This window comes from Saimiri boliviensis, chromosome 14, assembly GCF_048565385.1.
Source record: "Saimiri boliviensis isolate mSaiBol1 chromosome 14, mSaiBol1.pri, whole genome shotgun sequence".
Taxonomy (NCBI): domain Eukaryota; kingdom Metazoa; phylum Chordata; class Mammalia; order Primates; family Cebidae; genus Saimiri; species Saimiri boliviensis.
The window spans coordinates 3249164-3317582 of NC_133462.1; the positions used below are offsets into that span (position 1 = coordinate 3249164).

Consider the following 68419-nt stretch of genomic DNA (forward strand, 5'->3'; position numbering starts at 1 on the left):
CAGGTCCAGTGCATCTGTTTCCCCTCAGCTCAGGGCTGGGCAGGCAGGAGGCCTCCGGAAGTGCGGGCGGAGTGAACAAAGGCTGAAAGCACCAGGAAGGAGAGGAGACCGGGCATGTTAAGTCAGTTCCCGAGAGCAGACACTTACCTGTCTTGTCCATCTCCATTTGCTCAGCTCATAGACTAAGCTGGGAATAAGGCAAATTCTCAGTAAGTCCCCGTTGAATGAGAGTGAGTGAGAGGCAGAGACGCCCGGAATCAAAATTGCAGAGGAAACAAGTTTTAACTTTGTGCTTTGGCACCATGTAATCCCCACTCTCCCTGGGTGGCATGCAAGAATGGACTCCAGCGGCCCTCATGATAAGGTTTATTATTCTCCGCTTTGTACAAGCCGCGTCTGCCACCCCGACTCCCACCCGCCCACCCCAAAGAGCACCCAGCACCCCCTTGTGCCCTCCCAACTCTGTGCATACTCCACTGTCCAGCCAGATTTCAAAGGACGGGGAGGGGGCTGTTCAGACCCATCTCCGCCAAAGTTTACTGGGGCAGAGCGCTGCTGGGGCGGGGGACTGATGAGGGTCACAAGAGAGGGTTGGACGGAGGATCGGGTTCAGTGTCTGACGGGATGAGGAGAGGGCGGAGAGGTCGAGGATGGGAGTGATTCAGTCGTGAGCCTGTCGGGCGTGCGCCTGAAGGTCGCCAGTCCGTCGAAGTTCTGAAGGAGCGGGCAACAGCGGGGGCGGGGGGAAGAGTCTGATGAGCCCTGGTAGGAGGGAGTCCAGAAGGGGGCCTCTGGTGGGCGTGGGATGGGAAGCCCTCGGTCAGGCATCCTTCCCGGCCAAAGTGCCCGCCCCTGCTCCAGGACCCCCGAGGTTCTCCGCCTTATGCGCCAGGCGGTGTTTCTTGAGGCCGTAGGTATTGGCGAAGCCCTCGCCGCAGGAGGAGCAGCGGAAGGGCCGGCCGCCCTGGTGGGCAGCCAGGTGCTTACGGAAGTAGCCGGGATCCTTGAAGGCCTTGAGGCAGGCGGGGCAGCGGAGCTCGGGCCGCGGCGGCTCGTGGGCGCGCTGGTGGCGCAGCACCGAGCTCAGGTAGAAGAAGCCCTTGCCGCAGTGCTCGCAGCGGTAGGCGCGCTCGCCCAGGTGCAGCCGTTGGTGCTCCAGCAGGTTGGAGCGGTAGCGGAAGGTCTTGCCGCAGGCACTGCAGCGCTGGGGCCGGGCCACGGCGTGCAGCCGCCGGTGCTCGGCCAGGCTGGAAGACTGCGCGAAGCGCTTGGCGCACACACCACACTTGAAGGCCCGCTCGCCAGTGTGCACCACGCGGTGCTGCCGCAGGTACCAGGAGCGCAGAAAGCCTCGGCCGCACACGCCGCACCGATATGGCCGCTGTTCCGTGTGGCAGCGCTGGTGGCGCATCAGCAGGGCCGCCTCCCAGAAGCGCTTCCCGCACACCGGGCAGCGGAAGCCCCGCTTCTGCCGATGGCTGCGGCGGTGCAGGAGCAGGTCGTAGGCGCCCGCGAAGCTCTGGCCGCAGAGGCCGCAGCCCAGGGTCCGTCGCACCAGGTGCACGTACTTGTGAGTCACGAGACCCAGGAAGTGCTTGAAACTCTGGCCGCACGTGGCACAGCTGAAGCGCTCCGGGCCTGAACTGGCACCCCCGCCGGCCCCCGCCACTGCTGACCCGCCTGCGTCCTCGCCGCCGGATACCCCAGCTAGCGCCGCCACGGCTGCCCCCACCTCCCCTGCCAGCCCGTTGTCCAGCACACTGGCTGCATCCGTGCCGCTGGAGCCGTCTGGGGGCTGCGTGCCGCCGGGTGTGGGCGGGAGCAGGCGCTCAGGGGCGGCCTGGTGGACCAGCTTGTGCCACATGAGGTTCTCGATGAAGCCGAAGGTCTTGCCGCAGGCGTCGCAGCCGTATGGCTTCTCTGCCATGTGGGCCTCCTTGTGGCTCATGACGTGAAAGAGATCCGGGAAGTGCTCGCCGCAGTCCGAGCAGGCGTAGCTCAGCCCATCCGCGGGCCCTGCGGCCGCGCCCGAGGCCCCCGGCCCACAGGCCCCCGGGGCGCCCTGGGTGGAGGGGAGGCCCGCGGCCCCGGCCAGGGCGCAGGGCAGCTGGAGCCGGTGCACCTGGCGGTGGCGGGTGAGGCTCTGAGGGTAGCCAAAGACCTTGCCGCACAGCTCACACTTGTATGGCCGCTCGCGCGTGTGCACCACGTGGTGCTTGCTCAAGTGGAAGGATTCACGGAAGCGCTTCCCGCACACGGGGCACTGATGGGGCTTCTCGCCCGTGTGAATGCGCTCGTGACGCTTCAGGGTCTCGCGGCGCCCGAAGCCGCGCCCGCAGATGCCGCAGCAGAACGTCTTTCCCTGGACGCTGGCGCCCGAGCCTGCCGCCCCACTGGTCCCAGCGCCGCCGAGCAGCAGCGGATGGGCGCCCAGGAGCGGGACGGGCACGGCGCCGTACACCACCGCTGCAGCTGCCGCGGCCGCCTTCTCACTGTCGGTGGCGGGAGGGTCGGGGGGCAGGAGGTACGGGCCCGGGGGGAAGGTGGGCGGGGGCTGCGGAGCGGAGGCCGCCCCATCCTTGGGGGCCTCGGCGGCGGGGGCGGCAGCGGGCGGGGCGTGGGCGGCCTTGTGGCGGAGCAGGCTCTGCGGCGCCGAGTAGGACTTGCCACACAGGTCGCAGGGGTACACGGGCCGAGGTCCCCCCGCGCCCGCGTGGGCCGCCTGGTGCTTGAGGAGGTAGGAGGCGTCGCGGAAGGCCTTCCCGCAGATGCCGCAGGGCAGGCGCAGCAGGTCCGCGGAGTGCGTCTTCACGTGGCGCTTCAGGCTCTCCCTGCGGTTGAAGCTCTTGCTGCACACGGAGCAGGAGAAGGGCTTCTCGCCTGTGTGGATGATCTGGTGCTGGTGCAGATGACTGGGCTTCTTGAAAACCTTCCAGCAGAGCGGACAGGCGAACGGGCCGTCGCCACCCCCGGTGGCGGGAGGGGCCACCCCAACACCAGCAGGGGCAGCGCTACCGTCTGCGGAGGGGGTGGGAGCCGTGGGCGTGGGGGGAGGACCCGAGGACACGGTGGAGGGGGCGGCGGTGGCAGCCGCAGTGCTGGCAGCGGGCGCCGGGAGGCCCAGCTGCGGGAGCTGGGGACCGGGCTGGGGCGGGCCCCCCGCGGCCGGGGGCACGTCCTTGTGGCAGCGGCGGTGGCGGATGAGGCTGGACACGTGGTTGTAGGTGCGGCCGCAGACACCGCACTCATAGGGCCGCTCTCCCGAGTGCACCAGCATGTGCTGGACCAGGTGCGAGGACTGCTTGAAGGACTTCTGGCACACGCCGCAGGGGAAGCGCCGCTCCATCAGGTACTTCAGCCTCCGGAAGTAGCCCTTGTCGTCCTTGGTGGGGTCGCAGGCCACCGCCGCGGGGGGTCCCGGCGGGGTCTGTGAGGGGGCGGGCAGTGGCCCTGGGGCCCCCGCAGGAGCGCCCAGCCCGGGCGTCACCCCCGGCCCGGATGCGGGCCCACCTCGCTTCAGGTTCCCAAACAAGTGCTGGTGTCCCGAGAGGTCCACGATGCCCCACTGTGGGGTGGGAAAAGCAGCATCAAAGAGGGGAGGAGGGGGGGCCCCGAAGGCGGGCGGCAGGGGCGGATCCGGCTTCTTGGCTTGAGAAGAGGAAGAGGACGAAGAGGAGGATGAGGAGGACGAGGAGGAGGACGAGGAGGACGAGGAGGAAGAGGAGGGCATCTCCGCCTTGGGCTTGAAGGTGGACTGGGGCGGGTAGTCATACTGCGGGGGCGGCGGCTGCGGCGGGGGCTGCGGCGGGGGGCCGGGGGCGCAGGGCAGGGCCGCCACCGCCTTGGCGTGTTCCCCATACAGTTCCATGGGCTCGAAGCGCTGGTGGTTGAGGAATTCCAGGAAGTCGAAGGGGTAGCTCTGGAAGTGCACCCCGTCCTCGCCCCCAAGGCCGCCGCTCCCGCCTCCCCCGGCTCCGCTGCCCACTGGGTTCGCCTCCATCTCCGGCAAGTAGGAGACTCGAGACCCTGTGAAGAGGAGGAGGGGGCTGAGGACACGGCCGGGGCGCTGGGTCTCCCCACAGGTGAAGGGAGCTATGCACCCCCCCATCCATCCAGGTGGGGATCACCCCCTCACCTGCCAGGTTTGGGCTTCTAGTCCCTCTGCCTGTCCACCCCGAAGGGCAGCCCTTCCTCTTGGCTCCTGCCCCCTGCCTCTCCGATTCGCCTTCACCTTCCCTCTGTGTTCTCAACTCCCACCCTCCTTCCCATCTTTTCTGGGGTCATGACAGCTTTGCTGCCATCCCCAGACCCTCTCCTCCACACCACCTGCAGGCCCTCTATTATTTGTAGACACAGGGTCTTGCTTTGTTGCCCAGCCTGTCTCAAACTACTGGCCTCAAGTGATCCTCCCGCCTCCACCTCCTAAACTGCTGGGATCATGGCTGTGAGCCACCGCCCCCGGTCGGAGCCCTCTACTTTCTCTCCTTCTCAAACTCCAATTCTCCCAACACCCTGGGGGCTTCTGGACTGGGTTCTTTCCAAACCCTCTCAGACCCTCTGCTTTTCTGCATACTCCTGCTCCCTCCCCCACCCCAGCCCGCAATCCTCATCCCTTCAGGTTTGATCCTCAAGTGAGGATAATGTTAAGGGTAATAAGAGTTTCTATCAGCACGATTAGGACGGAAGACTCTGGTGTCAGACTGCCAGGTTCAAATGTAAGCCCTGCCACTTTCTAGCTGTGTGGCCATGGGCAGGTGACAGAACCTTTCTGTGCCTCCACTTCCTCATCTTCAAATGGGGACAAAGCACCTGCCTACCTCACAGGTTTGTGAGGCTTCAACACGCTCCTATGTGTAAGGCTCTGAGGGGGGCGGTTCCTGGCACTCTGTAAGCACTCAGTACATAGAAGGTGTCAGTGGGGTGCAGTGGGTCACACCTGTAATCCCAGCACTTTGGGAGGCTGAGACAGCAGAACTGCTTGAGCCCAGGAGATGGAGGCTACAATGAGCTGTGATCACAACACTGCACTCCAGCCTGGGTGACAGAGCAAGACCCGGCTCTAAAAATTAAAAAAGAGAAGATATGATACTGTTATCATTGTTACTACTAGCAGTAGAAATAAGGAAGTCAGGACAAGCCTAGAGAGCTGAAAAAGAAGTCAGTATGGCGGGGGGGTGCACTCTTTTAATACTAATACAAAGTGGAAAGGAGAATTTGCTTGCCTGGGAGAAATAAATTCAGCAAGGGGGCTGGTATGTAGTCAGAAGGTGGCCTGATGCAGTCAAAACACACAGACCCTGGGCTTGGAAAGAGCTCGGTTTAAATGCCATCTCCACTGGGATCCACACTTTCTCCATGTTTAAAATCGGACTGGGGCGGGGTACTCTATACCACAGGGAGATTGAAGGGGGTTGGAACAGAAGGAAATGAAACACACGCATCAGCAGAATGCATTCAACCCCCTGAGGTATCTGTACCATCCATGACACCACACACCTGGGCTGAGCCGAGCAACAGACTTGAGTTCCCGTCCTCGCCCTTAGTGGAGCTTCTCCTGACACCCCCCCACCCTGGCATCATTCTCTGGTGCCTCCTTTAGCCGACTTTTCATTCCAGATTGCAGGTATCCATGTGTGTACCCCACAGCACACCAGAACCTCAGCTCCCGTAACTGATCTCTGAGCTTACTCTTCCCGCTGGCATGGGGAAACACCTCCAGAGTGGGGGCAGGGTCAGTCGGAGAAGGGCCTGTGAGGTCTGACCCGCTTCCTGTTCATCATCCCTACCTGATGGGGGCCCAGACCACTGCAGGGGTCAAGGGGATTCCTACCCAGGCCTGGGCCCTTTATCCTCTATCCATCGGGCTGCTCTCTCCTCCCACAGGTGAGGGGTGAGTGTCTCTTCCACCCCAAACGCCATCCTGGAGTGAGATATTTTTAGTCTCCAGCTCCGGGTGTCCTTGTCCTTGGACAAGACTCAACATCCCATGCCCTTCACACCCCCTCGGTTTAATCTGATCTCCGGAAAGAGGACAGGCGTGGCTAGGGTGGTAATTGGAAGGCTGTAGGTGAAACCTAAGTTGGGGAGACAGCTCTGGAGGGGGCTGACCGGACAGGGAGGAAAGCGCAGGCCGTAAGGATGCAGGGAGCAGCGGGTGCCTTAGGGTGCTGTGGGGAGGGAGGGAAGAGTGTTTGGGGAAAGAAGCCACTGACCTAGCTTGCCTCCATCAGACCACACATCAATCACAGCTACCACCGATTGGGCATTTACTAGAGGCCAGCCACTGTTCTAAGCACGTTACACGTATTAATTCACTGACTCCCCACAACTCTAATAGGAGCAGCTGAGCAGCCCCCAGGCGCCATAGCAGCCCTAGGGTGCCACAGCCTGGAAGCTAAGAAATAGGAGCAGCTGTTACCGCCACTGGATAAATTAGAAAATGAAGGCACAGAGAGGCAAAGTGAGTTGCCAGTAGTCACAGGGTAACAGTCTGGATCAGTGGGCTTGAACCCCATTCACACCCCTGGCCCCACGGTGGTGTTTCACCGGGGATTGTTCCCAGAGTGAAGGAAGGTGCGGGTGGAACTATCAGGATAAGAGCTTCATTGAGAGGTGTCCTCTGGGCTATAAGGGGTGTCTATACGAGAGGCCTGGTAGGAGACGGTGGTGATTACGCTCTCCTCTGCCTGGAATGTTCTTCCCCAGATTTCAACAAGGCTCCCACAGGAGGCTCCTTGGGCCTCTACTCAGCACTCCCCACCCCATCACTCTCTAGCCCCTCATCAGCTGTAGGTTATTCATCATCGTCATTACCAGCAACTTATTGATACTCCTTTTCTGTGTGTTTACTGTTTGGCCCCTCTCTAGCAAAGCAAGGACTTGACCTGTCTAGCTCTGTGACCCCAGCACTTAGCATAGCACCTGGCACAGTGTGGGTGCTTGGCAAATATTTACTGATATGTGAAAATGAAACACTGCTTTCCTTACATCGCTAGTGGGTCCACAAAGAAATCATACATTAGAAAATGCTGGCTGGGCACAGTGGCTCACGCCTGTAGTCCCAGCACTTTGGGAGGCCGAGGCAGGAGGATCATCTGAGGTCAGGAGTTCAAGACCAGCCTGGCCAACATGGTGAAACCCTGTCTCTACTAAAAATACAAAAATTAGCCAGGCTTGGTGGCACATGCTTGTAATCCCAGCTACTTGGGAACCTGAGGCAGGAGAATCGCTTGAACTTGGGAAGCAGAGGTTGGAGTGAGCTGAGACCGTGCCACTGCACTCTAGCCTGGGTGACAAGAGCGAAACTCTGTCTCAAAAAAAGAGAAAATGCTTAGCAATTAATGAAAATGAAAACAACGTGCCAAAGCTGAGGAGGTGCAGCAAAAGCAGTGCTCAGAGGGAAATGCATAGCTGGGAATGTCTATCTTGATATTTGTGGAATGAAAGGATGAGACTAAGCTGACCAAACTCCCAGAGGAACGGAGGGGGACATTTAGCAGAAATGGAGCTCAGTGATCCCAGGGATTCCTGGGGAAATGATGTCATGAGGGGGACATTTAGCAGAAATGGAGCTCAGTGATCCCAGGGATTCCTGGGGAAATGATGTCATGAGGAATGTCACTGAGGGCAGGGTGTGTAGATGCTGGAGGGGATACATCAGTGGTGGACAGAATTGATCAGGCTCATGATAATTTCCACTAGGAAACCAGAGACATTTCCTCTTTCATATGACTCACGCCTAAACTGGTGGGTTTTTTTGTTTTGTTTTGTTTTTGAGATGGCGTCTTCTCTGTCACCCGGGCTCACTGCAACCTCCGCCTCCGGGATTTGAGCGATTCTCCTACCTCAGGTTTCCTGAGCAGCTGGGATTACAGGCACATGTCACCATGCCCAGCTAATTTTGTATTTTTAGTAGAGACGGGGTTTCACCACATTGGCCTGGCTGGTCTTGAACTCCTGACCTTGTGATCCACCCACCTCGGCCTCCCAAAGTGCTAAGTGCCGGGATTACACGCCTGAACCACCAGGCCAGGCCTAAACAGGTGTCTTTAAGTGGGGATGTCATAGGAGGGTTTTATGTGGAGAGAAGCATGATGGGCCATTCTGCTGCAACAAAGCTGCCTGGTGACAAACTTCTAGTTTGTCAAACATAAAGTGACATATAACACTGGATGAGTGCTTTCTACCAGCCCAGTACTCTTCTAGCTCTTATGTGTGTTTACTCAACCAATCCTCCCACTAACCGTAGGAGATGGTTACAATTTTTGACTCTGAAATACAAAGGAAGAGACTGAGAGCCAGATACGTAAATTAAACTTCCAAAGTCAGGCCAGGTGCAGTGGCTCATGCCTGTAATCCCAGCACTTCCGGAGGCTGAGGTGGGTGGATCACCTGAGGTCGGAAGTTCGAGACCAGCCTGGCCAACATATAATGAAACCCCATATCTACTAAAAAGACAAAAATCAGTTGGGCCTGGTGGTGAACACCTGTAGGTCCAGCTGCTTGGGAAGCTGAGGCAGGATAACTGATTGAACCCAGGAGGCAGAGGTTGCAGTGAGCTCACTCCAGGCCCTCCAGGCTGAGCAACAGAGTGAGACTCCATCTCTCAAAAATAAATAAGGGCCAGGTTCACACCTATAATCCCAGCACTTTAGGAGGCTGAGGTGAGCTGATCACAAGGTCAAGAGTTCAAGACCAGTCTGGCCAACAGAGTGAAACCCCATCTCTACTAAAAATACAAAAAATTGGCCGGACGCGGTGGCTCAAGCTTGTAATCCCAGCACTTTGGGAGGCCGAGGCGGGTGGATCACGAGGTCGAGAGATCGAGACCATCCTGGTCAACATGGTGAAACCCCGCCTCTACTAAAAATACAAAAAATTAGCTGGGCATGGTGGCACGTGCCTGTAATCCCAGCTACTCAGGAGGCTGAGGCAGGAGAATTGCCTGAACCTGGGAGGCGGAGGTTGCGGTGAGCCGAGATCGCACCATTGCACTCCAGCCTGGGTAACAAGAACGAAACTCCGTCTCAAAAAAAAAAAAAAAAAAAAATTAAGCCAGGCGCGGTGGCTCAAGCCTGTAATCCCAGCACTTTGGGAGGCCGAGGCGGGTGGATCACGAGGTCGAGAGATCGAGACCATCCTGGTCAACATGGTGAAACCCCGTCTCTACTAAAAATACAAAAAATTAGCTGGGCATGGTGGCACGTGCCTGTAATCCCAGCTACTCAGGAGGCTGAGGCAGGAGAATTGCCTGAACCCAGGAGGCGGAGGTTGCGGTGAGCCGAGATCGCGCCATTGCACTCCAGCCTGGGTAACAAGAGCAAAACTCCGTCTCGAAAAAAAAAAAAAAAATTAGCTGGTGTGGTGGTGTGCGCCTGTAATCCCAGCTACTCAGGAGGCTGAGGCAGGAGAATAGTGTGAACCTGGGAGGCAGAGGTTGTAGCGAGCTGAGATAGTGCCACTGCACTCTAGCCCACTGCAAGACTCCGTCTCAGTCAATCAGTCAATCAATAAACAAACTTCCCAAGTCACATTGTAAACTCATGGCAGGACCAGTGGCTGAAGAAAGGCAGCAAGGCTCCAGAGTCTATCTCATGCTGTCTTTCAATATTTCTCTCTCCAAAATGAAGGAGGATCCCCATCCCACTTTATACTGGATACATGCATTGCTCCACCCACCTTCCTGCCACCTAATCCCAAGTCTCTTGGCTTGATGCAAGACCAGGACAAGTCACCAACATTTGCTGAACTCTAACAAACATTGTGCTTAGGTATCTTACGTGGCTTGTTTCATTCAAACTTCACAACAAACTTTTAAGTATTAATATTATTCCCATTTTACTGACAGGAGGACTATAGCCAAACCATGTCCACCCTCTGTCCAAAATCAAACAGTAACCCCATCTTGCTCAAAAGCCACAGTCCCTACAATGACCTACACAGTCCCCACAGTCTCCTGGCTGCTATTCCAATGTGCCCGCTCCATTCCTGCCCCAGGGCCTTTGCACTGGCTGTTGCTTCTGCCTGTAATACTGACTCTCAGGCATCCACCTCACTCACCCCTTCACTTCCTTCCCATCATTGCTCAGCTGTCTTCTCAATGAGCCTCTCAGTAACCAGTTACCTGTCACCCAGGCCCACATCTGGATCTCCCCTACTCTGTTCATTTCTCTCCTTCCTGCTCATCATCGTTTATAACATTGTATAGTTGACTTCTCTGCCTTGATTTTGCTGGCCTCCCCATCCAGATCGGCTTCACAAAGGCAAGGAGTTTTCTCTCTTGCTCACTCTTCTATCCCCGGGACTTACAACAGTTCCTGGCTTGATACGTTTTTGTTTGAAGAAGTGAATGAATGAGACTAGGAAAGGAGGGAGTGGTGTGCTCAAAGCTGTGAATCCTAATCGAATCCAGGGCTCATCCTCCTAATCACTTCACTCCTGGGGCTGGGGAGCTTTTAAGAGCAGTCCTCAGTGGGCCACAGTTGTCCAGGAGAAGGGGAATTGATACCCTTGTACAACTTTTTGGTGTGTGGGTTTTGGGAAGGACAAGATGACAAGACATAGGAATATCCTGGGAGAGGCCATCCTAATGCCACTGTTCCCCATCTCCATCTCTATCCCGGTATTTTTTTTCCCCTGATATTTTACTTTTAACATGCAAATATACTCTTGGTCTTTATTTTAATTTTTTGCACTGCAGCCTAGAACTCCTGGGCTCAAGCAGTCCTCCCACCGCAGCCCCCTGAATAGCTGAGACTGCAGGTGCATACCAACCACACCTAGCTTTTTTATTATTATTATTTCTGTAAAAACAGGGTCTATGTTGCCAGGGGTTCGTCTTGAACTCCTGGCCTCCAGCGATCCTTCCATATTGGCCTTCCCAACTGGTAGGATGACAGGCACGAGCCACTTTGCCTGGCCTGTATCTTGTGTTTTAATCATCTCTCCCCTCAACTAGCATATCGACCCTATGAGGACAGGGATTCTTGTCTATTTTGTTCTCTGTTGCACCCCCAATGTAAAGTAGGTACTCATTAAACAAGTGTTCAACAAGTGTTTATGAATGAACATATGAATGAAAGAACATCATTCTGGGCTTGGTAGAGCTCAAAAAGGCTAGATAATGTATCCCAGTGCCCTCACCTCCAAAGCCTTTTTGAGACCAAACCTTCCTTCCTCTTGTTCTTCCCTTCAATCTTCCACTCCACTCTCACCAGCCTCCCCTGCTGCTCCCCCAGTCCCCACGGTCACAGCCACATCAGGGCCTTCTCACTTGCTGTTTCTGCTGCCTGTTCACCCAGATCTCTGGATGGCTAAACTGCTTCTTGTAATTCGGGTTTCACCTTTTTTTTTTTTTTTTTTTTTTTTTTGAGATGGAGTTTCGCTCTTGTTACCCAGGCTGGAGTGCAATGGCACGATCTCGGCTCACTGCAACCTCCGCCTCCTGGGTTCAGGCAATTCTCCTGCCTCAGCCTCCCGAGTAGCTGGGATTACAGGCACGCACCACCATGCCCAGCTAATTTTTTGTATTTTTAGTCGAGACGGGGTTTCACCATGTTGACCAGGATGGTCTCGATCTCTTGACCTCGTGATCCACCCGCCTCGGCCTCCCAAAGTGCTGGGATTACAGGCTTGAGCCACCGCGCCCGGCTACGGGTTTCACCTTTAAAGTAGTTCATCAGGCTCTGAGAGAACCCACAAAACCCCACATATCTTTGTTGACTTGTTTCTGATCGACTAGACAGTAAAACCCTGCACAATGAGAAGGCTGGGTACCTCTCCCCTTCACGGCTATCTGCAGTGGTCTCACGGGGGAGCAGTGATTGGGGGTTCCCTGGCAAGGGCCGGGCGGGAGCTGCACTGACTTGCTAGGGGTTGGGGGACGCTCTGGGGAACAGAGCTAGAATGGCCAATGCTCATTCAGTGAAGAATGCATGCCTAAAAGGAAATAAGTCACACCCTAGTTAAGTCAAGGGTCTTCCCTAGACAGTCCAGGACGAGGGCAGAGAACTGGGTAAGAAGTTGCAGGTCAGGGCAAGAGTTGTTCATGCCATGGGAAGAGGATGAGTAACACCCTGGGAGGAAAGGCCTCGCGGCCTCACTGCGGAACACTTCTGTGGCAGAAGTAATGAAGACAGGGGCTGACCATGGCGAGGGTGGGGTGAGAGGAGGTACAGGAGTGTTTCATGGGAGCCGGGAGCTAAGCAGGCAGATATTTCTACCTGAATGGGGAGAGGATATGGGTGTGAAAGAACTCTAGAGGGAGCTGTCCCGCCGCGGTGTGTCGGGGGGGTGGCTTTGAAAGGGGTATGTATTCTTAAGGGGAATCACTGGATGATCTGCAGAAGGAAAAGAGGCATTCTTGGTGCTGACCAGAATAGAAAGTATTTTCACACCCACGAAAAGGCGTTCAGCTGGAGGGGGAGGTGGTCAGGGCCACTGGGGGCTGTTGCTGTGTATGAACAGAGATAACGCGGGGGGGGGGGGCAGTTCTGCTGCAAATCACTGAGGCAACACTCTGGGGAGAATTCTATAGAGGACACTTAAAGAAGAGGGTCCACGAGCAGCTGCCCGACACGGGGAGGGGCAACGCTGATGGCATCTGGAGGCTGACCTGAGGAAGCAATGACGGGGGCGCTGTGTGGAGGGGATCCTAGGAGGAGGTATCGGTTGGGGGGCCTGGCAGCCGTTTAGGGGATCGCCACGAATGAAAGCGCTTTGGCAGTCATCCTAGCTGGGGGCGTTCAAGGGGGAGCTATCTGCAGTGGTCTTACGGGGGAGCAGTGATTGGGGGTTCCCTGGCAAGGGCCGGGCGGGAGCTGCACTGACTTGCTAGGGGTGGGGGGACACTCTGGGGAACAGAACCGGCCAGGGCGGGGCCCCCCGCCCACGCTGCACCCGGGCCCCCGGGCCACGCACCCCGTCACTCACCGGCGCCGGGGTCTCCGCCGGGAGGAGGCCGAGGAGGCGGAGGAGGCGCCGCCGCTCCGGGGAGACCCGAGGGCCCGACCGGAAGTGCCGCCCCCTCCCCCCCTCCCCGGCAGCCCCGTGCCGCCCGCCTGCCCGCCCGGAAGCGGAAGTCGCGCCCGTTCCCGAGGCGCCGGCGTGGAGGATCGGAAAGAGAAGGCGGTGGCGGGGAGCAGGAGGGGGGAAGTGCGCTTGCGCACTGACTCGGGGACGCGAGCGGTGAAAGCTCGGCCGCTTCCGGTGGACGAGCTGAGCTAGGTGCGCCTGCGCTTTGTGTGCCCGCCTCTTCTCAGGGCACCACCTACACGCTCTGGGCGTCCGGTTAAGCCACACCTCCAGCTCCAGTCTCACACTGAAGCTCCACCCCCTGGCCCTGAACCACGCCCATCTCACAGCGTAATTCTGAGTCCCCCACTGTCTCAAAATTTGTCTTCTTCCCCTAGCCGTCAAGCAGTTTCTCCTGTTCCGCCCGCTCTCCAAGCTCCTCTCTGGAACTTCACCCATCCCTAAGCCACGCTCCCTTCGTCCCAGCCCCCATACAGAACCACTCCCCTTGCATGTAAGCCCCGCCCCTTCACCCTATAGCATTTAAGCTGCACCTCGTGACTTTTGAGTACCCTCCCACCTGTAAAGCAGTTTTTATTTTTTATTTATTTATTTATTTTTTTTTGAGACGGAGTTTCACTCTTGTTACCCAGGCTGGAGTGCAATGGCGCGATCTCGGCTCACCGCAACCTCCGCCTCCTGGGTTCAGGCAATTCTCCTGTCTCAGCCTCCTGAGTAGCTCGGATTACAGGCACGTGCCACCATGCCCAGCTACTTTTTTGTATTTTTAATAGAGAGGGGGTTTCACAATGTTGACCAGGATGGTCTCGATCTCTTGACCTCGTGATCCACCCGCCTCGGCCTCCCAAAGTGCTGGGATTACAGGCTTGAGCCACCGCGCCCGGCCGTAAAGCAGTTTTTAAATCGATGGTTGTCAAGGACAGTTGGGAGACCAGCAGCATCAATATCAGTATCCGGCTGCCTGCTCAGACCATGCAGAATAAAAGCCCCCGGGGGTGGGAGTCTAGGGATCCGTGTTTTGGGATACTCTTCGGCTGATTCTGCTGCATGCTGGTCAAGAGCCATGGATGGCTTTACCACACTTGACACTGCCCGCCTCACATGATCAATATAATCCCCGCTCCCAACTCAGCCCCATCCCAAGCAGCCAAACCCAAGCCCATTCAGCCCCTCTTGCTAAGCTTCCCTCCTCCCGGGAACTTCCCTTAGTTACTTCTTTCTCAGATACTTAACTTCTCTCCCCACAGCCTCCATAGCAGTCGTGCACACCCCTCAGCACCTTCTCCTAAGTCTCACCTCTCCTTATACCCTGTTCCCTAGAAGTTTCTCCGTTAAGCCCCGGCCCCTGGCCCTGAACCACGTCCACCTAAGAGCTGAATAATTATAAGCTCTGCCCCTCACCTTAAAATCAGTCCTCTTGGCCTGGCGTGGTGGCTCACGCCTGTAATCCCAGCACTTTGGGAGGCCAAGGCAGGCGGATTACTTGAGCACAGGAATTCAAGACCACCCTGGGCAATATGGCAAAACCCCGTCTCTACAAAAAAAAACAGAAAAATTAGTCAGGTATGCTGGCACGCGCCTGAAGTCTCAGCTATTCCGGAGGCTGAAGTGGGAGGGTTGTTTGAGCTTGGGAGGTCGAGGCTGCAGTGCGCGGTGATTAGGCCACTGCATTCAAGCCTGGGTGACAGAGCGAGACCCTGTCCCAAAAATATATATATATAATAATCCTTCCTCCTCGCCCCACCCTCACACAGTTCCTCCGGTTCTTCCCCATCTCCAGGCCCGTACTCTAGAAGATAAGCCCTATCACATTTCCTCTAAACCTGTCACTTTCTGCGGAGCAACCCCTAGGCCTATTTAAGCTCCACCCAACTCTAACCTCCTTCTCCTAAGCTCCTCCCAGTTCCCTGCCTGACTGCCCAATAAGCCTTGCCCCTCTGTCTCAGCCCCAACCGTAGCTCCTTAGCCCCGCCCTAAGCCACACCCCTTATCTCTAAACCTTACCCAGACCATCAGTCCTGCTCACACGTTCGTCTCAATTTTTTCTTCGCAAGAGTAGGTTCTCAGGACAAGGAGCTGGGGCAAAATGCCTGCAGAATTTCTAGGAATTTGGCTAGGATAGAGGGGGTGGGACCTAGGGTCAGGTTTTCATGGAAGGTTCAATGTTTTAGATTGGATGTATATTGGGAATACAGCTGACCCTTGAACAACACGGCTTTGAACTGCAGGTCCCCTGAGAGGCAGACTTTTTTCACCCGAATACCGATGGAACATACAGTATACGGAGGGCCGATATTCCTAAATCCGCGGGTTCCGCAGGGCCCAGTGCTGGACTTGAGTATGCTCAGATCTTGGTATCGGCGGGGGTCGTGGAACTAATTCCCCACGGATACCGAGGGACCACTGGACTTTGGGGTCTGATGGGGACGGGAAAGGGACCAAGGCTCCCCCAGAAATCATTCTTCCACGAGCACCACGCTCATGAGGCACAGGTCGAGGGTTCCTCTCCAATTTCCGGCACCCCGGGCAGGATGGTGTAGCCGAGGAAGAACATTTGAAAGCAGGAGAGGATGGCATGCCGGCAGGGAACACACACAGGCAGCCAGCAGGCAGAGATTTATTTCTACAGCCCCTGCCTCCAAGGGTCTGTTAGTCTGGGGGAGGGGTGCAGAAGGCAGCTGGACCCAGAAGTTTAGGTGTCCACCCTCCGCCTGCTCCCACAACGGGAAGACCATCAGAAACAAGCGTGTCCCAGCCGCCTGGCCCAGGCCCAACACCTGCCAAACTCCCTGATCTAAGCCTGGCCCAGGGAGTGATGGCAGGGGGTGGGGGTCAGGCAGGTTCCCCCTTTCCCTCGGTCTCCCCCTCCTCCTCGGCCCCTGCTGTGGCCGGGATGCCCTCCTCGTCCCACGATGGTTCAGGCTCTGGGTCTGATGCACACAGGGGTACCTCCATGGCCTCTGGGTGCTTGCGCTTGGCATGGCGCCGGAGCGTGTTGGCCTCTGTAAAGCGCAGCCGGCAGACGGGGCACTGGTAGGGGCGCTCCCCCGAGTGCACGCGGTGGTGGTGCGCCAGCTCGCCCGCCTCGCGGAAGCGGCGGGGGCACAGCGGGCAGCGGAAGGGTCGCAGGCCAGCATGGATGTTGCAGTGCCGCCGCAGGTGGCTGGAGCGCTTGAAGGTCTTGCCGCAATCTTTGCACTGGTGCGGCTTCAACTCTGAGTGCGAGATGCTGTGGCGCTCCAGGTCGGAGAGGTAGGGGAAGGCCCGAAGGCACACCGGGCAGAAGTGCGGGGCCTTCTTGGGGCCGGAGCCTTCACACGCAGCCACTGACCCTTCAGAGACCGTATAGGGTACACCCTGATCATCGATCAGGAGGAGGTCGCTCCCGCCACTGCTGCCCACTGGGGCTGTGACCCCCTGCGCCTGCACCAGCGGGGGCTCCTGCCCTGACTTGGGGGGGCGGCCCCGCTTGCGAGTGAGGGAGGCCTTGAGCGTCCGATTTGAGGTGGCTCCCCCAGGACGACGGCCTCGGCGGCCCCGGGGAACAGGAGGAGGTAAGGCCAGAGGTTTCTCTTCCTCCCCGGGCAAAGGCGAAGGCAACAGGTCTGGGCTGGGGGTGTCCATTGAGCAGTGGGGGGCTTAGGTCTGGGCACTGGAGCCAGCTAAGAGGAGAGAGGGGCAGAGTCAGTGCCCACAGGGTCTAGAGCACCCCTGTGTCCCCCAACACCTCGCCCATCCCTCTCTCCAAGTCTCTTGACAAGGGTGTAGTTGATATTCATCCAGATACACAATTTTAGCTATGCTGGTGGGTAAAACGGTGAGATGATCTTGTATCAGCTGATAAACAGGCACTTCCCTGAGCTCCACCACGCATCCCCATGCCTCCCTAACCCTCCTCCTGGATCTAAAAGTTCAAAATCAACATGAGCCAAAACCAAAAAAAACCACTTCTGGCCAGGTGCAGTGGCTCACACCTGTAATCCCAGCACTTTGGGAAGCTGAGGTGGGCGGATCACAAGGTCAGGAGTTCAAGACCATCCTGGCCAACATGGTGAAACCCCGTCTCTACTAAAAATACAAAAATTATCTGGGCGTGGTGGCGCACACCTGTAGACCCAGCTACTCGGGAGGCTGAGGCAGGAGAATCACTTGAACCAGGGAGGCGGAGGTTGCAGTGAGCCGAGATCAAGGGACTGCACTCCAGCCTGGCTACAGAGCGAGACTCTGAGCGACACTCTGTCTACAAAAAAAAAAAAAAAAAAAGTTTCTAGACAGGATAGAGTCCAACTGAGGGTGCAGGGCAGTACTGTGGTCCTTGAAACAGAGAGCCCATCAAACTCCAGAGCCATAGAGACCTTACGAATGATCTCGTCCCTCCCTGCTGACTGGCAGAAGTGAGGAAGGGGTTCTGGACAGGAAAAAAAGGACTGGTCCCAGGTGATATTTGACCCTGATTCCTGGATGAGGAAATATATCCGCGATGTTAAGGGCATGGGCCCTGGAGTCAGACATCCTTTGTTCAAATCTTTACTCTCTGCCTGGCCTTGGGTAAGGTGTTCGCCTCTCTAAGCCTTAATCAAGACTTTTGCAAAATGGGACACATAGTTCTATGTACTTGCCCAGACATGCCTTGGGCATAATACCACAAAGTGTCAATACACAGAAGTTTTCAGGACACATCTAGCCACTGTTATCAGGAGCAGCTAAGCCTCACATTAACTGTCTGAACAGGGCATATCTGTGTCATTTTGCAGATGGGGAAACTAAGGCACGGGAAAGCCAAGTCAGTTCCCTAAGTTGCTCTTCCACTAAATGGCAGGGCCAAGACTGCAAACAGGTCTTGCTGACCCCAATGTCCCAGAGAATGGAGAACAAATGGACCCAGGGAGGAAAGGGGACATGATGAGATCTCAGTCCTGGGTTTGAACTCAGCTCTGCCTATAGCTAGCAAGTGACTTTGCCTCTCTGAGGCAGTTTCCTCCTCTGAAAAGTGGATAAACCAGGGTTGTCAGGAGAATCGAATGAGATAGTGGGCTTTAAGATGTCCCTTGCACACTGCATGGTGCATAGTAAACACTGAACTTCATCAACGCCACCACCATCTTCCCAGCGCCCACTCAAATACTGGCACCGGAGTGTAACGAAGGGGAAGGGGAGGCGCAGGTGCAGCCGGAAGCAGGTGCTGCAGGTGCCCCCCTGCACCCCCCCACCACATAGCACCATAGCCTGTGGTCCAGAGAGGCGCAAACCACCTTTCCATATGGTTCGCTCCCACGGGGCGGCCTAGTCTAGGAGTCCGGTCTCTAGAACGGTGGAAAGGGGGATACGGGCCCCCCGACTCCCCTGGTCCCTCGCCCCGGTGCAGGCGAGCCCATCCGCCCCCGAGCTGCGAAGCCCGAGCGCGGGGCGGGTCCTGCGGGGGCGGTGGCCAATGAGCGCCGCCCGGGCCGCGGGCGGCGGGGGCTGCCAGGAAGGGGGTCTGCGCGCGCGCGCCCGGGCGGCTTCGCGGGGCGCGAGGTCGGCGCGCAGGCGGGCGCGAGCGCGGGAGCGGGAACAGGTGTTGGAAGCGCGCTCCGGGAGCGCGCGGCCCGGCCCCCCCTACCCCCGCACCCCCCCACCCCGCCTGCGCCCCCCGCCTCTCGGGTACCTCATTTGCATGTCGCCGGGGCTCGCGAGTGTGCGCGCGCGCGGGGGCGACGGGGTCGGAGCGTGGGAAGGGGCGGGGGTGAGGGGGCCCTGCCCCTCAGCGGCGGCGGGGCGGGGGCGGCGGCGCGCGGCGCCGGCCCCGCCCCTCGGAGCAGCGCCGGGGCCCCTCCCTTCCTGCCCTCTCCGCCCGCCCGCGCGCCCGTGGGAAACAAAGGGGACACGCTGGGTCCTAAGGACCGGTCACGCGCGCGCCCGCAAGCCGCGCGTGCGCACCAGCGGTCCTGGTGTGTTCCCAGTGGGAAATAATCCAGCAGCATATCTCCAACGGCCTCGAACCGCCTTTCCTCTCACAAAATACATACTCGGGTGACCCAATCAAAGACATATACGGAACGAGGAGGAGCGAGAAAATGGCTGCCCAGTGCCCGTAATCAACATGGCACCGGACAGGCTTCAAAGCCCCATGGAGGGCTAAGTTGATAAGATGGTTGCCGGTCTTTTCCAGCAGTGTATTGCGGTTGACGCACTTCGCTTTCTCTTTTTTTTTCCTAGTGCAACTGTACATGCTAATCGGGAGGGGCCCGCCGCTCAGAAAAAGGAATGGTATCTGCTCTCATTTACGTTAGCTTCAGCTAGGGTTGCCACGAAGGAAACCCCGCGCTCTGACCTGCTTGCCCTTAGTCTGTATGGCGCCGTGGGTGTCTCCAAGCCCCGCCCCTTCTCGCTGCCCTCACCGAAGATGGCGCGGGCCTGGCTTCTCCAACCTCAAGGGCTGGGAAAGGAAAGGGAAAGAGGGAAAAGGGCGGGGATGAGGAAGGGGAGCCAAGAGGGCGGGAGAAAGGGGGAGTACGGCGGGGGAAGGGAGGCGGAAGTCGAGGGGCACCCCGGGTGGAAGTGACGCTGCCCCCGCTGCCCAAAATGTCGGCGCCCAGAGGGAGGTGTAAGTAATTAAAGAGGAAAGCCGACGGACTTCCCAGGCCTCCCGGGGCCCCCCAGGGTCTCCAGGAGCTACGCTCCGTATGAGCGTCGTGGACTCGCCTGGCCCCAGGGCCCGCCCGACTTGCCCCACCTCGGGCTCCCAGGGCCGCACCTTTTAGGGGCAGGAGGAGGGGCACAAAAGGCCGGCTCTCGGGGCCCGGGGCCTGGAGTGGACTGGGCGTGGGGGGGCCCACTCGGCAGGCTGCGGGGTGGAAGAGGAGGCGGGGCCTAGGGGGCTGCTGGGGCGGAGCAAGGGCTGGGAGGAGCCTGAGCTGGGCGGAGCTTAAAGTAGAAGTGGGTGGGGCGTGGAGGAGGGAGAGTGCGTGGGTGGAAAGTGGGAGGGGCTTAGGCAAAGGGGTGGGGTTTGATAAAGGGGCGTGGCTCATAAAGAATGGTGGGTAGGCCCTCGGTTGAGCGGTAGAAGGAAATTCATTGAGGCTGGTTGGGGAAAGGGAGCCCAAGAAGCAGGAGGGTGGAGTTTAGAGTAGAAGGGGTGGTGTTTGTCTGGGGTGTCGCTTAGAGAAGTAGGTAGGCCTAGCGAGGAGGGCGGAGTTTAGGGGTGTAATTTGGAGGGGTTTAGTGCAACTACCAGGTCTTTATAATGAATGTGGAAAGGGCTTGCAGGGAATGGGAATAGACTTCGTGGAGAAGTCCTGAGAAGGTGACAGGAGGCCAGCGGACAGTCGTAGACAGGATGTGGCTTCTTGAAAAATTGGCTGGAGTTTTGGAAGCGGGTCTTAGTGGAGAAGAGAGGGGCTTGGAGACGTCAAATAACTTAGCAAGCATGGTAGGACTTGGAGAGAAAACCGGGAGGCAGTTACGGGATGATCATCATCCAAACAGCTTACTCTTTGCGGCTTTGCTGTGCACCAGCTTAAGTAGGCACGTAGCACTGATTGCCACAATTTTACTTAATTCTCGCCACTACTCTGTGAGGTAGGTACTACTACTATTCCCATTTTGCAGATGAAGAGTTTTTATTATCTGATTTTAGAGGACTGGTACTGGTCTTCCGGGAAGGATTTCTCTAGTGTGCTTCGCTCCAAATCTTTGTCCTCCCATTCGCTCAGTGGTCATCCAGGAAGAGGAGTGGGAGGAGCTTAGAGGGGAGTGTGAGGGCCCTTTGGAGGGAAAAGGGCTTGGCAAAGCATAAAAGATGCTTAGGGATCCGCGTGGGGGACTTTCAGGGGAGTAAGCGGGACTTAAGGAAGAGTGGGTGAGGCTTAAATTACCGTGAGAGGAGCACAGAGAGGAGCGGCCGTGTGTTCGCGAAGAGTGAGAGAAGCTTGAAAACGCTCTTTGGGGTGAGGAGACTGGGAAGTGATTAGGAAGGTTGCCAGAGGAGTGGAGCAGAGGAAGAAGGGTTTCTAAGAGAGTAGGAGGATTTTAAAGAACAGTGAGAGTGTCTTACAGAGGTGGGCAGTGGGAGGATCTCCCAGGGGACAGGTGGTGAGTCTGGAACCTGGGAGGAGAGGGCTGATGGGAGCCGACCCCCTCACATGCTCCTCTGTCTCCCCTTACTCCAGAGAGAGCCCACACACACCACTATATTCCCCGTCACCATGGATGATGTCCCGGCCCCAACCCCCTCACCAGCACCGCCCGCTGCTGCCGCCCCCCGGGTCCCGTTTCACTGCAGTGAGTGTGGCAAGAGCTTTCGCTACCGCTCAGACCTCCGGCGCCACTTCGCCCGACACACAGCGCTCAAGCCCCACGCGTGTCCGCGCTGCGGCAAGGGCTTCAAGCACAGCTTCAACCTAGCCAACCACCTGCGCTCGCACACCGGGGAGCGGCCCTACCGCTGCTCTGCCTGCCCCAAGGGGTTCCGAGACTCCACCGGCCTGCTGCACCACCAGGTGAGTCCCACAGGCCGGCCCCAGGCTGGCCTCCCTGGTCTGGTCTGGACTGGGCTGGGATCCCGCACCCACTGTACTCTGGGCAAAAGGAAGCTGAAGCTGGCCCAAGGCCCAGGCGCCTGTCTCCTCCCTAGAGAATGTCCCTCCCTCCCTCCCCGCCAAAGCACTCTGACCCATGAAGGCATGTGATGGGTCTCATTCAATCACCAGCAACCCAAGAACTGGAACATTCATAGTAAATTTCCCCACCTATAGGCTCCTCCCCTCCCCTTCTCCCTGCCAGTACCTGGCACGCAGGCACCAGCATCTGCAATCTACTGTTTATCCCTTCATTCCTTACCATCTTAAAAAATAGGTTTATCAGGTATATACTTAATTCCTTTATTCAGTGACTATGGGCTCTCCCTGCACCAAACAGCTGTGTTGCCAAGGTAAAAGCAAATTCCATGCCTTCGGAGAACTTAAGTTTCCTTTAGAGGTGGTCAGTAGCCAGGCAGACGAGAAGCAATAAAGCAAGCATGCAGGCAAGAATGTTCTGGGAAAAGATGAATGTCGAGAAGGAAAATTTTAAGGAACAAAATATTGGCTGAGTGTGGTGGCTCACGCCTGTAATCCCAGCACTTTGGGAGGCAGAGGTGGGTGCATCACCTGAGGTTAGGAGTTTGAGACCAGCCTGGCCAATGTGGCAAAATCCCATCTCTACTAAAAATACAAAAATTGGCCCGGCATGGTGGCATGCACCTGTAAACTCAGCTACTTGGGAGGCTGAGACAAGGAAAATCACCTGAACCTGGGAGGTGGAGGTTGCACCACTGCATTCCAGCCTGGGCAAGAGAGCAGGACTCAGCCTCAAAACAAACAAACAAAATATACAAATCAATGTGTGGGAGTAAAGAGAGGAGAGCTTTGGGCCACTTCAGACAGGGCAGGGAAGGTTGGGGCAGGTGATGGTTTAGCGGAGACCTGCAGCGTCCGGAATCCTCTGTGGGAAGAGCATTGCAGGCAGTGGACAGCGAGCGCAAAGGCCCTGAGGAAGGAAGGAGCGTGCTGTGCTCCAGGAAGCGATGGGAGCCTGTGGGGTTGGGGTGGAAGGAGGTGGACGATGGGGCGAGCTAGGTCACACTCTGTCTATGTGCCAGGCACTTGCACGACCAGGGCGAAGAGAACTGGACATCTCCTTATGGTCTTTCACACGTGGCTGTCCTCTCTGTCCCCGTGTGTCTGCCTCGGCTCAGGAGCTCACATCCTGAGTGTTGGCCCCAGCTTTCTCAGGGGTTTCCTTTCTCTTGTCTTTCTCCCTCAGGTCCAGCTTCTGCATCTATCACAGAGTGACCAGGTACCCCCTGCTTAATCCCCTGATCCCTAGGATGAAAGGGGAGCTCCTTAATGCAACAATTCACAGCCCCCTGAGGCCTCACCTCCACCCACTAGTAGGTTGTGCAGCTACTGTATTTCGGTACAGTGCTGCGTTCTCTGGAGCAAAAAAATCTAAGGGAACAAAACAGATACAGTCCACCCTTTGTATGGCTTCAAGTCAAATGTGGGAGATGTGAACTGAACAACCAGGTTAATCAATGTTGGGCTGCAGCCGAGACATCTGAGGATGGAGGGTGACCATATTCTGAGGCTAATGCAAGAGAGATCTGAAGCAGTCTGGATCGGGGATGGGGTCAAGGATGGTTTACAGGTGAGGAATGATCTGCCCCTGGGGACTGAGGCTGTCTGGATCCAGGGAACAGGATGTGTACTTTCAAGGAAGAGAAGCGGGCTTTTGAGGAACTGGAGGAAGGCCAGTGTGACTGGAGCACAGAGGAGCAGAAAGAGTGCAGCTCAGGAGAAGGCTGGAGAGTGCCGGACCCTGGAAATACAGCTGTGAGCAAAACCAACGTGGTCGCTGTTTTGATCGTCCTTAGCTGGTGGGGAGACAGACAATACTCAGGTTATACATAGACGCTAAGTGTGCTATGAGCTATAGGCTTTAAAAGAGGAGGGTGGAATAAATTTACGGACATAGAGGATAGAGATCCCTACACCCTTACTGTACAGCAGGTGCCTTGCATCTGGAGCCAGAAAGGCAAATGAACAACACTCCCTGTTCCTTCTTCTGGTCTGTGCCCCTGACGAACATTGCTAACAAGCAGTGCACTCTTACTCATCCAGCCTCACCCTTCTCCTCACGGGTCTCCAGGAAGACATTACCACACCCACAAATCTCGCTCTGCCATTCCAAACGCTTAAGTCAACAACAAGGACAAATATCAGTTTAAAAACAGAAACAAAAACCTCTCTAAGGCACAGTTTTACATAGTCTACAAGCCTGGCTATGCCTCAGAGGCAATACAGATTCCTGGACTGCCTCCTGGGAGATTTGATTTCCTAGATTTGGAAGTGATTCTTTGGATCTCTATGTGTGAAAAGTGGTCAAGGGGGAGACTCTGAGCAGTAGCCGGATTTGGTTCAAAATCACTTCTCTGCCCTAATACACCTGAGGGCTATATTCAGCTCCTGACAATTGGCTCGGGATAGCAGGGCTCCAGGAGGGAGAAGACACACCCTACCAGGGCTGGCTGCTGTCTCTTTTGAGCTGCACTGTCCAGTATGTAGCCATTAGCCACAGGTAGTGATTTCTTTCTTTCTTTCTTTTTTTCTCTTTTAAGAGACAGAGTCTCGCTCTGTCACCCAGGCTAGAGTGCAGTGGTGTGATCTCTGTGAGTGGTGTGAGGTTGCTCACTGCAACCTCCACCTCCCAGATTTAAGCGAGTCTCCTGCCTCAGCCTCCTGAAAAGCTGGGATTATAGATACTCACCACTAGGCCAGGGTAATTTTTGTATTTGTAGTAAAGGCAGGGTTTCACCACGTTGGCCAGGCTGGTCTCAAACTCCTGTCTGCAAATGATGCACCCACGTCGGCCTCCCAAAGTGCTGTGATCACAGACGTGGGCCACTGCGCCTGGTCGTGTTTTTTGTTTTTTTTTTTTTTTTTTTTTTTTTTTTGGACGCAGTCTCACTGTCGTGCAGGCTTACTGCCACGATCTCCTAGGCGCAGCCGCCGGGCTAGCTGGGACCACAGGATCATGCCGTGCCCAGCTAGTTTTTAAAATTATTTGTAGAGACAAGATTTCCCTGTGTTGCCTGGGCTGGTCTCAAAACTCCTAGGCTTACACAATCCCAGGGTGCTGGGATAACAGGTGTGAGCCACCGCGCCCAGCCAGGATGTGGCCTTTTTGAGGACCGACGGAATTCCAGTGCGACCCGCAGCAGAGAGTGGTAAGACGAGCGTTTCCCTAGGTCTCGGCCCTGTAGGTGTGACAGAGAGCTTGTGCCGCGGCCCTCCCGGAGTCCAGGAATCCGCCGCCCGGGCCAGGTTCTCAGCCCTGACGTGTGCCCTTCCTCCCGCACCCCCAGGTTGTCCACACCGGCGAGAAGCCCTACTGCTGCCTGGTCTGCGAGCTCCGCTTCTCCTCACGCTCCAGCCTGGGCCGCCACCTCAAGCGCCAGCACCGCGGGGTCCTCCCCTCTCCCCTGCAGCCCGGCCCTGGCCTGCCCGCCCTGAGCGCGCCCTGCTCCGTCTGCTGCAATGTGGGGCCCTGCTCGGTGTGCGGGGGCGCGGGGGCCGGCGGCGGAGAGGGCCCGGAGGCGGCGGGCGCGGGCCTGGGCGGCTGGGGGCTGGCGGAGGCGGCAGCCGCGGCCGCAGCCTCGCTGCCCCCGTTCGCGTGCGGGGCCTGCGCGCGGCGCTTCGACCACGGCCGCGAGCTGGCCGCCCACTGGGCCGCGCACACCGACGTGAAGCCCTTCAAGTGCCCGCGCTGCGAGCGCGACTTCAACGCGCCCGCGCTGCTGGAGCGGCACAAGCTGACGCACGACCTGCAGGGCCCGGGCGCGCCCCCCGCGCAGGCCTGGGCGGCCGGGGCAGGCGCGGGGCCCGAGACGGCGGCGGCGGGCGAAGGCGGCGCTGCGGGGGGCGGCGGCGCTCCTCCCGCTGCGGCTTCGGACGGCCGGCTGCTCCTGCGCCCCGCGGGGGGCGGGGTGCCCAAGCTCGGGGGGCTGCTCCCAGAGGGCAGCGGGGAGGCACCTGCGCCCGCGGCGGCGGCCGAGCCCTCGGAAGACACCCTGTACCAGTGCGACTGCGGGACCTTCTTCGCGTCGGCCGCGGCCCTGGCCAGCCACCTGGAGGCCCACTCGGGCCCGGCCACCTACGGCTGCGGCCACTGCGGGGCCCTGTACGCGGCGCTGGCCGCCTTGGAGGAGCACCGGCGGGTCAGCCACGGCGAGGGCGGCGGGGAGGAGGCGGCGGCGGCGGCCCGGGAGGGAGAGCCAGCGTCCGGGGAGCCCGCGTCCGGCTCGGGCCGCGGCAAGAAGATCTTCGGCTGCTCTGAGTGCGAGAAGCTGTTCCGCTCGCCGCGCGACCTGGAGCGGCACGTGCTGGTGCACACGGGCGAGAAGCCGTTCCCGTGCCTGGAGTGCGGCAAGTTTTTCCGCCACGAGTGCTACCTCAAGCGCCACCGGCTGCTGCACGGCACCGAGCGGCCCTTCCCCTGCCATATCTGTGGCAAGGGCTTCATCACGCTCAGCAACCTCTCCAGGCACCTGAAGCTGCACCGAGGCATGGACTGACCCCAGGCTGCGCCCTGCCCTCCGCCCAGCCACCTGGACCCGGGGACCTTGGGACTGCGAGTGAGGCCCCGGCCCTCCAAATCCAGACGCAGGCCCTGAAATGAGGGGACCCTGGCTGGAGAGGTGGAGAACACCAAAAACCCACAACAGGCCCCAGATCTAGGGGACCACAAACAAACAGGGTCCTTGGCTGGGGCAGGGGAGCCTGAATCCAGGGAGAGACTCCTGAGCCTGAGGTCCCTGGAATGAGTGTGGGTAACCCTAAGTCCCCAAGACATGGAGACTTTGCAGCGAGCAATGGGTCTCCTAAGTACCTCTCATCTTGAGGGCCCTAATAATAAAAGATGGGTACCCCCCCCTCCAAGGGAAGGCTGCCCCACTCCCTGAGAGCCATCATTCCCAACCACCGGGATCTGGAGAATGTGGAGGGACCATGTTCCTGAATTTTCCTAGATCCCCTCCAAATGCTACCCACCAGAGTCACTGGTGACCCCCAGAAAATGAATATAGCCGAAATCTGCCTTTCCCCTTTTTCATTCCCTGTGCTGAAAGAGGGACCAGGGTAGATGCCCCCTGCCCTCAAACCACCACCCCCACGCCGACTGTGGAATTGATCGACCCTAATGATCTTCCCCACCCCAAACACTAGAATAGACTGTCCTGAGTCCCTTTGCCCAGTAGGATGGACTGATCTGTATGCACACACACCCCCATGACATGGAATGGGCTGGTCCAAGCGGTGGCCTGCACCCCACCTTCCTTAGAGTGAATAGGGTAGATACTCCTCCCTTTTCCTGTAGCGAGTGGACCGGTCCACGCCATTCTCTATCCTATGAACTCATCTGAGTGGGAGGTGGCGGACACTGGGGTTTCCCTCCCCCACTACCATAGCACCTGTTGGTCTTTCTCTCCATCTCTGCTGGTTTGTCTGTCTCTGTCTTCTGACCCCAAGGGGAAGGGGGAACTTGGCTAGGAGGTCCCCCGTGAGCCTTGACCTCATCCCCTCGTGCCTCTCCCCAGTGTCTCCAGGACCCCCAATAAACCTTGTCCTGTCAGTCGCTACCGTCTGATTTTCTGATCCTTGGCTCCAAGGAGGATGGGGAGTCTCTTTGGGCAGACCCCCTAAATATAGACAGGTCTTCCTTTTCTCCTGAGAACTTTTTTTTTTTTTTTTGAGACGGAGTTTCGCTCTTGTTACCCAGGCTGGAGTGCAATGGCGCCATCTCGGCTCACCGCAAACTCTGCCTCCTGGGTTCAGGCGATTCTCCTGCCTCAGGCTCCTGAGTAGCTGCAATTACAGGCACACGCCACCATGCCCAGCTAATTTTCATATTTTTAGTAGAGACGGGGTTTCACCTTGTTGACCAGGATGGTCTTGATCTCTTGACCTCGTGATCCACCCGCCTTGGCCTCCCAAAGTGCTGGGATTACAGGCGTGAGCCACCGCGCCCGGCACCTCCTGAGAACTTTCAAAGCTTTAAGTAGGACAGGACCTTTAAAATTAGAGTCCGTTTAGGCCTGGCTTGGTGGCTCATGCCTGTAATACCAGAACTGTGGGAGGCTGAGGCAGGCGGACCACCTGAGGTCAGGAGTTCAAGACCATGCCTGGCCAACATGGTAAAACCCTGTTTCTACGAAAAATACAAAAATTAACTGGGTGTGATGGCATGTGCCTGTAATCCCAGCTCCTCGGGAGGCTGAGGCAGGAGGATCTCTTGAACCCGAGAGGCAGAGGCTGCAGTGAGCCGAGATCACACCACTGCACTCCAGCCTGAGCGAGAGAGGGGGACTCCGTTTCAAAAATAATAATAATAATAAATGAAATTAGAGTCGGTTTCAATGAAAATGAGCTCTGTCCCTTAAATATATGGTATTTATATTTAAATATAAATACCTCCAACAGACAGACACCCCCAAGAAACTAGGCATGTCCTTTAGAAACCACCAATCTTACAGGCCATGCCCCTTGGGAAACCAAACTGCCTCGCTGGAGGCATGTCCGAGATGAGGCCCCACCCCTTGGACTCTGCCTTCGACCCTACAGCAGTCCCTTAGAATAGGACTTCCCATCAGAGAATTCAGGAGGGGGTGCCTTCACACTATTCTGCACACTGGATTTCATTTCTGTACTGAGGGCTTATTCTGAGCCAGGCATTGGAACTCCCTGTGGGGATCATCCCTGCCCTCCTGGATATGTTCTGTCATGTGGGCGACGGGCATGGGGAAAAGTGGAGTCAAATAAACGTGGACAATAATTTCAGATCGTCACAAACATTCTGAAGGCAATAGGGAAGGGTGGTAAAGTGAGTGGCTAGGCTATGTCACCTTAGATGGGGTGGTCCAGGTGGGCTTCTTGGTGGAGGTGGATCTGAGTCCTGAAGGGTGAACAAGGGCCAGCGAGGAGGACGCCCAAATGGACACAGAAGGTAAGTGAGCTCAGGGAGGGAAGGATGTGATAAGGTTAACAGGTGGCTAGAGGTCACATCGCAGTGAGCCAGGCAAGCCAAGATAGGTGTTTGGCTGTGTTCTCTGGGCAGTGGGAAACAAAGTGTTCATTGAAGAGGGATGGGACCACGCTTGCACCTTACCAAGATCCCTGTGCCTAAGGAGAGGAAACGAAGTTGGAGAACACAGAGTCAGAAGACTGCAGTCCGGGAGAAACCTGTGGGAGTGTAAACCAGAGTGACGAACAGAAATCACACCTGTAACCCAGCGCTATGGGAGGCAGAGGCAGGAGAATCGCTTGAGCCCAGGAGTTTGAGATCAGCCTAGATAATACAGTGAGACTCTGTCTCTAGTAAACATAATAAGATAAAACGAAAGGAATGGGTAGATTCGAGATGAACTCTGGAGTACGAATGCAGAGGACGGGTTGTGTGCATGTGTGTACTGGTTGGGGATGAGTGTAATGAGAAAGGAGAAATCAGGAGTAAATCATTGAGTGGTGGCATTTTTTATGATGACCAGAAAACTGGGGGAAGACACATTTAAGTTGGGGTTTAAGAGAATCAAAGGTTCCTTTCCTTGAGTCCCTTAAATTTTTTTGTTTGTTTTTGAGACAGAGGCTCACTCTGTTGCCCAGGCTGGAGTGCAGTGGTATGATCTTGGCTCACTGCAACCTCTGCCTCCTGGGTTCAAGTGATTCTCCTGCCTCAGCCTCCCAAGTAGCCGGGATTACAGGTGTGCACCACTACACCAGCTGATTTTTGTACTTTTAGTAGAGACAGGGTTTCACCATATTGGTCAGGTTGGTCGCCTACTCCTGACCTCAGGTGATCGATCCACCCACGTTGGCCTTGCAAAGTTCTGGGAAGACAGGTGTAAGCCACCGCACCTGGCTGAGTTTGTTAAATTAAATGCCCCACAGATTGCCATTCTCAAAGACTGCACATAAGCATATCCTGTGATGCAGTAATTCTACTGCTAGGCATAACCACTAAGTCAAGTACCCCTGCACCCAGAGACATATGAAAACATTCATAGCAGCAATACTTTCAACCCCAAACTCAGGGCAACCAAAATGCCCATCAGCAATACAGTGGATAAAAAATGATGGTATACGATGCAATGGAGTACTACACAGCAACAAGAAAGAATGAGCTGCAGATAAACACAATCTCATGAATGAAAATTACAAAGACACAGGACCCAAGAAGCAGAAACAGAGCACGATTTCATTTACATAACATTCAGGCCAGGTGCAGTGGCTCACGCCTGTAATCCAAGCACTTTGGGAGGCCAAGGCAGGAGGATTGCTCGAGTTCAGGAGTTCAAGACCAGCCTGAGCAACTTGGCGAGACTCCCGTTTCTAGTAAAAATACAAAATATAGCCAGGTGTGGTGGCCTGTGCTTGTAGTCCCAGCTACTCCGGGGGGCTGAGACCGGAGGATCATTGGAGCATGATGGAGGGCAGGGGCGGAGGTTGAGTGAGCCAAGATCATGCCACAGCATTACAACTTGGGGGACAGAGCGAGATCCTGTCTCCAAAACAAAAAAACAAACCTATTCTAATGCAAGTGAAACTAAACGGTAACTTATTGTTCAGGATACATTGTCAGTAGTAAGCCATACAGAAAAGCAAGGACAACGTTGTCCTATAAAACTCAGAATAGTGGGCTGGACGAGTTAAGTGGAAGGGGATATCCTAAAGGTTTCCAGGGTTGCTGATAGTTGACAGAATTCTAGTACTTAATCTGATAATCACGTATAATTATTTATTCAATTGTGTGTTTGTATTGTACATTTTTTTTTTTGCAAACAAGCCAGTATGAGGTACACAGCTATTTTTTTTGTTGTTGTTGTTGCAAACAAGCCAGTATGTGCATTTTTAAAAAAATCTGTCTTATATTTCACAAAGAAAATATTTTAGGCAAGACAAGTTGGCTCATGTCTGTAATCCCAACAATTTGAGAGGCTGAGGCAGGAGGATAGCTTGAGCTCAGGAATTAAGAGACCAGCCTGGGCAATATAGTGAGATCCTGTCTCCACAAAAAAAAAAAAAAAAAAAAAAAAAAAAAAAAAATCCGGGTGTGGTGACACATGTAGTCCCAGTTACTCAGGAGGCTGAGCTGGGAGGATTACTTGAGCTCAGGAGGTCCAGGTTACAGTGAGCTATGATCCCAGCACTTCGGAAGGCCAAGGCAGGAGGATTACTTGAGTCCAAGAGTTCGAGACCAACCTGATCACCATGGAGAAACTCCCGTCTCTACTAAAAATACCAAATTAGCCGGTTGTGGTGGCGCGTGCCTGTAATCCCAGCTACCTGGGAGGCTGAGGCAGGAGAATCGCTTGAACCCGGGAGGCAGAGATTGCGGTGAACCGAGATCGCGCCATTGTACTCCAGTCTGGGCAACAGGAGCGAAACTCCGTCTTAAATTTAAAAAAATCTGTATCTCCCGACGAGAAACAAGACCCGCCCCCTTCGAAGCAGGCACCGTCCCCAGGGACAAGACCCGCCCACTGCGAGAGGAGCTTAGAGACAGGCTCGGCTCGGGAGATGCGCAATGGAAAGGCGTCAACGTTGCCATGGAGATGGCCACCGGCTAGGGAGTAAAGAATAGGGACACCTCGGGAAGCTGAGGTTCCCACCCACTTCACCTGCACCACAACCCTTTCTCTTCTCAGGCAGTAACGAGAGGGACTCATCCCATCTCCTGAGTGTCTCACAAGTGCCCGGTGCTGGGCTGGACGCTGTACCTAACGCCTCACATGGTGGCCCCATTTTATAGATGCGCTGATTGAGGCTGGAGGGCCAGGAGGGGACAGGAGCGGGAATTTTACCCTGAGGACGATTTCAACCCCTGCAAAGCATTAATTACAAGCCAGAGGCCGACAACTCCCACACCTGTGTTTGGCAAGCTGATTCCTGCGTGCAGACCTTGGAGCCGAGCTGGCGTTTCCCTCGGCCCCCACAGCCTGCTTCCTTTCAGGGACGGCCTCACATCTCAGTCCCGAAGCCCAAGTCTCCCTCACTCCTCCCCACCCTTCATCCTTTTTTATACATCCACAAATGCTTGTTAAGCCACTTGTCTGCCCCGGGCAGCCACCTGTGGGCAGAGCTGTTAAGCAGACTGGCAAAACAAGCCCCTGCCCTCGTGGAGTTTTTATTCTAGTGGGAGGGGAGACAGGCAATCCATTGGACATTCACATGTTGCCTAGGGTATGTTCGTGATAAGTACCATGTTGAAAATTAAAGGCCAGGCTTGGTGGCTCACGCCTGTCATGCTAGCACTTTGGGAGGCCGACGTGGGCGGATCACTTGAGGTCAGGCGTTTGAGACCAGCCGGGCCAACATGGCGAAACCTTGTCTCTACTAAAAATAAAAAACAAACAAACAAACAAACAAACCTAGCTGCGCATGGTGTCCGGCGCCTGTGGTCCCAGCTACTCGGGAGGCTGAGGCAGAAGAATTGCTTGAACCCGGAAGGTGGAGGTTGCAGTGAGCTGAGATCGTGCCATGGACTCCAGCCTGGGCAACAGAGCAAGACTCTTAACAATAAATAAAATAAAGTAACCCTGACAAGAAAGAAAGAAAGAGAGAGAAAAAAGAAAAGAAAAAAGAAAATTAAGGCGGAGTGAAGGCTAGAGGGTGACAGAAGGTTATTTTAGCTTGGGTGATCAAGACAGGTGTCTCCAGGGAGCTGTAGGAGTGAGGGACGTAAGAAGCTGGATGGAAACCTCGGCAGAGCGTTCCAGGCCCGGGCAAGCCCACGTGCAAAGGCCCTGAGGCCCTTCAGCGCGCAGAGGGCGGTGCCACGCGGAGAGAGAGGCAGGAGAGGAGGGAGGGAGGCCCCGGGTCCAGGCAAGCAGAGCCTTGGGGGCGGGAGTGGGCGTGGGGGTCAGAAGGGAAGCTCTGGGTTTTATTTCCAGGGAGATGGGGAGCCATGGACACGAGGGTGTTGGGCTCAAGAGTGAGATGGTGTGATTTCTGGGTGCTGGAGGCTGGACGGGAGAGAGGGGCGCTGGAAGCAGGAGAGCCAATGAGGAGGGGGAGACGGTGGGATTGGCAGCCTGAGTCCAACCCTCAGCCAATCAGCGACAAGCCCCGCCCCCGGCCCAGGGAGCCGCCTTCCCAGCCGGAGATCTTGGGGCCCAGGCCCCCCGTCTAGCACCTGGGCCCGAGCCCCGCCTCCTCCCGGCTCCCCGCCTCGGCCTCCCCCGCATCCGGCCCAGCCTGCACGCGGGTCCCGCAGGAATTTCTGTAAAACGCTAATCGGATCATGTGACTCTAAAACCTTTTCAATGGCTTCTCAGTGCACTCGGAATGAGTCCAAGCTTAGCCTGGACTCGGAGGCCCGACACAGTCGCTGGGTGCAGCTCTGGCCGCTCTCCAGCACACTGGCCTCCTTTATGGCCTTAATACGAGACCCCCAGCCCCATCCCTCGCCACGTGCTGGGGAAGCAAAGACCGAACCCCCTTCCGTGTGCTGTGCTCTCTGCTTAAAGTTTTCTTTTATATCACCTCCATTCCTGAATTCATTATTATTTTTCCTCTCCCCCTTTCTCCTCCTCTTTCAAACCTTCAAAATATAGATGATAAAATAGCACACACACACTTGATACATAACCAAAAGAATTAACAACAGCTGTTGAAACAAAAATTTATACACAAATGTTTATAACAACACTATCCACAATAGCCCAAACATAGATGCAACCCCAATGTCCATCAACAAGTGAATGGATAAAGATAATGTAGGCGACAGCGGTCCTCCACATCCGTGGGTTCTGTACCCTTAGATAGGAGGCTATAAGGGACTCCATCACTCAGGGATTTGGAATCCGAGGACAGTCCTGGAACCAATCCCCTGTGGACACCGAGGGATGACTGCACTCATGAAATGGAATACTATTCAGCCACAGAAAGGAATGAAGCACTGACTCATGCTGGGGCACAGATGAACCTTAGAAGCATTGTGCTGGCCGTGGTGGTGGCTCACGCCTGTAATCTCAGTGCTTTAGGAGACCAAGGTGGGCTGGTCATCTAAGCCCAGGAGTTGAAGACCACCCTGGGCAACATGGCAAGACCCCATCTCTACCAAAAAACAAAAATTAACCTGGTGTGGTGGTGCATGCCTGTAGTCTCAGCTATCTGGGAGACTGAGGCGGGAGAATCTCTTGAACCCCAAAGGTGGTGGTTGCAGTGAGCTATGATTGTGCCAATGCAATCCTGCCTGGGCGACAGAGAAAGACCATCTCTCGGTTTTTAAAAAGGCGGGGCAATGTCCTTTGTGGGGGAGGAGGAAAACTTCTATGCAAATTTAAGAAGTTAGTGACAAAGGAACACATGTTGTATGCTTCCACTGATATGAAATGTCCAGAAGAGGCGAATTTATAGAGACGGAAAGCTGATTATTAGCTGACATGGGCCAGGGATAGAAGCGAGTGGGGGAATGACTGCTAATGGGCTTAGGGTTGTTTGGGCTGATGAAAAAGTTCTGGAACTAGGCTGAGCATGCTGGCACATGCCTGTAATCCTAGCGCTTCAGGAGGCTCAGGTGGGAGGATTGCTTGAGACCAAGAGTTCAGAACAGCCTGGCCAACAAAGCAAGATCCCGTATCTACAAAAAAAAAAAGAAAGAAAAGAAAGACAAGAAAGAAGGGAGGAAAGGAATAGGAAAGGAAGGAAGAGAGAGAGAGAGGGAGAGAGAGAGAGAGAGAAGGGAGGGAGGAAAGGAGAGAGAGAGAGAGAGAGAGAGAAGGGAGGGAGGAAAGGAGAGAGAGAGAGAGAAGGGAGGGAGGAAAGGAGAGAGAGAGAGAGAAGGGAGGGAGGAAAGGAGAGAGAGAGAGAAGGAAGGAAGGAGAGAGAGAGAGAAGGGAGGGAGGAAAGGAGAGAGAGAGAGAAGGAAGGAAGGAGAGAGAGAGAGAAGGGAGGGAGGAAAGGAGAGAGAGAGAGAGAAGGGAGGGAGGAAAGGAGAGAGAGAGAGAGAAGGGAGGGAGGAAAGGAGAGAGAGAGAGAAGGAAGGAAGGAGAGAGAGAGAGAAGGGAGGGAGGAAAGGAGAGAGAGAGAGAGAAGGGAGGGAGGAAAGGAGAGAGAGAGAGAGAGAGAGAGAAGGGAGGGAGGAAAGGAGAGAGAGAGAGAGAGAGAAGGGAGGGAGGAAAGGAGAGAGAGAGAGAGAAGGAAGGAAGGAAAGGAGAGAGAAAGAGGGAAGGGAGGGAGGAAAGGAGAGAGAGAGAGAAGGAAGGAAGGAGAGAGAGAGAGAAGGGAGGGAGGAAAGGAGAGAGAGAGAGAGAAGGGAGGGAGGAAAGGAGAGAGAGAGAGGGAAGGGAGGGAGGAAAGGAGAGAGAGAGAGAGAAGGGAGGGAGGAAAGAAGGAAAGAGGGAAAGAAGGCAGGAAGGCAGGCAGGTGAACACCTTTAGTTTCAGCTACTCGGGAGGCTAAGGCGGGAAGATCACTTGACCCCAGGAGTTTGAGGCTCCCATGAGCTATGATGTTGTCACAGTACTCCAGCCTGTGAGACAGAGTGAGACCCCCATTCTCAAAAAAAAAAATAAAAATAAAAAAAGAAAGAAAAGGAAAGAAGTAAAGAGTTACAGGCGGTGGCTCGTGCCTGTAATCCCAGCACTTTGGGAGGCCGAGGCGGGTGGATCACGAGGTCGAGAGATCGAGACCATCCTGGTCAACATGGTGAAACCCCGTCTCTACTAAAAATACAAAAAATTAGCTGGGCATGGTGGCATGTGCCTGTAATCCCAGCTACTCAGGAGGCTGAGGCAGGAGAATTGCCTGAACCCAGGAGGCGGAGGTTGCGGTGAGCCGAGATCGCGCCATTGCACTCCAGCCTGGGTAACAAGAGCGAAACTCCGTCTAAAAAAAAAAAAAAATACAAAAATTGGCTGGGCGTGGTGGCTCACGCCTGTAATCCCAGCTACTTGAGGGGCTGAGGCAGGAGAATCGCTTGAACTGGGACCTGGGAGACAGAGGCTGACGTGAGCAGAGATCACTCCAGCCTGGGCTGCAGAGCAAGACTCCGTCTCAAGAAAAAAAAAAGAAGTTCCACTTCACAGAGAGATAGAAGACATGATAGTGGATCAGCAGGATGATTTTTTTTTAAAATGATATAGGGATGGGGTCTCACTACGTTGCCCAGGCTAGTCTTGAATTCCTGAGCTGAAACAATCCTTCCACTTCAGCCTCCCAAAGTGCTGGGATTACGTGCATTAGCCACCATGCCCAGACCTAGGAGCATGCTTTTTTAAAGCACCTTGTCTGTAATACTGTATTTTAAAGAATATATACCATGGAATAAAAATTTTAAAATATTCATGGTAATAATGGGCACAAAATTCAAGATAGAAGTTATGTTTGAGATAGGAGAGGCAGTCAAATTTTGGAGGGGGTGGCCCATGGGGAGTCAGTTGTATCCCTAATATTTTAGAGCTGGTAAGCAGAATATAGGTGTGTGGGTTTTTTCGTAAAACACACATAAAATTTAGTTTTAACCATTTTAAAGCACACAGCTCAATGGCTTTAAGTAAATGTTGCACAACTATCCACACTGTTTAGTTCCAGAACTCTTTTTATTTTTTTGAAATGGAGTTGCACTGTTGTTGCCCAGGCTGGAGTGCAATGGCACGATCTCGGCTCACTGCAGCCTCCACCTTCTAGGTTCAAGCAATTCTCCCGCCTCAGCCTCCTGAGTAGCTGGGATTACAGGTGTACACCACCACACCTGGCTAATTTTTGAATTTTTGTAGAGATGGAGTTTCTCCATGTTGTCCAGGCTGGTCTTGAACTCCTGGCCTCAGGTGATCTGCCCACCTTGGCCTCCGAAATTCCTGAGATTACAGGCGTGAGCCACCACACCTGGCCTCCTTTACTTTTTTGAGTGTATAACACATTTGCTCGGTTTCAAATTCAAAAAGTACAAAAGGCTGGGCACAGTGGCTAATATCTGTAATTCCACCACTTTGGGAGGCTGAGGCAGGTGGATCACTTGAGTCCAGGAGTTCGAGCCCAGCCTGGGCAACATAGGGAGACCCCCATGTCTACAAAACATACAAAAATTAGCCAGATGTGGTGGCCCACTCTTGTAGTCCCAGCTACTCAGGAGGCTGAGATGTGAGGACTGCTTGAGCCCCGGAGGTCGAGGCTGCAGTGAGCTGAGATCATGCTACTGCACTCCCTCCAGGCGGCCTGGGCAACAGAGGGAGAGCCGGTCTCAAAATAATAATAATAATAATAATAATAATAATAATAATAATAATAAAAGAACAAAAAGGATAAAAAGGATAGAGTGTAGTAAGTTTCTGTCCTGGAAGTTAGACTATGTTGCCAGTTTCAATTTCTTCTCTCTTGTTCCAGTTTATCTGGACACAGTCCCAGAACACACACAAGCCCAGAACAGGCTGCAGGCTATACTTGACCTTCCTTTTTTTTCTCTTCTACAGGTTATCATTTGGAGACTTTCCACACATTCACACAATGAGCTTCTTTGTTCTTTTTTATGGACACCTAGTATTCCGCTGCATGGATCAGTCATGATTTAGTACTCAAATCTCCTACAGATGGGAGTTCAGCTTGTTTTCAGCCATTTGCAGTGATGTGCAGTACTGCAATGATTAACCTGGGACAGACATTATTTTGTGTCGTTTCTAGTAGATACCGCTGAAGAAGAAATTCCTGGAATTGCTGGCTTGGTAAGACTGTTCCGAGTTCTCCTTGCCCCAGCTAGGTATGAAAGGACCTGTTTGCTCACAATCTCATTCACACTGTTTGGCAGGAATGTAACCTTAAACAAACAGAGTCGAGCTGCGGGTATACTCCTGCAAAATGCCTTTTCTCCTCCACATGAGGTTTTTGAGATGTGGCCAGGTGGGTTTCATTCTGCCAATTTCAGCTGAAATATTGCTGCCTCCAGGAAGACCTCAGGAATCACCTCTTGCCAATGTGAGCTCAGCTCAGTGCCTTCTGTTCTCTGCTTTCCTATAGCAGTCTCCTGTCTTGGAACACACATTCCCCCACACGCACTCCAGCGTGTCTGATCCGTGTCTGTCTGCCTTCCCCATCAGACCATGAACTCGCTGGGGACAGGGTCGAATGGCCTCTGTTTTTGCTACTGTGGCTCCAGCACCAAGGACAGCGCCAGCCCATAGTAGGTGCTCAGTAAACATTGGTTGCTAAGATCCCAGGGAATGTGCGTATATGTGACAAAATATACGCAGGCTGGCCTGTAGTAGATAGTCAGTAAATATTGGTCACTTAGGGTCAAATGACTATATGCGGGGGCTTATCACAAAGGGGAAACTGAGGCTCAAGGTGGGAGAATCCTTCACGCCGGCAGCCAAGGGAAGGCTGGAGCCAGGTTCTAATCCACAGTGCCGGTATTTTCTGAAGCCTCTGTCACTGCTTCATTCATCTTCCTCCCCCAACCATCCCCTCGGCTTGACACAGTGCCTGGCACAGACAGGACTTGATAAATGTGTATTTGTTGAAGGAATGAATGAGTGTGTGTGTGTGTGTGTGTGTGTGTGTGTGTGTGTGTGTGTGTTGGGGAGCCGGGGGTGGCTGGATCCAGCGTCCCAGGCCCCCTCAGCACCCTCTGCTCTCTGGGAGCCGGGGGACAGGCCCCCAGCCCCCTCCCCTCACAGGACCCTGGGGTGCAGACTGCCCTCCCTCCCCTCCCTGGGTCCCCCGTCCTCCCGCTTCCGGCTTCCTAGCCAGTCTTTCCTCTTTCAGGCTCCGACGAAAGGCTGGGTTTCCGGGGGGAAGGCTTAGGCGGTGACACCGAGCCCAGCCTCCTCCTCCACCCCCCACCACACTCGGGTCCCCCCCTCCCTCCCCGCCACCACCGTCCGCGTTTGGCCGGCCGTGGGGAAGGAAGAAAGGAGCCAAGGAGGCCAGGTAAGAACCCAGCCCCAGCGACCAGGGCCGAGCCCCAGGCCCGGGGCTCAGAAATCCTCAAGGCCTCGACCCGGCCCCAATTCTGCTGATCATGCCTTGGGGAGCTGCAGGCTTGGCCCAGAGGAGATTGGCCCCCCTCTGGGACCTGGGACCCCTGACCTTACCAGCCTCCCTCCCGGGTCCAGGGGTCCAGCCCTCAGCCGCCTCCTCCCTGGGGATTCCGGGCAGCTGGGTCCCCAGCCCGCACCTCCCCCTTGTCCTAGGAGCCCAGCCCCCTCCCCAGCCCCTCCTCCACCGGGACCCAGGAATCCACCTCCTCCATAACAGAGTCCCTAGTCGGTCCCGGCCTGGACCCAGGAGGAGTCTCAATCCCCAGCTCCCACCTCCCTCAGTCCCAAGAGTCTGGGCCCCCAGCCCCCTCCCAACTCAGACCAGAAGTCTGAGCCCTCCTACTCCCGGGCCTCTCCCAGCCCCTGGCATCTGGGCACACGCTCCATTTCCGGGGCCTACTGGCTTCGAATCCCACCCCTCCACTCAGGCCCCCCTGGGCTGTGTCCCAGCCCCTCCCGAAACGTTCAGCCTGGCCGGGGGGCCTGGAGCAGAAGCGGGTCACTGACTCTGCCCCCTCTGTGCCTCTACCCTGCCTCACCCCCTCTGTGTCTGTCTCCATGTCCCCAGCCTCCAACCCACCGCTGCGCTCCTGATCGCTCTGCTTACACTGTCTCTGCCTCTGGGCCTCCAAGTCTCTTTGTTTCCTCTTCTCTGTGTCTCTGTCTCTCTGCTGGGTGTTCCTCGCTCTCCTCTCTCTCTTCTCTGCTCTGCTGTTCACCATCCTGTCTTTCTGTGTCTCCTGGTCTCTGTCTGTCCATCTGCACTTCTCTGTGTCTCCCATCTCTGCCTTCCCCTGTCTCTGTTCCCTGCTCTGTCTCTGATCTCTGCCTCTCTCCCTGTCTTTCTGTCTCTGCCTCCTCGCCTCCGTGTCTCTCACCTTTGTCTCTGTCTCAAATCTCTCTCCCCTGGCTGAATACCTGCCCTCTCTGCCTCTTTAGCTCCGACTGTCTCTGTCTCTGCTTCTCTCTCTCGGCCACACCCCACGCACTTCTCTTTACCTCTGCCCCCCTTGCCATCTCTGCCTCTCTCCCCACAGGCATGGATCCGCAGCCTCCTCCGCCTGCTCAGGGCAGCCCACCTCACCGTGGCCGAGGCCGGGGCCGTGGTCGAGGCCGTGGTCGAGGCCGTGGCCGTGGCAGGGGCGGCGCTGGAGCCCCTCGGGCGCCCCTGCCCTGCCCCACCTGCGGCCGCCTCTTCCGCTTCCCCTACTACCTCTCCCGGCACCGGCTGAGCCACTCGGGGCTCCGGCCCCACGCCTGCCCGCTGTGCCCCAAGGCCTTCCGCCGGCCTGCCCACCTCTCCCGCCACCTGCGGGGCCATGGGCCCCAGCCCCCGCTGCGCTGTGCCGCCTGCCCCCGCACCTTCCCGGAGCCTGCCCAGCTCCGGCGTCACCTGGCTCAGGAGCACGCAGGCGGCGAGGTCGAGCTGGCCATCGAGAGGGTGGCCAAGGAGGGGGCCGAGTCCAGCTGGGGCCCGCAGGACGAGGGCACGGAGCAGCCGGCCACTGCTGCGCCGGGGGCCGCGGAGGAGGAGGCGTCCGCAGCGTGGCCCGAGACGTGGCCTGCAGGGGAGCCGGCCACGCTGGCTGCGCCCACCAGCGCCGCGGAGCCTCGAGAGTCGGAGTCGGAGGAGGCCGAGGCCGGGGCCGCAGAGCTGAGGGCCGAGCTGGCGCTGGCGGCTGGGCGGCAGGAGGAGAAACAGGTCTTGCTCCAGGCGGACTGGACACTGCTGTGCCTGCGCTGCCGCGAGGCCTTCGCCACCAAGGGCGAGCTCAAGGCGCACCCGTGTCTGCGCCCGGAGGGCGAACAGGAGGGTGAAGGGGGGCCCCCGCCGCGCCCCAAGCGACACCAGTGCTCCATCTGCCTCAAGGCCTTCGCCAGGCCCTGGTCCCTGTCGCGCCACCGGCTGGTCCATTCCACCGACCGCCCTTTCGTGTGCCCAGACTGCGGCCTGGCCTTCCGCCTCGCCTCCTACCTCCGCCAGCACCGCCGCGTCCACGGCCCACTCAGCCTGCTGGCCCCGCTGCCCGCGGCGGGCAAGAAGGACGACAAGGCCTCGGGGGCACGGAACTCAGCTAAGGGGCCAGAGGGGGGCGAGGGGGCGGAGTGCGGGGGTGCCTCGGAAGGCGGAGGAGGTGGGCAGAACGGAGGCGACGCCGCCCCGGCCCGGCCGCCGGCCGGGGAGCCGCGCTTCTGGTGCCCGGAGTGCGGCAAAGGGTTCAGGCGCCGCGCGCACCTGCGGCAGCACGGGGTCACCCACTCGGGAGCGCGCCCCTTCCAGTGCGTGCGCTGCCAGCGGGAGTTCAAGCGCCTGGCCGACCTGGCGCGCCACGCACAGGTGCACGCGGGGGGCCCGGCCCCTCACCCGTGCCCGCGCTGCCCGCGCCGCTTCTCGCGCGCCTACAGCCTCCTGCGCCACCAGCGCTGCCACCGCGCCGAGCTGGAGAGGGCCGCCGCGCTGCAGGCCCTGCAGGCCCAGGCCCCGCCGTCGCCGCCACCGCCGCCCCTGAAGACCGAGCAGGAGGAAGAAGGGCTCCCACTGCCTCTCGCAAACATTAAGGAAGAGCCGCCCTCTCCGGGGACCCCACCCCAGACCCCGCCGGCTCCCCCTGTCTTCCTCAGCGCCTCCTGTTTCGACAGCCAAGACCACTCAGCCTTTGAGATGGAGGAAGAAGAGGCAGACAGCAAGGCTCACCTGCGTGGGCTGGGGGGCCTGGCCTCCTGACCTCCGCCGCCCTGGCCTCTGCCACTCCGCCTGAGCTCCTGTTTGCAGAATGGAGGAGGGAAGTTGAAGGAGCCGCCTCCTCTGTCCACCCACCCGTCCCCTTCACGCCCTTGACACTAAGGAGTAGGGGGCCCCGGACTGCCCCCTCGCTCCCCATGGCCCGCCCCCAGAACCCCCGATGCTGGTTAGGAACCGCTCACCCCAACATGTGTCTTAAGGCAGGACGACTTGGGAAAAAAGGCGGCGGACAGTTGGCCAGAGGGATGGAGACTGGTGGGGACGCCCCCGCCTGCCTGTCCCCCGTTACACACACTGGACACCATCACCTCTTCGGAACTGCGAGACCCTGGGGGTCCCCAGTGAGCAAAGGTCTGTCCTTGTCCCTTTGTCTGTCTGTGAATAAATGTGAGTTCGTGAAACCCGAGAGAGCGAGGTGTTCTCTGGAGGTGGGGGCAGGCTGGGGGCGCTGGGGCGAGTTAGGATCTGTCCAGCGGACTCTGAGCTCAGGTTCAGAGCAGGAAGGAGACAGAGGCGTCAGAGAATACGTGGCCCTCAACCAAGCAAGAAGCCGGTGAAGCCTGGGTTCACCAGAAACAGGAATGTGAGATGACAGAGAATCGTCACCCCTGCGCTGGGGAATCTCTGAGCGTGTTAGTCACTCAATCTCTACCGCACCCTACTCTGTGCCAGCGGTGGCACTGGGCCCTGGGAGAAGGAGGCCAATGCCATCCTCTGAAAGAGCAGGAGTTCTAGCCCTGCATTGTCCAACACAACTTTTTTTTCCCCTAGAAAAGTTTCCATAATATTTCTTCCCGCACTCTGATGCCCAGGCTGCTGTGCTAGGGTGCAGACATAGCGCACTGCAGCCTCAAACTCCCAGACCTAAGCAATCCTCTTGCCTCAGCCTCTCTGGTGCATGCCACCACACCCAGCTAAGTGTTTAACTTTTTGTAGAGATGGAATCTTGCCCCGTCTGGGAGAACTTTCTGTGATGATGGGATATTCTACATTTTCACTGTCCAATATGGTATCCAGCAACCACACGTGGCTATTTCCATTTAAATTTAGAATACGGAAATGTAAAGTCATTAAGATGAAATAAACGTGAAAGTTTGGCTTCTCAGTCACACTTTTTTTCTTTTCTTTTCTTTTCTTTTCACCTAGGCTGGAGTACAGTGGCACAATCTCAGTTCACTGCAACCTCCACCTCTTAGGTTCAAGTGATTCTCCCGCCTCAGCCTCCTGAGTAGCTGGGATTAGAGGAGGCTGCCACCACACCCAGTTAATTGTTGTATTTTTACTTAGAGACAGGGATTCGCCATGTTGGCCAGGCTGGTCTTGAGCTCCTGACCTCAGGTGATCCACCTACCTCAGCCTCCCCCAGTGCTGGGATTACAGGTGTGAGCCTGGCCTCAGTCACACTATTTCAAGGGCTAAAGAACCTCACGTGGCTGGTGGCTGCCATGTTTGACAGCACAGATCTAGAACATGACATCATTGAAAAAAGTCCTGCAGAATGCAATATAGCACCAGATATATAGGCTACCAAGATAAACCACCAGATAGCATGATGGAAGAGCAGGATGGGGGAGTCTGGGCTTCTCTGGTGAGGCTGTGTTTGATTTGAATGAAGGTGGAGGGAACCAGGTGTAAGAAAGAAGCATCTGTGATAAGAAAACACCAGGCAAAGAAAAAACAGGGGCAAAGGCTAGGAGGTGCGGAGGTGCTACATGTTTTTTGGTTTTTGTGTTTTTTGTTTTGTTTTGCTTTGTTTTGTTTTGTTTTGAGACAGGGTCTTGCTCTATTGCCCAGGCTGGAGTGCAGTAGTGCAATCATAGCTCAATGCAGCCTCGACCTCCTGGCTCAAGGGATTCTCCCTCCTCAGCCTCCCAAGTAGCTGGGACTACAGGTGTGCACTCTCATGCTTGGCTAATTGTTTAAAATTGTTGTGGAGACGGTGTCTTCCTATGTTGCCCAGGCTGGTCTTGGACTCGGGCTCAAGCAGTCCTCCTGCTGCAGCCTCCCAAAGTTCTGGGATTAGCAGCATAAGCCACTGCACCTGGCCATTACTGCATATTTTAGAGACTGTAAGTAATTGGAGGTGGGGTGGGAAGTTTCCATTTCTACACATCTTCTGGTTGCTTTCTTTTTTTACTCGTTTATTTAGGTGCTAGGAATGGAAGGAAGAGGTATACCTGTCAGCTAATCTCCTTTAAACATCTTTCTCTTTTCTACTCTTGACACCTTGCCTTCCCCCAGCACCTTCAATGGTTCTCTCTTGCCCTAGGCAAATAATGACATTGACCACTTCGATATCTGCATACCCATAAGAAACAGCAAGGAAGGGGCAGAGCCTCCCCATTTTTCAGGACAATGAACTGAGGCTCAGAGAGGGAAGATGTGTCCCCCAGTGTGACAATGATCCTCGATGGATCAAAGGAGGAAGGGAAGCCAGAAAGATGGCGGTTGAGGATCGAGGTGGGAGATGATGACCACTGAAAGCTTCAAATAATTCCACCTTCAATGATTTCGTACATCTTGGCTGAGCCCTTAGCACTGTGCCAGCTTGTAGTAAGTCTCAATATGGGTTAGCTTGTCTGATTTTTTTTTTTTTTTTTTTTTTTTGAGACGGAGTTTCGCTCTTGTTACCCAGGCTGGAGTGCAATGGCGCGATCTCGGCTCACCACAACCTCCGCCTCCTGGATTCAGGCAATTCTCCTGCCTCAGGCTCCTGAGTAGCTGGGATTAAAGGCACGCGCCACCATGCCCAGCTAATTTTTTGTATTTTTAGTAGAGACGGGGTTTCACCATGTTGACCAGGATGGTCTCCATCTCTTGACCTCGTGATCCACCCGCCTCGACCTCCCAAAGTGCTGGGATTACAGGCTTGAGCCACCGCGCCCGGCCTTGATTTTTTTTTTTTTAAACAGACCCTCACTTTGTTGCCCAGGCTGGAGTGCAGTGGGACAATCGTAGCTCACTGCAGCCTCCATCTCTTGGGCTCAAGTGATTCTCCTGCCTCAGCCTCTGGAGTAGCTAGGACTACAAATGCGTATCACCATGCCTGGCTGATTTTAAAATTTTTTCTTCGTAGAGCTGAGGTCTCACTATGTTGCCCAGGCTGGTTTCCAACTCCTGGTCTCAAGTGATCCTCCCCACTCAGCTTCCCAAAGTGCTGGGATTATAGTCGTGAGTCACCCCACCTGGCCTACCCAACTGTTTACCACTGAGTTTAAGCCCAGTGCTGGATGTTGGGGCTAGTATTTGATGACACCACCTGGGCACCCTCGTGATAACCAGCAGTCCAGCTCAGGAGATAAATCATGGCTAGACACCTGTTACATACAATATTATGGACAAAACCCATCAAACAAGAAAATGATATAGCTCCATTTATAAAAGGGCCAAATTGGGGCTTCAAGCAAATAAGCCATCTGTCCCACTTCAGTAATCGCTCCTACAAAATGAACCTTGCGTATTAAATGACTTACTTCATGGAAAGGACCAAAGACAGTGCTTGGGGCTGGCAAGAGTTGTTGTTGTTGGCTGGGCATGGTGGCTCACACCTGTAATCCCAGCACTTTGGGAGGCTGAGGTGGGTGGATTATCTGAGGTCAGGAGTTTGAGACCAGCCTGGCCAACGTGGTGAAACCCTGTCTCTATTAAAAATATAAAAATTTAGCCAAGAGTGGTGGCAGGTGCCTATAATCCCAGTTACTGGGGACACCGAGGCAGGAGAATCACTTGAATCTGGTAGGCGGAGGTTGCAGTGAGCTGAGATCATGCCACTGCACTCTAGCCTGGGTGACAGAGTTAAAAAAAAAAAAAGTTGCTGCTGTTGGTACTTTAACTATTATTCTCCCTGGCTGGTATGTACAGGATCTCAGTGAATCCTCACCACTCTACTGGGAGACAGGAAACACCCTCTCATCTTCCAGATGCAGAGAGGAAGTCCCTTGTCCAAGATATCATGGTTACAAATTGGCAGACCTGGTACTTGAACACTTACCCAGGCCAGTCTTACCCTCCCCATCAGCTCCCACCACACAACCCACTCTTAAGCCCCTTCCTACACATATCTTGGTCTCCAGGACCCATGGGCCCCTCTGCCCTGTGGGTTTGCCCATCCTTCCCCATGCAGATCTGCCTTCTCAGGAGAGAGACATTTTCAGAACAAAAAACAGAATTGACGAAGAGAAGGCGGCCTTAGAGAGAGAGCCCAGCTTTTTCACTGTGCAGGTGGAAAAACTGAGGCCAGATGCATGGGACAGACACAGAGAATGATTAAGTAACCAAATGTCACTGATTATTGAAGGAGTCGTGGTCATGTAGGGAACATGACCTGTCGTTTCTCTCTCACTGTGCTGACCATTTTACACATGTGATTGCAACCACATTTGTTAATAATAGGAACCCACTTCTTTTTTTCTTTTTCTTTTCTTTTATTTATTTTATTTATTTATTTATTTTTTTTGAGACGGAGTTTTGCTCTTGTTACCCAGGCTGGAATGCAATGGCACGATCTCGGCTCACCGCAACCTCCGCCTCCCGGGTTCAGGCAATTCTCCTGCCTCAGCCTCCTGAGTAGCTGGGATTACAGGCACGCGCCACCATGCCCAGCTAATTATTTGTATTTTTAGTAGAGATGGGGTTTCACCATGTTGACCAGGATGGTCTCGATCTCTTGACCTCGTGATCCATCCGCCTCAGCCTCCCAAAGTGCTGGGATTACAGGCTTGAGCCACCGCGCCCGGCGGAACCCACTTCTTGAGTGTTCACCCTATGTCTGTTTCAAGGGCATTACACAGATTAGTCCATTTAATCCTCACAATAGCCCCATAAATTTAGATACTATTATTGGCTCTGTTTTCTGTTTTGGATTTTCATAAACAGCTTTATTGAGGTATCATTTACATGCCATAGACTTCATCCATTTGGTCGTACAAATCGATTAAAGAGAGAGAGAGAGAGAGAGAGAGAGAGAGACAGAGAGAGAGAGAGAGAGAGACAGAGAGAGAGAGAGAGAGAGAGAGAGAGAGACAGAGAGAGAGAGAGAGACAAAGAAGTCTTGCTCTGTGACCCGGGCTAGAGAGCAGAGGCACAATTTTGGCTCACTGCAACCTCCTCCTCCTAAGTTCAAGCAATTCTCTGCCTCAGCCTCCAGAGTAGCTGGGATTACAGGTGCCTGCTACCATACCCTGCTAATTTTTGTTTATCATTTTTAGTAGAGATGGGGTTTCACCATCTTGGCCAGGCTGGTCTTGAACTCCTGACCCCATGATCTACCTGCCTCAGCCTCCCAAAGTGCTGGGATTACAGGCGTGAGCCACCGCACCTGGCCAATTTTTAATAAATGTACAGAGTTGTGCAGCTATCACCACAATCCAATTTTAGAATATTTCCGGGCTGGGTGTGGTGGCTCAGGTCTGCAATCCCTGCACTTTGGGAAGCCAAGGTGGGAGGATCACTTGAAGCCAACAGTTCGAGACCAGCCTGGCCACCAAAGCAAGACCCTGTCTCTACAAAATACTGAAAAAAATTAGCTGGATGTGATGGTGAGCGCCTGTAATCCCAGTTACTTGAGAGGCTGAGGTGCGAGGACTGCTCGAGCCCAGGAGTTGAAGGCTGCAGTGAGCTATGATCTCACTGTACTCTAGCCAAGGTCACAGAACAAGATCCTGTCTCTAAGAAACAATAATAAATAAACTAATAAATTAATTAAAACTTTAAAAAAGAATATTTCAATCACCGCAAAAAGACATCCTGTGCCTGTTAATAGTGATTTCCCATTTCCACCCTCAGCTCCAGGCAACCACTCCGCTATTTCATGTCTGTGGAGGAACCTATTCTAGACATTGCATATAAATGGAATATGCCATATGTAGCTTTGGTGACTGCCTTCCCCCTCTTAGCAGAATGCCTTCAAGGTCTATTCACATGTAAATTGTGTCAGTTCAGTACTTAGTTCCTTTGTTGTTGTCGTTGCTGTTGTTGAGACAGCGTCTCACTCTGTTGCCCAGGCTAGAGTCCAGTGGCACCATCATGGCTCATTGCAGCCTCAACCTCAAGTGACCCACCCCTCCCCAGTTTCCTGAGTAGATGGGACCACAGGGTACACAGCTGCACCTGCCTAATATTTTTATTTCTTGTAGAGATGGGGTCTCACTATGTTGCCCAAGCTGATCTTCAGCTCCTAGGCTCAAGCAATCCTCCCACCTTGATCTCCCAAAGTGCTGGGATCAAAAGCATGAGCTATTGCACCCACCCTCTTTATCCCTTTTTATGGCTGAATAACATTCCGTTGTATGGATACACCACATATTGTTTATCCACTCATCCACTGATGAGTGTTTGGGTTGTTTCTACTCTTTGGCTGTTTAAGTAATGCTGCTGTGAACATGCATGTACAAGTATTTTTTTTTTTTTTTTCTTGAGACAGGGTCTCACTCTGTCGCCCAGGCTGGAGTGCAGTGGTGCCTCCTTGGCTCACTACAACCTTTGCCTCTGAGGTTCAAGCAATTCTCCCACCTCAGCTTCCTGAGTAGCTGGGATTACAGGGGCGCACCAACACAGCCGGCTAATTATTGCATTTTTAGTAGAGACGGGGTGTCACCATGTTGGCTCAGCTGGTCTTGAACTCCTGACCTCAGGTAATCCACCCACCCCAGCCTCCCAAAGTGCTGGGATACAAGCATGAGCCACCACACCTGGCAATAGGTCTTTGTGTGGGCATATGTTTTCATTTCTTTGGGGCAGATTTCTAGGAGCAGAATTGCTAGGTTGTGTGGGAAGTGTGTGATTCACTTTTTAAGAAAGTGCCAGACTGTTTCCCAAAGTGGCTATACTGCTAGCCCACTAGTGATTATGAGGGTTCCCTACAGGTCCTGCTTTCCTGAGAAGAAAACTCAAGTACAGAGAGGTGAAATGAATTAGCCAAGCCCACACGGCTAGTAAGTACCATGCCAGATAGGACCCCAGGCATTGTAACTCCAAGCCTGTGCTTTTAAACTTTACACAATGCTTCATCCTTACCCCATTAAGGAAGTCTTTCTTTCTTTCTTTCTTTCTTTTCTTTCTTTCTTTCTTTCTTTCTTTTTTTTTTTTTTTTTTTTTTGAGATGGAGTCTCACTCTGTCACCCAGGCTGGAGTACAGTGGCATGATCTCGGCTCACTGCAACTTCCACCTCCTGGGTTCAAGTGATTCTCATGCCTCAGCCTCCTGAGTAGCTGAGATTACAGGCACGCACCACCACTCCTGGCTAATTTTCGTGTTTTAGGTAGAGACGGGGGTTTCCTCCATGCTGGGCAGGCTGGTCTCGAACTCCTTACCTCAAGTGATCCACCCACTTCAGCCTCCCCAAGTGCTGGGATTAAAGGCATGAGCCACCAAACCCAGCCTGATTCAGTCTTTCATTCATTCATCCTAAAACTCATTACTGAGCCTCTGCTATGTGCCAGGCACTGTCCTAGGTGCAGCTTTATTAGTTAACAAAACAGATAAATCCCTCCCTAGCTGGGGCCTCCATTCCAGTGAGGGAAGTCAGGCAAGAAAACATAGCAAGAAAGTAAATTATAAAACATCTCAGAAAAAGAGAAATGCTTTGGAGAAAGATCATGCAGGACAGGGTACATAGGAACTGCAGGTGTGTAGGCCGAGAGCTGAAGGAGAGAGCAGTGCAGATAGCTGGGATGTGTCCCACACCTGATGCAAAAGTTCTGAGGAGGGGACATGACTGGAGTGTTCAAGGAGCAGAGGGGCCAGTATGGCTGGAGATGAGTGAGTGAGCAAAGAGGGAGCAATGGGAGAGGAGATCGAGGAGTGATGGAGTACCAGATTGGGCAGAGAGTCATGAGGACCTGATTTCTACTTGAAATGAGATGGGAATCTTGGAGGAATTCAGGCAGAGGCTGACAGGATTTGACTTTCCTTTTTCCTTTTAGGGCGTTATTATAAAAACATAAAAACATACAGAAATAAAAATAATTGTGCAGCGAATGCCTATATACCCACTGTTTACATCCATCCATGCATCCATTCACTCATTCATCCATTCATTCATCCATCTACCTATTCATCCACCAGTCATTCACCTATCCATCCATCATCCATACATCTATTCATCCATCCATTTATCCACCCATTCATCCATCCATTCACCCTTTCATCCATCCAGCCATCCAGCTACCCATTCATTCATTCATTCACCCATTCATCCATCATCCATCCATCATCCATTCACTCATCCATCTATCCATTCATCCATCCATCCATCATCCATTCATGTATCCATCCATCCATTTATCCCTCCATCTATTCATTCATCCATCGATTCACCCATCCATCCATTCATCCATCCACCCATTCATCCAACCATCCCTCTATCCATCCATCCTTCACCCATCCAACGATTCATCCATCATCCATCCATCCATTATTAATCCATCCATCATCCATCTTTATAAAATTAATAAGCTTAATTTTTTAGAGAAGTTTTAGGTTCACAGCAAAATTGAACAGAAAGCACAGAGAGTTCTCATACATTCATCCTTTTCTATCTATTTCAAAGCTACTTGCAAATGTCAGTTCACTCCTAAACACTTTAGCATGCATAACATTTCTTCATTTTTTAACTTTTTTGTTTTTTTGTTTGATGTTTTATTAGCATGCATAACATAACAAGACATCAAATATTTAAGCTTCTTAACCTTAGTAAACTTAAAATACAGTGAAATGTCATATTTCACATGTTACCATTTGATGAATTTTGAGGAAGACACACCTGAACAGCACAAACTCCCCTCTCCTGATGTAACAGATTCTCCCTGGCTTCTGTCTGAAGAGTCTGGTGGGGAGTGCGGAAAAATTACTCATAAGCCCTCCTGGTTTTCTTTTTTACATAAAATTTTTTGTTTAGAAACATTTGGCCGGGCGTGGTAGCTCACACCTGTAATCTCACCACTTTGGGAGGCTGAGGAGAGTGGGTCACCTGAGGTTGGGAGTTTGAGACCAGCCTGCCCAACTACTACTACTGCTACTAAAAATGCAAAAAAAATTAGTTGGGTGTGGTGGCGCGTGCCTGTAATCCCAGCTACTCAGGAGGCTGAGGCAGAAGAATTGCTTGAACCCAGAAGGCAGAGATTGCAGTGAGCCGAGATCGCACCAGTACACTCGAGCTTGGGCAGCAAGAGCGAAACTGTCAAAAAAGAAAAAAGAAACATTTAAGAGACGGTAACAGAGTGGCAGTGATAGCAGGGTTGCTAGAGACCCCTCGCCCAATTCCCCCAAATGTTCTCGTCTCCCGTTACCATGGCACATCTGTCAAAACCAAGAAACAAACACCAGCTCAGCACAAAACCCCGCCCTTTACTCAGCTTTTCCATCCAGGATCCCACCTGGGATATCACATGGTGTCTCCTCGTCATGCCTCCGTAATCTCTTACTGTCTGCCACTGTTTCTCAGGCTTGGCTCGTTTTGACGACTTTGACAGTTTTGAACAGTCCCGGCGAAGCGGACCGCAGAAACGTGCTGTCCTGGAAATCCGGGGCTGCATGTCTGACATGAAGGTGCCACAGGGCCGCCCGCCTCTGAAGCCTGTAGGGCATTGGGGCAGGGTGTTCAATCTTGTGGCTTTCCTGGGTCACACTGGAAGAAGAATTGTCTTGGGTCACAAAGAAAATACACGGACAGTAACGATAGCTGATGAACTAATAAATAAATAAATAACAAAAACGCAAAGAAAAAAAGTGTTTTTTGTTTCTTTTTGAAATGGAATCTTGCTCTGTTGCCCAGGCTGGAGTGCAGTGGTGTGATCCTGGCTCACTGTAGCCTATCAACCCTGGGCTCAAGCGACGCTCCTGCCTCGGCCTCCTGAATAGCTGCGATAACAGCTACACACACAAAATGTTCATCTTGGCCAGGCACAGTGGCTCACACCTGTAATCCCAGCACTTTGGGAGGCTGAGGCAGATCATGAGGTCAGGAGTCCGAGACCAGCCTGGCCAGTAAGGTGAAACCCCGTCTCTACTAAAAAATTAGTCAGGCAAGGTGGTACATGCCTGTAATCCCAGCTACTTGGGAGGCTGAGGCAGGGGAATTGTTTGAACCCAGGAGGTGGAGGATGCAGTGAGCTGAGATCGAGCTACTGTACTTTTTTTTTTTTTTTTTTTGAGACAGAGTCTCACTCCATCACCCAGGCTGGAGTCCAGTGGTACAATCTCAGCTCACTGCAACCTCCAAGTTCAAGCGAGGTTCAAGCGATTCTCCTGCCTTAGACTCCTCAGTAGCTGAGAACACAGGTATGTGTCACCACGCCTGGCTAATTTTTGTATTTTTAGTTGAGGTGGGGGAGGTTTCTTTATGTTGGCCAGGCTGGTCTCGAACTCCTGACCTCAGATTGTCCTCCTGCCTTGGCCTCCCAAAGTGCTGGGGTTACAGGCATGAGCCATTGTGCCCAGCCTCATCCACATATTTCTTTGTATCAGTGTGGACTGAGAGATACTTATTTCATATTTTGTATTCCGGTCCAATTCCATGTGATTTGCTTCCCTGAAGCCCACCTGTTTCCACCCGAGGTGCTATCAACAAAACAGAGTGGTGCCCGAGGGGAAGCCGGAGAGAGCCTCGAGGTGCCGCCCCAGCGAGGGCGCTCAGACCTCTCGGGCCTTCTGGGTGGGAGGAGGCTTCATATGAACCAGGTGGGAGCTGACCTGCGAAGTATGAACCGCTCTGCAGAGGGGACCCAAGGCTCCAGGGGATCCCCACCTGTGTGACCCCAGCGCCCAGTCCCCCCTCTGGGGTGCCTCGAATTCGGCCTGGAGGCCAAGACCAGGAATCTCCCCTGGGCGGCTTATCTCGCCACGCCCAGCCCTGAGCCTGGCACGGACTCGGCTCCATAAATATTTACTGCCGTTGGCCCCCCGCTGCTACCAGCCTCCCAACCCCCGACTCCTCCCGCTGCTGGGCCTTAGCCCAGGCTGGGCCCTCCCCAGGCATCGGCTCTTTGGGCTCAGGGAGGGCAGTGGTGGAAGCAGATGAGGAACCAGGAAGTAAAGAGGGACAGGGGAGGGACCCACCCAAGGTCACCCACCGGGGGAGGGGGGAAGACGGAGGGAGAGGGAAGAGAGGGAGAGAGAGGCAGGGAGACACAAATAGGAAGAGATGCCCAGAGAGATGCCCAGAGAGACCGTGGGAGAGCGGGAGAGAAAGACAGAGGAGACAGGGAGAGAGAGAGACAGAGAGGAAGAGCGCGAGGGAGAGAGAGCCCGAGGCAGGCAGACACTTGGAGCGCGGGAGGGAGGCGGCTGGACGGCCTCCAGCCTTCTGACAGTGGGATAATAACGCTGCTGCTATTTATTATCTCTCCCACTCTCCAGTGCCAGCCACTCCACACACATCATTCACTCCTCTAATCTCCACTCTGTCGGTTCCTAGCACAGGCCACGCGCTCTCCTCTGTGGCCTCTCACGGGCAACTCTCTTTGCCTGGAATGACCCCCTACCCTTGGCTTCAGGCCTCCCTTGACATACCACCCCCCCCCCAAGACCTTTCCTACCCCTCCCACAACCATCTCTCTCTCTGTCAATCCCTGTCGCGGGCAACATTCTAAGAGGGTCTCCAAGGCCCCTGTTCCCCGGGTGCTCACACACCCACTCCCAGCCCTTTAGTCAGAAGCTGCTCTAGATGCAGAGTTACCTAGGTGGAATTAAGGTTCCAAGTCAGGCAGGGCTAGGTGGCTTAGGCCGGGAATCCCAGTGCTTTGAAAGGCCGAGGTGGGCGGGTCACTTGAGGTCAGGAGTTTGAGACCAGCCTGGCCCACAGGATGAAACTCCGTCTCTACTAAAAATACAAAAATTAGCTTGGCGTGGTGGTGAGTGCCTGTAATCCCAGCTACTTAGGAGGCTGAGGCAAGAGAATTAATTGAACCTGGGAGGCGGAGGTTGCGGTGAGCCGAGATCGCACCACTGCACTCCAGCCTGGGCAACAGAGCAAGACTCTATCTTGAAAAAAAAAAAAAAAAAATTCCAAGTCAGGTGGCACATGGTGGCTCAGGCCTGGAATCCCAGTGCTTTGGGAGGCCGAGACCAGAGGATCCCTTGAACCTAGGAGTTTGAGAACAGCCTAGGCAGCGAAGTGAGACCCTACCATCTCCCCGTTTCATTTCCTTTCTGGCACGCGCCATCAGCGTAAGTTGGTTTCATTATCCTTTTAGTTCTCTCAAGTCCGTCCACCTGCATTCAATTCCTGGGGCTGCTGCAGCAAACTGCCACAAACCATGGGTCTTAAAACCACAGAAGGCTGAGCACAATGGCTCACACCTGTAAACTCAGCACTTTGGGAGGCCGAGGCGGGCAGTTCACCTGAGGTCAGGACGTTGAGACCAACCTGGCCAACAGGGTAAAACTTCATCTCTATTAAAAATTACAGAAAAATTAGCCAGGTGTGGTGGCGCAGCCTGTAATCCCAGCTACTTAGGAGGCTGAGGCAGGAGAATCACTTGACCCTGGGAGGCAGAGGTTGCAGTGCGCTGAGATCCTGCCATTACACTCCAGCCTGGGCTACAAGAGCAAAATTTCATGTCAAAAAAAAGAGAAACAAAACAAAACAAAACCAGAAACAACCCCAGAAGGGTGCTGTCCCGGGGCTCTGGAGCCTGGGATCAAGGTGTCAGCAGGGACACTCCATTGGACGCCTGTGTGGGAGGGGTGTCCAAGCTTGTGGCTTCCCTGGGCCACACTGGAAGAATTGTCTTGGGCCACACATAAAATACACTAACAAGAACTGGTGAACTGGTGAATCAAAAAATACAAAAATGCAAAAAGAAAAATCTCATAATGTTTTAAGAAAGTTTATGAATTTGTGTTGGGCCGCGTTCACCGTTGTCCTGGGCAGCATGTGGCCTGCAGGCTGCGGGTTAGACGGCCTTGCTGTAGCGGGTGCTTCCTTGCCTCTCTCTAGCTCCTGGTGGGTGCCAGCAATCTGTTTGTTTGTTTTTTGAGACAGGGTCAAGCTCTGTCACCCAGGTTGCAGTGCAGCAGTGTGATCTCGGCTCACTGTAACCTCAACCTCCTGGGTTTAAATGAACCTCCCATTTCAGCCTCCTGAGTCGCTGGGACTACAGACAGGTACCGCCATGCCTGGCTAATTTTTTTATTTTTTGGAGACGGGGGTCTCACTGTGTCGCCCAGGGTGTCACCAGCCAGCCTTGGCCTGTGGCTGCACCATCTCCACCTCGGCCTTCATCGTCACTGACATCCTCCCTATGTAAGAATCTGTGTCCAGATTTTCCCTGTGTCTGTAAACACCAGTCACATTGGAGTGGGACCCCTTCTCTCCAGTATGGCTTCATCTTAACTAATTACATCAAAACAGGGCCTGATGCAGTGGCTCACGCCTGTAATCCCAGCACTTTAGGAGGCCGAGGCGGGTGGATCACGAAGTCAAGAGATCGAGACCATCCTGGCCAACGTGGTGAAACCCCGTCTCTACTAAAAAATACAAAAATTAGCTGGGTGTGGTGGCACGTGCCGGTAATCTCAGCTACTGGGGAGGCTGAGGCATGAGAATCACTTGAACCCAGGAAATGGAGGTTGCAGTGAGCTGAGATTGCACCACTGCACTCCAGCCTGGGCAGCAGAGCAAGACCATCCCGAAACAAACAAAAAACAACTTTGTACCTTCTGATCAATATTGCTGGGAACCTAAAACTGCTTTAAAAAATTATTCTATTTTAAAAATAATTTTTAAAAATTAATTTCTATTAATTAAAAAAATGGAAGAAAACCCCCCACCCCACTCAAGAAAAAGGTGCAGGTGATTATTACATGATGATTATTGAAAATAGTTCTTTTATACAGGAGTAGCTGTTAAACATTAGAAATGGGCCTGATGTGGTAGCTCCCACCTGTAATCCCAGCAGTTTGGGAGGTTAAGGCAGGAGTATCGCTTGAGCACAGGAGTTCAAGACCAGCCTGAGCAACACAGTGAGAGCCCACCCCTCTTTACAAAAAAAAAAAAAAAATTAGCCAAGCATGGTGGTATGTATGTGTAGTGCCAGCTACTCAGGAACCTGAGGCAAGAACATCACTTAAACCCGGGAAACTAGGGCCGCAGTGAGCTATGACCACGCCACTGCATTCCAGCCTGGGTGACACAGTGAGACCCTGCTTCAAAAAGATAAATAAATAAAATTTAAAATGATCTGGGCATCCCACAGTCTGTTTGCGATGGTCCCTCACTCACTAAAATGCAGGTTCCACAAGGCCATTATTTTTATTTTTTATTTTTTTGAGATGGTTTCTCTGCATTGCCCAGGCTGGAGTGCAGTGGTGCAATCTCGGCTGAGTGCAGGGCATGATCTCCGCTCACGGCAACCTCTGCCTCCTGGGCTCAAGCGATTCTCCTGCTTCAGCCTCCCAAGTAGCTGGGATTACAGGTGAATGCCACCACGCCCGGCTAATTTTTGTATTTTGAGTAGAGATGGGGTTTCACTGTGGTGCCCAAGCTGATCTGGAACTTACGTGATCTGCCCGCCTCGGCCTCCCAAAGTGCTGGAATGACAAGCGTGAGCCACCGCGCCCGGCCCTCAATCGTGATTTAATTAATCTTGTTTTAATTTGAACCCAGTCACCACTGGCCTGGCCTGTCTTGCTACTGTTACTTGACTCACCCTCCAGGTCTCTGAACCCCTTCCTCCCCCACCCACTTTCCTGCCAGGATGGCTCAGAGCCATTTTTAGGCCTCTCTTGGTCGCCTTTGTGAGAGGCATACCTTGCTTCATAGCGGCTGCGCCCTTGTTCACGGCACCTCCCGGGCACCTCTGGAGCAGGGACAGAGTCCATCTGTGGTCTCCCCGCGCCCAGCCTCAGCTCAGGGCTGTGCATACAAAGTCCCCGGGCTATGTGTGTTGTGTTTGAATGGAAATAAGAGAAGTCCGCAACCGTGGCCTACACCTGCCCCTGGCTCCCAGCCCGCAAACATCCACGGCAGAGAGGCCGAGGGTGCACGCTGTAGGGTCGATTGGCAGCAGAGTCCCTCCTGCAGCTGATTTGCAGTGAGATGCCGGGCAGGAGGCTCCGTCTCTGTGAGTCTCGCTTTCCTCAACGATGAAGCTGAGCTAATAATAGGACCACCTCCCTGGGGTGCTGTGGGGATTAGCACTGGGGCTGGCAAGATGTTCAGTAAATGCTGGTGATAATTATGGTTAATCACAGGGGATTTTTGAAGCCATTACGAACCCGCCACGTTCGGCCATCCGTCTGCCTCCTCGTTCCGCACACATTTCCTGAGAAACAGAGAGAGAATCCAGTGTGCCCGGGCATTCCGAGTTCCTCCATGTGCCTGGGTGTTGGGTGAGATGAACGGCTTGAGAAATAAGATGCAACAGGTGCAGCTCCAGAAGGGCTCGGAGGCCAGGCAGTGGGGCGTGGATTCTAACGCAAGGGCAATGGGGAGCCATGGGAGGCTACTAAGGAGGGAAGGGCCTGGATCAGAACTGAGTGTTAGAAAGATGTCTAGTGTAGTGTGGTGGCTCACACCTGCAATAGCAGCATTTTTGGAAGCTGAGGCAGGAGGATCTCTTCAGCCCAGGAATTTGAAACTAGCCTGGGCAACATTGTGAGACCCCATATCTATAGAAAATTTAAAAATTAGCTGGGCAGGACAGTGCACACCTGTAGTCTCAGCTACTCGGGAGGCTGAGGCAGGAGAATCACTTTAACATGGGAGACGGAGGCTGCAGTGAGCCACGACCACTACCAGCCTCAGTGACAGAGTGAGACTCCGTCTCAAACAAACAAATATATATATACATATATATTGTTGATTCATTGTCATTGAACTCACTGCCAGCAGGAATACAGCTCTTATCTGAACGAGGTTCATCTAACACGTGGATTTTTTCTTTTCTTTTATTTCTTTCTTTCTTTTTGACACGGAGTTTCACTTTGTCACCCAGGCTGGAGTGCAGTGGTGTGATCTTGGCTCACTGCAACCTCTATCTCTCGAGTTCCATCAATTCTCCTGCCTCAGCCTCCCGAGTAAATGGGATTACAGGCATGTGCCATGACTCCCAGCTAATTTTTGTATTTTTAGTAGAGACAGAGTTTCATCATGTTGGCCAGGCTGGTCTCGAACGCCTGACCTGGAGCAATCTCCCTGCCTCGGCCTGCCAAAGTGTTGGGATTACAGATGTGAGCCCCTGCACCTGGCCAGATTTTCTACGTGAGGCACTGCAGAACATTCCCAAGCACATAAGGGAACCCTGTTCAGCACTGTGCTTGGGAGCTGAAGTGTAAAATCACCATCAAAAAGCACAAACATGCCAGGTGTGGTGGCTCACACTTGCAATCCCAGCACTTTGAAAGGCTGAGGTGGGCAGATCATCTGAGGTTGGGAGTTCAACACCAGCCTGACCAACATGGAGAAATTCCATCTCTACTAAAAAATATAAAATTAGCAGGACATGGTGGCACATGCCTGTAATCCCAGCTACTTAGGAGGCTGAGGCAGGAGAATAGTTTGAACTCAGAAAGTGGAGGTTGCACTGAGCCTAAATGGTGCCATTGTATTCCAGCCCGGACCACAAGAGGGAAACCCCATCTCAAAAAAAACCCAAAAAAACAAAAAAACAAAAAAACCCCCACAAACCTGCATAATCACCAAAAAAACCATAAAGATGTGAAAATCGTGGCACCAACGTGAAACAAGACGCTTGTTTATAGGAGCAGCTGAAAGAAAAAGGCGGAGCATGGATTTCTTCAGCCTTGGCCGGGGATGTGCGGCGTGGCTTCTCAGGTTCTTCACGGCTCTGGGCGTACCTACAAGGGCGCTCTTCTGTTGTTCTTCCCCCCCCTTATTTTTTTGTTCTACACTGACAAATAAAGACTGTATACAATTGGTGTGTACAACCTGATTTTTCTGTTGTTTTTAAAAACAGGGTCCCACCACGTTGCCAAGCTGGAGTGTGGTGGTTTTTCACAAGCACAACACTAGCTCTTGAACTCCTGGCCTCAGGAAATGCTCTTGCCTCAGCCTCCTAGACAGACATGACCTGACAGCCTCCTAGACTAGGCATGCCCCACTGTGTCTGGCTCACATGATGTTTATACACACACACACACACACACACACACACACAGATTGTAAAACAGCTACTTCAAGCTGTGTAATTAACATATGCATTACCTCACATACTTTTTTTTGCAGTGAGAATTTTAAAAATCTACTGTCTTAGCAATTTTTGAGCATAGAATACATTGTTATTAACTATAGCACTGTGATGATGATCATCATCATCATCATGTTTTTTGAGACAGGGTCTCACTCTGTTGCCCAGGCTGGAATGCAATGATACAATCAGTACGAGCATAGCTTACTGCAGCCTCCATCTCTCGAGCTCAAGAGATCTTCCAGCTGACACTTCAGCCTCAAGAACAGCTGAGACTACAGGTGCATGCCACCACACCTGACTACTTTGTTAAATTTTTTTTGTAAGATAGGCCCAGTGGCTCATGCCTGTAATCCCAGCACTTTGGGAGGCTGAGGCGGGTGGATCGTGAGGTCAGGAGATCAAGACCAGCCTGGCTAACATGGTGAAACCCATCTCTACTAAAAATACAAAAAATTAGCTGGGCGTGGTGGCACGTGTCTATAATCCCAGCTACTCAGGAGGCTGAGGCAGGAGAATCCCTCGAACCCAGGAAGTGGAGGTTGCAGTGAGCCAAGATTGTGCCTCTGTACTCCAGCCTGGGCAACAGAGGGAGACTCCATCTCAAAAAAAAAAAAAAAAAAAAAAAAAAAAAAATCAGTTGTTTGGGCAGGATAGCTCACGCCTTTAATAATCCCAGCACTTTTGGAGGCGGAGCCAGGAAGATTGCTTGAGGCTAGGAGTTCGAGACCAACCTTGCCAATATGGCGAAACCCCATCTCTACTGGAAAAAAAAAAAAAAAATTAGCCTTGAGAGGTTGTGCGCCTGTAATTGCAGCTACTTTGAGGCTGAGGCATGAGAAGAACCCAGGAGGCAGAGATTACAGTGAGTCGAGATCGCACCGCTGCACTCCAGCCTGGCCAACAGAGCGAGACTGCTTCACATAAACAAACAAATAAAATAATAAATCAGAGCCAGCTGACACTGTCTTTTTCAATCCCAGAGTATATTGTATGCTGACAGCATGTCTCAGTTTGAAACAACCACATCTCTAATACCTTAGAGCCATGTGGTTTCTGTATTGGACCACACAAGTAAGTCTCTCCAGCTTTCTTCAGATTCTCCCTTTTTTTTTGAGATGGAGCCTCGCTCTGTCACCAGGCTGGAGTGCAGTGGTGCGATCTCGACTCACTGTAATCTCTGCCTCCTGGGTTCAAGCGATTCTCCTCCCTCAGCCTCCCTAGTAGCTGGGATTACAGGTACCCACCACTACACCCAGCTAATTTTGGTATTTTTAGTAGAGACGGGGTTTCACCATGTTGGCCTTGTGATCCACCTGCTTCAGCCTCCAGTGTAATCCCAGTGCTGGGATTACAGGGGTGAGCCACTGAAACCTGTCCAGATTCTCAAACGAAACTATGAAATAAATAAAAAAAAAAAATACAAAAGAAAACGAAAAACCAGATACAACCACCCTGGAGAGCGTGGTTGTATAAAATCAATCAATCTATCAATCTATCTATCTATCTATCTATCTATCTACAGATATATCTAAGAAAGCTGCTGGCAACATCTAAGAAAGCTCCGTATTCTCCTGTCCTCTGACCCAGGAATTCCACTTTGGGGCCAATATCCCGGAGAAAACATGCCACTTAGCACAAGGCACCACATCTAAGAATATTCTTTGCCTTACTTGTTCCTAAGAGCACGATACTGGAGAAAACTAAAACGTCCGTCACCAGAAGGATGGATCCCTGGAAGACAGTATCTCCACGCACTGGAAGATTAAACATCTTTGCAAAGGAAGTGACCTGAGCTGTGTGTAACAATTCCTTGCACAGGCAGTGTGGAGCTGGTGAGGACCAAAACAAGCCGCAGAAGGTCAGGAGCCCCACACTATTTACACAACATTTAAAAACAGGCAAGCAATACTCTCCAGCTGTTACGGATTTATACTATGTAGCAAAAGTCTTTTGTAATGAAAGAATAACAAACACCTCATTGGACCAGTGGTTACTTTTGGAAGGGAAGGGATTTGGAGAGGAGAGTGCATGCAGAGCTTCTATTATATCCAGAGAATTAGATTTCTTCCTTTCTTACTTTTTTTTTGACAGAGTCTCATTCTGTCACCCAGGCTGGAGTGCAGTGGCATGATCTCGGCTCACTATAACGTCCACCTCCCAGGTTCAAGCGATTCTCCTGGCTCAGCCTACCCAGTAGCTGGGATTACACCACCACACCTGGTTAATTTTTGTATTTTTAGTAGAGACGGGGTTTCACCATGTTGGCCAGGCTGGTCACTAACTCCTGACCTCAGGTGATCCACCCGCCTTGGCCTCCTAAAGTCCTGGGATTGCAGGCATGAGCAACTGCCACTATTTATACAACATTTAAAACAAGCAAGGCAATGCTCTCTAGCAGTTACAGATTTATGCTTTGTAGCAAAAATCTTTTGTAATCAAAGAATAACAAACACCTCACTGGAGAAGGTGGTTACTGTTAGAAGGGAGAGGCAGTGCACACACAGGGCTTCTCTTACCGCTGGTGAATTATATTTCTTCAACAGAATGGTGGATACATGAACACTCATTATATTTTGGGGTGTGTATGTGTGTGTGCCTGAAATATTTCATTGCATGGAGAATCCCAGGAAGGTTTTGTGCTGCGTGTCACCTGGTCAGAGATGATGATAAGAGTTAGCATGCGTGACCTGTGTTTTTTTTTTTTTTTTTTTAAATAATACTTCCTATGTCATAGGTAGAACACAGGGATTAAGTGAGATTACTGTAAGGGTATCAAAAACCCCCGAATGGTGCCTGGCCCATAGTAACTGCCATAAGGGTACCTGTCAACAACAACAACAATTATTGTTCAGTATTCACTATGCTCGGTGCCATGGCTTGTGTTTTCATCTATTATTTTATTTAACAATATTTGTTCAATGTATACAGGGTGCTAGAAAGAAAATAGCATCACTGTCTTAAAACAGGAGCAATGGGCCGGGTGCGGTGGCTCATACCCATAATCTCACCCAACACATTGGGAGGTCAGGGCCAGAGGATAGCTTGAGGCCAGAAGTTTGAGACCAACCTGGACAACACAGTGAGATTCCATCTCTACAAAAAAGTTAAAAAGTAACCAGAGCAGTGGCATGCACCTGTGATCCCAGCTACTTAGAAGGCTGAGGTGGGAGGATCTCTTGAACCCAGGAAGTCAAGGCTGCAGTGAGCTGTGTGTGCCCCTGCACTCCAGCCTGGATGACAGAGTGAGACCCTGTCTTAAAAACAAAGGCACGGTGGCTCACACCTGTAATCCCAGCACTTTGGGAGGCCAAGGTGGGTGGATCACTTGAGGTCAGTTCGTGACCAGCCTGACCAACATGGGGAAATCCTGTCCCTCCTGAAAAACAAAAAGTAGTTGGGCGTGATGGTAGGTGCTTGTAGTCCCAGCTACTCAGGAAGCTGAGGCAAGAGAACTGCTTGAACTCAGGTGGTAGAGGTTACAGTGAGCTGAGATTGTGCCACTGCGCTCCACCTGGGCAACAAAGCAAGACTCCATCTCAAAAAAAAAAAAAAAAAAAAAAACCTGGAGTGAAAGCAGCCTGCCTTTACTTCGAAGATGATCCTTAACTGCATCAAGATGACTATTGAAGCCTGAGATTCTGGTCTACTCGTTTATAATCTTACTCTTTCCAGATAAAGCAAATCAGTTTAATGTTACCACTTCTTTTCTTCTCTTTTTCTTTCTACCTTTTTTGGCCCAAGGACGGGATGGCGGGTGGGGTGGGTGTGTTACATTGTCAACTGAACAATCTTGGAAGTATAAATTAATTTTTGGGTGTTCTTTCAGTATATATTTTATTAATTGAATTTACTTTAAAAATAATATATGTAAGTGGCCAGGTGCAGTGGCTCATGCCTGTAATCCCAGCACTTTGGGAGGCCGAGGCGGGTGGATTATCTGAGGTCAGGAGTTCAAAAACAGCCTGGCCAACATGGTGAAACCCTGTCTCTACTAAAAATATAAAAATTAGCCTGGCCCTGGTGTTGGGCGCCTGTAGTCCCAGCTACTTGGGAAGCTGAGGCAGGACAATCACTTGAACACAGGAGACAGAGGTTTCAGTGAGCTGAGATCGCGCCACTGCACTCCTGCCTGGGGAATAGAGCAAGGCTCCATCTCAAAAAAAAAAAAAAATATATATATATATATATATATATATATATACACACACACATAAAAGTATATATGTTATACATAAGATACTACATATATCACAGTATAAATATAGGATAGTATATATAATATCTAAAATAATTATCTTAGATATAATATTATTATAATGTGCATTATAAGTATGACTTTTTTTTATCAGCAATGCTGTGGGTAGGAGCTGGGGATGACCTTCTTTCAATACAAGAGAAAACTGAGGCACAGAGGCATGCCGGGAATTCAAGACCTGCCTCAATTCCAACATAAAGAGAAAGTCGAGACAGCATACTGAGACCCCCATCTCTGCAAAAATAATCACAAGCATGATAACAACACATGAAAACACAAGCCACAGCAGCGAGGGCGGTATGAGTGTTGACAATATTATTATTGTTGTTGTTAACACACTTAGCTTGTTGGTGTGCCCTCGTTTGGCCAGGAGGGGACAAAGGCAGGAAACGGTCACAAAAAGTCTCCAGACCTCAAGGAGCCCTCAGAGGCTGGTGGGCGGGGCGGAGGGGAGGAGAGAGGCCCAGCGCCCAGCTCTAATGAGGGATGTGTGTGTGCCCTGGGGCAGGACTGGCAGCCTCCCCCACCACACCTGCGTGCCGAGGTCACTCCGGGTGACCCCACAGAGTGGCGTTACTAAATGGGGAGGTGCAAAGCTCCCCGGATCACCAGTGAGCCTCTGGGGGAGGGCTGGGAGGGCTGGAGCCCCAGAGGCCCACAGTGTCCCCTCTCACTCTCTTCCCAGGGGACCCAGGTGGCCGGCTCTGCTGCCTGACCTTTCGGCTCTGGAGGAGCAGATGCATGTGTCCCGTCGGCTCACAGCCAGCCCGGGTCTCCAGTGGAGGAGCTGGTGGAGCTGGGCGCCTGAGGTCAGCCTCATGGAGTGGCACAGGCAGAGGGCACAGAGGAGCCTGCAGTCCCCGACCTCAAGGCATTCCAGCTCTGCTTCTCGCTGGCTGTGGCTCCGGGGCCCATGACTCTACCGCTTCACTCCTCACTGTACCCATCAGGAAACTGGAAACCATCATTCTACCCGCCCAGGGTTTGTTGGGAGGACTCCACGAAGTCTTAGGTGAAAAAGAGAATGAGAGAGAGAGAGAGAGAGAGAGAGAGAGAGAGAGCACGCAAGCATGACCAGGGCCTGGCAGCAAGTAAGCACCAAGTGTTACTATATCACTGTATCATCATCACTGTATTATTTTATTCTATTTTAAAATTTCAAACAACACATACAGGAAAAATTCAAATAGTGCAAAAGGCACAGTGAGAAAAAGTTCCCTGAAAGTCATTCAGGGCATTGACGTTGATTCCTGAGTCATAAAGCAAATAAAGCTTTCTCTCTCTCTCTCTCTCTCTCTCTCTCTCTCTCCCTCTGTTTCTTTTTTGACAGAGTCTTGCTCCGTTGCCCAGGCTGGAGTGCAGTGGTGCAATCTCAGCTCACCACAACTTCCGCCTCCTGGGTTCAAGTGACTCTCCTGCCTCAGCCTCCCAAGTAGCTGGAACTACAGGCACTGGCCACCATGCCCAGCTAATTTGTTTATTTATTTATATTTTTTTAAAGACGAGGTTTCACCATGTTGGTCAGGCTGGTCTTGAACTCCCGACCTCAGGTGATTCACCTGCCTTGGCCTCCAAAGTGCTTGGATTACAGGTGTGAGCCACCACGCCCAGCCTTAAAAGTTTTCTTTTTAATTTCTTTTTTTGGGGGAGGGGGACAGACTCACGCTGTCGCCTGGGCTGGAGTGCAGTGGCATGATCTCAGCTCATTGCAGCCTCCACTTCCCGGTTTGAAGTGATTTTCCTGCCTCAGCTTTCTGAGTAGCTGGGATTACAAGTGCCCACTACCACGCCCAGCTGATTTTTGTATTTTTAGTAGAGACGGGGTTTCACCATGTTGGTCAGGCTGGTCTCGAACTCCTGACCTCATGATCCCTCCACCTCGGCCTCCCAAAGTGCTGGGATGACAGGTGTGAGCCACTGTGCCTGGTCTTAATTTTTGTATCTTTAGTAGAGATGGGATTTCACTTTGTTGGTCAGACTGGTCTTGAACTCCTGACCTCAGGTGATCTGCATGCCTCAGCCTCCCAAAGTGCTGCCATTACAGGCCTGAGCCACCACGCCCAGCCTGGAATTTTTGTTTTGTTTTTTGTTTTTTTTTTGAAACAGAGTCTCGCTCTGTCGCCAGGCTGGAGTGCAGTGGCATAATCTTGGCTGACTGCAACCTCCACCTCCCGGGTTCAAGCCATTCTCCTGCCTCAGTCTCCCAAGTAGTTGGGACTAAAGGTGCCTGCCACCCGTAGTGGCTGGCTAATATTTGCATTTTTAGTAGAGATGGGGTTTCACCATGTTGGCCAGAATGGTCTTGATATCTTGACCTTGTGATCTGCCTGCCTCAGCCTCCCAAAGTGCTGGGATTACAGGCATGAGCCACTGTGATTGGCCTGGCATTAAAAAATAAATAAATAAATAAATGTGACAAATTGAAGACAGGCTTGTTATTATCTGATTTCGAGAACTCTGGGGCTGGGTACTGTGGCTCACACCTGTAATCTCAACACTTTGGTAGACCAAAATAGGAGGATCACTTGAGCTCAGGCGTTTGAGACCAGCCTGGGCAACACAGCAAAACTCCATGTTAAACTTTTTATTTTATTTTTTTGGGGGGGCAGATTCTCTCTGTCGTCCAGGTTGGGGTGCAGTGGCGCCATCTTGGCTCACTGCAACCTCTGCCTCCCAGGTTCATGCAATTCTCCCGCCTCAGCCTCTGGAGTAGCTGGGATTACAGGCGCCTGCCACCACGCCTGACTAATTTTTGTATTTTTAGTAAAGATGGGGTTTCACCATTTGGCCAGGCTGGTCTCACACTCCCTAATTCAGGCAACCCACCCACCTTGGCCTCCCAAAGGGCTGGAATTACAGGCATGAGCCACGGTGCCTGGTCTTATCCTAATTTTTTTTTTTAATCATTAAGTATGACAATTTTATTGTAGTTGAGCCAGAATTTTTTTTTTTACTTTTATAGACAGTTACACCCAAGTGGCTGGGCACAATTTATCATGGTGCCTATAGTTTTGCTGATAACTTGTAGCTTTTTATGAAAGAAAATTTCTGGCATAACCAAAAACCGGAATGAGTCCCTTCCTTCTCACCCCCTATACACACACCCCCGACACACACACACCCTACACAAATACGCTATACACACACCCCTACACACACACACCCCCTACACACACCCTATACACTCACACCCCCTACACACACACTCATACATCCTACACACACTCATACACCACACACACACACACACACACACACACACACACACACACACAGGTTCTTTTCTTTTGCCAGATTGTTTTAAAGCAAACACACCGGGCAGCTCAGCATTTCCGCCTCCAAAAGACTTTGGTATCTATCATTTACTTTAAACTGATTTGTATGTCCCTCCAGCAAAGAAATACAGATCAAGAAATCACGGTCAAATCGTCACATCTGTGAAGTCTAGACAATGGGTGTACGTGACAGCGCTTTTTCTACTTTTCTGTAGGTCTGTGACTTTTCCCCGCGTAACCTCACAACAGTCAAACAGCGAAGGAAGTTCTGCTTCTGCCCCCGCTTGGCCCCATCCAGGTCCCCAGCGGCCAGCGCCACAGCCGGTTTCCTGCGGGTCCTTCCAGAGCCTCCGCATCGATGCCGCTGTCTTTATTAATAGCAGGGCTGTAGTAGTAGTGGAAACACGAGTGGGGCAGGCAGCAGGCCTCTGAGTCACACAGGCCTGGCCCGGGGCCTGCTCCCCTTCTGACCTTGGCTAACACCATCGCTCCTCGGAACCTCAGTTTCCTGCTCCGTAAACTGGGGATAAATACTGAGCCTTTGGGCAGCTGGAAGGATCCATTGCAAAGCCCTGCACAAGGCTAGGTGCAGAGCAGGTGCTGAGGACACGGCAGCACCCGTGACCTGAGTGCATCTCACAGCTACTGCAGCTCCTGGGTCTGAGGGAGGAGGGGCTGGGCCTGGACCCCTGGGTCTGAGGGAGGAGGGGCTGGGTCTGGACTCCTGGGTCTGAGGGAGGAGGAGCTGGGCCTGGACTCCTGGGTCTGAGGGAGGAGGAGCTGGGCCTGGACTCCTGGGTCTGAGGGAGGAGGGGCTGGGCCAGGACTCCTGGGTCTGAGGGAGGAGGGCTTTGGGAACTGTTGCCTGGTCCCTGGACACCAGCACTCCTGGCCTCTGGGGCAAGACCTAGGTGCTGAGCTCTGGGCCTGTGATCCCCGCTCAGGTGCATGGAGGGTCTGGCCCACCCTCCCCTCTGCCCTCCTGCCCGGACCTTGTTGGGGCTTCACAATATGTTTTGTCCCCTCTGCCCTGGGACCAGAGCCCAGAGTCCAAGCCAGTCTAAGTTTGGAAGGGAGAGGGAGGGGGCAGCGGTGAGAGGGGGTGAGGGAGGGGTGTGGGGGGACAGGATGTCTCTGTCTCTGAGCTGTCACACACACCCCTGTCCCGGGCCCAGAGACAGGGAGGGACAAAGGCTTTGAGAGAGAGTCGGGAACAAAGAGGCGGAGAGAGACACAGAGACACTGGGGAGAGTGGGTGGGGAGGCCCAGAGGGGCCGGAGAGACGGGACCCAGACAGACAGAGAGTGGGGAGCAGGCGGGAAGCAGAGTGTGGGGACACCCCCAGAGTTGGTGACAGAAGAGTGGGACAGTGTGGGGACAGGGGAGAGGGGCCAGTGACCCACAGAGACAGGGCAGGGAGGAGTCCCACCCCAGAGACCCAAAGGCAAGACAGAGACAGGGAGTAGGGGGAGGGAGAAGGAGACAAAGACACGTGAAGAGAGACAAGAGAGAGAGGGAGCAGGAGAGAGGCAGAGAGACAGGTGCTGGTGTAGAAGGAAGGAGAGCCTGAGGCTGGCTGAAGAGAGGGCAGAGAGGGCGGGGCAGTAGGGCGATCACCTGGGCAGGGCAGCGAGGAATACTCCCAGAGCGTGGCAGGAGGGGGCACAGAGGCAGAGACACCTCCTGCTGGGCAGGCCCGGACAGTCGGGGGGGCTGAGGCTCACCTTCCAGCCCCTGGCTCTGCACAGCAAGAACCTGTGGGGCGCAGGGGGCTGGTTGCTCTCTGGGGAACCCTGACCCGGGGGTTCTGCCCAAGGGCCACTCCACCCCAGGCAGCCCTGACATGGAGCCCAGGGCCTCCGAGACCCCTGAGGATGGGGACCCAGAGGTGAGAGATGGGGAAGAGGGAGGAAGACAGAGGGAGAAGAGGAGGAGAGAGAGGCAGGAGGCCACGTGGGGAGAGAGAGGAGACGCAGAAAACAGGGAAACACAGACTCAGAAACCCAGAGCCAGGGAGGGAGGATGACAGAGACCCAAGGACACAGTGAGGCCCCCAGAGAAACGGACTCAGAAACACAGGGCAGCACGTGTGGGGGAGAGGATGGCGGAGAGAGGCCGAGTGAGCGGGGGGGCGGGGGCAGCCACACCCGGGGCTGGGGGCTCGTGGCCTGCTCCCACAGGCGGGGACAGGCGGGGCCTCTGAGACAATGACCCCTAACCTCACCAGGACACAGAAACAGGTGGCCCGAGCCCGGGTGAGTCACTGTGACTCATCCTCCTCTCTGGGGACAGTGACCCCTGTCCCCTGCCCCCACCCCCCATCCCGGGCTGGGCTCGACCTCCTCCCCCGCCACTCTCAGCAGACCCCAGACTCGCCCCCGCCTCACCCTGCCCGTCTCCCATAGGAGGACACAGCC

At 53.7% G+C, this 68419-nt stretch overlaps 5 protein-coding genes across 14 annotated transcripts in view; 3 read left to right on the plus strand and 2 right to left on the minus strand.

Moving 5' to 3' along the window:
- Nucleotides 1-350: 350 nt before the first annotated feature.
- On the minus strand, nt 351-15553 carry ZNF865 (zinc finger protein 865). 6 transcript variants are annotated; one of them, XM_074385889.1, is made up of 4 exons: nt 15037-15553; nt 14434-14566; nt 4937-5059; nt 351-4026 (listed from the first exon to the last, which is right to left on the minus strand). In XM_074385889.1, the coding sequence occupies exon 4, from the start codon at nt 3998-4000 to the stop codon at nt 821-823; it is 3180 nt and encodes a 1059-aa protein (XP_074241990.1). In that variant the 5' UTR covers nt 4001-4026; nt 4937-5059; nt 14434-14566; nt 15037-15553; the 3' UTR covers nt 351-820. The 6 variants fall into 6 exon arrangements, with proteins under 6 accessions (XP_074241990.1, XP_074241989.1, XP_074241993.1 ...); XM_074385888.1 differs by having other exon boundaries at nt 14434-15553; XM_074385892.1 differs by lacking the exons at nt 14434-14566; nt 15037-15553 and adding an exon at nt 12931-13478.
- Nucleotides 15554-15633: 80 nt separating this feature from the next.
- Nucleotides 15634-19092, minus strand: ZNF524 (zinc finger protein 524). The gene is made up of 2 exons (XM_039466202.2): nt 18680-19092; nt 15634-16694 (listed from the first exon to the last, which is right to left on the minus strand). Exon 2 carries the CDS (start codon nt 16654-16656, stop codon nt 15865-15867), a length of 792 nt encoding a protein of 263 aa, XP_039322136.1. The 5' UTR covers nt 16657-16694; nt 18680-19092; the 3' UTR covers nt 15634-15864.
- Nucleotides 19093-19512: 420 nt separating this feature from the next.
- On the plus strand, nt 19513-27183 carry FIZ1 (FLT3 interacting zinc finger 1). 4 transcript variants are annotated; one of them, XM_039467007.2, is made up of 3 exons: nt 19513-19618; nt 21183-21512; nt 24917-27183. In XM_039467007.2, the coding sequence occupies exons 2-3, from the start codon at nt 21219-21221 to the stop codon at nt 26123-26125; spliced, it is 1503 nt and encodes a 500-aa protein (XP_039322941.2). In that variant the 5' UTR covers nt 19513-19618; nt 21183-21218; the 3' UTR covers nt 26126-27183. The 4 variants fall into 4 exon arrangements, with proteins under 4 accessions (XP_039322941.2, XP_074241995.1, XP_039322943.2 ...); XM_074385894.1 differs by lacking the exon at nt 19513-19618 and adding an exon at nt 19995-20592; XM_039467009.2 differs by lacking the exon at nt 19513-19618 and adding an exon at nt 20600-20960.
- Nucleotides 27184-38357: 11174 nt separating this feature from the next.
- ZNF579 (zinc finger protein 579) lies at nt 38358-41722 on the plus strand. 2 transcript variants are annotated; one of them, XM_074385899.1, is made up of 2 exons: nt 38358-38468; nt 39147-41722. In XM_074385899.1, the coding sequence occupies exon 2, from the start codon at nt 39618-39620 to the stop codon at nt 41301-41303; it is 1686 nt and encodes a 561-aa protein (XP_074242000.1). In that variant the 5' UTR covers nt 38358-38468; nt 39147-39617; the 3' UTR covers nt 41304-41722. The 2 variants fall into 2 exon arrangements, with proteins under 2 accessions (XP_074242000.1, XP_039322038.1); XM_039466104.2 differs by having other exon boundaries at nt 38359-38468; nt 39616-41722.
- A 25425-nt stretch (nt 41723-67147) lies between these two features.
- The window catches only part of SBK3 (SH3 domain binding kinase family member 3), a 6491-nt gene continuing 5219 nt past the window's right edge, over nt 67148-68419 (plus strand). The window contains exons 1-2 of the mRNA XM_003944690.4: nt 67148-67890; nt 68408-68419. The exon at nt 68408-68419 is cut by the window's right edge and continues 139 nt beyond it. Coding sequence (XP_003944739.1) covers nt 67846-67890; nt 68408-68419 — 57 coding nt within the window. The 5' untranslated portion in view covers nt 67148-67845. The remainder of the gene's footprint in view (nt 67891-68407) is intronic.

Excerpts from the sequence above, each read along its gene's own strand:
- ZNF865 (XM_074385889.1), bottom strand. The coding sequence starts at position 4,000 with ATGGAGGCGAACCCAGTGGGCAGCGGAGCCGGGGGAGGCGGGAGCGGC.
- ZNF524 (XM_039466202.2), bottom strand. The coding sequence starts at position 16,656 with ATGGACACCCCCAGCCCAGACCTGTTGCCTTCGCCTTTGCCCGGGGAG.
- ZNF579 (XM_074385899.1), top strand. The coding sequence starts at position 39,618 with ATGGATCCGCAGCCTCCTCCGCCTGCTCAGGGCAGCCCACCTCACCGT.
- FIZ1 (XM_039467007.2), top strand. The coding sequence starts at position 21,219 with ATGGATGATGTCCCGGCCCCAACCCCCTCACCAGCACCGCCCGCTGCT. Across the intron at positions 21,513-24,916 it reads CCGGCCTGCTGCACCACCAG|GTTGTCCACACCGGCGAGAA; the intron begins GTGAGTCCCACA and ends CCGCACCCCCAG.